General features: G+C 43.5%; 1 protein-coding gene across 1 annotated transcript; it reads left to right on the top strand.

Annotated features, from left to right (window-relative positions):
* Positions 1–21,739: 21,739 nt before the first annotated feature.
* On the top strand, positions 21,740–47,749 carry LOC126284721 (fatty acid-binding protein, muscle-like). The gene is made up of 3 exons (XM_049983856.1): positions 21,740–21,853; positions 42,617–42,888; positions 47,368–47,749. The coding sequence occupies exons 1-3, from the start codon at positions 21,775–21,777 to the stop codon at positions 47,479–47,481; spliced, it is 465 nt and encodes a 154-aa protein (XP_049839813.1). The 5' UTR covers positions 21,740–21,774; the 3' UTR covers positions 47,482–47,749.
* Positions 47,750–61,034: the final 13,285 nt, after the last annotated feature.

The raw sequence follows: 61,034 nt of genomic DNA, 5'->3' as shown, positions 1-61,034 counted from the left end.
GCCGTCGGAGATGGAAAGATAAGTTAGCAAGCAAAAATGCGATATCTAAAAGTGGATATTACTACACTATTGCCATTAAAATTCCTACACGAAGAAGAATTGCAGATGATAAACGGGTATTCATTGGACAAATATATTATGCTAGAACTGACATGTGATTACATTTTTACGTAATTTGGGTGCATAGATCCTGAGAAATCAGTACCCAGAGCAACCATCTCTGGCCGTAATAACGGCCTTCATACGCCTGAGCATTGAGTCCAGCAGAGCTTGGATGGCGTGTACAGGTACAGCTGCCCATGCAGCTTCAACACGATACCACAGTTCATCAAGAGTAGTGTCTGGCGTATTGTGACGAGCCAGTTGCTCGGCCGCCATTGACTAGGCGTTTTCAATTGGTGACAGATCTGGAGAATGTGCTGGCCAGGGCAGCTGTCGAACATTTTCTGTATCCAGGAAGACCAGTGCAGGACCTGCAAAATGCGGTCGTGTATTATCCTGCTGAAATGTATGGTTTCTCAGGGATCGTACCGCATCTGAAATGTAACGTCCACTGTTCAAAGTGCCGTCAATGCGAACAAGAGGTAACTGATACGTGTAACCAATGGCACCCCATACCATCACGCCGGGTGATACGCCAGTATGGCGATGACGAATACACGGCTCCAGTGTGCGTTCACGGTGATGTCGCCAAACACAGAGGCGACTATCATGAAGCTGTAAACAGAACCTGAATTCATCCGAAAAAATTACGTTTTGCCATTCGTGCACCCAGGTTCGTCGTTGAGTACAACATCGCAGGCGCTCCTGTGTGTGATGCAGCGTCAAGGGTAACTGCAGCCATGGTCTCCGAGCTGATAGTCCATGTTGCTGCAAACGTCGTCGAACTGTTCGTGCAGCTGGTTGTTGCCTTGCAAAGATCCCCATGTGTTGACTCATGGATCGAGCCCTGGCTGCACGATCTGTTAGAGCCATGCGGATGAGATGCCTGTCATCTCGACTGCTAGTGATACGACGCCGTTGGGATCCAGCACGGCGTTCCGTATTACCCTCCTGAACCCAACGATTCCATATTCCGCTAACAGTCATTGGATCTCGACCAATGCGAGCAGCAATGTAGCTATAGCTACAATCTGACCTTTATCTAAGTCGGAAACGTCATGGTACGCATTTCTCCTCCTTACACGAGGTATCACAACAACGTTTCACGAGGCAACACCGGCCAACTGCTGTTTGTGTATGAGAAATCGGTTGGAAACTTTCCTCTTGTCAGCTAGTTGTAAGTGTCGCCACCGGCGCCAACCTTGTGTGAATGCTCTGAAAAGCTAATCATTTGCATATCACAGCATCTTCTTCCTGTCGGTTAAATTTCACGTCTGTAGTACTTCATCTTCGTGGTGTAGCAATGTTATTGGCCAGTAGCGTATAAATGAGACTGACTGCGATTTGATGAACACAAAAATGTACAGAGGTGCAGGGCGACTAACTTCAACTTACGTTGCAGTTTGTTACAAGCATTTCGTGAGTTAATTAAATTGACGTTTTTCCATGGCCGAATGTGCATACCGTTGACGAAGGGCAGCTTTTATTTCGGACGTATTGTATTATGGAGCATGTAAGGGGCACTTGAGGTAAATAGCGGGACTGGCACCACGTAATCGCAGTCGGAGATCTCAGCAGCTCTCTGTTGCACAACATGTGTGTTTGCGCGCCGTATGAACAGTGCACTTGTATCGCCGCATCTGAGATAAAGAGCACCGAGCGAGGGACACGGCCGTAGACAGACCCCCCAGCGGACGGATTTCCCCACTGCTGTCAATATCCATCGCTGCTGCTCTGTCTTCGTCTTTAGAGAACAAAGAAAACTGTACTCAAGAAATCTCCAGTACCAACGCACGTAGTTGTTCTTCACTGTTACACTGCAACTAGACCTCTTTAGTTACTATGAAAGTTTTTTAATGGTAGCGAATATGATGGCCATTAAAACTGCAAAAACGCGAAGGCAGTATGCAGTAAATATGAAGTTGGCAGCAAGCGAACTAAATGCTTGGATATATAAATAGTCAGTAATTTAATGCATTCAATGAAACGTCATCTTCATTCTGAATGTTTAAACAGATTAATAGCTGATTTCTCACTCAGAAATAGCATTTAAATGCACTCCTGGAAACTGAAATAAGAACACCGTGAATTCATTGTCCCAGGAAGGGGAAACTTTATTGACACATTCCTGGGGTCAGATACATCACATGATCACACTGACAGAACCACAGGCACATAGACACAGGCAACAGAGCATGTACAATGTCGGCACTAGTACAGTGTATATCCACCTTTCGCAGCAATGCAGGCTGCTATTCTCCCATGGAGACGATCGTAGAGATGCTGGGTGTAGTCCTGTGGAACGGCTTGCCATGCCATTTCCACCTGGCGCCTCAGTTGGACCAGCGTTCGTGCTGGACGTGCAGACCGCGTGAGACGACGCTTCATCCAGTCCCAAACATGCTCAATGGGGGACAGATCCGGAGATCTTTCTGGCCAGGGTAGTTGACTTACACCTTCTAGAGCACGTTGGGTGGCACGGGATACATGCGGACGTGCATTGTCCTGTTGGAACAGCAAGTTCCCTTGCCGGTCTAGGAATGGTAGAACGATGGGTTCGATGACGGTTTGGATGTACCGTGCACTATTCAGTGTCCCCTCGACGATCACCAGAGGTGTACGGCCAGTGTAGGAGATCGCTCCCCACACCAAGATGCCGGGTGTTGGCCCTGTGTGCCTCGGTCGTATGCAGTCCTGATTGTGGCGCTCACCTGCACGGCGCCAAACACGCATACCACCATCATTGGCACCAAGGCAAAAGCGACTCTCATCGCTGAAGACGACACGTCTCCATTCGTCCCTCCATTAACGCCTGTCGCGAGACCACTGGAGGCGGGCTGCACGATGTTGGGGCGTGAGCGGAAGACGGCCTAACGGTGTGCGGGACCGTAGCCCAGCTTCACGGAGACGATTGCGAATGGTCCTCGCCGATACCCCAGAAGCAACAGTGTCCCTAATTTGCTGGGAATTGGCGGTGCGGTCCCCTACGGCACTGCGTAGGATCCTACGGTCTTGGCGTGCATCCGTGCGTCGCTGCGGTCCGGTCCCAGGTCGACGGGCACGTGCACCTTCCGCCGACCACTGGCGACAACATCGATGTGCTGTGGAGACCTCACGCCCCACGTGTTGAGCAATTCGGCGGTACGTCCACCCGGCCTCCCGCATGCCCACTATACGCCCTCGCTCAAAGTCCGTCAACTGCACATACGGTTCACGTCCACGCTGTCGCGGCATGCTACCAGTGTTAAAGACTGCGATGGAGCTCCGTATGCCACGGCAAACTGGCTGACACTGACGGCGGCCGTGCACAAATGCTGCGCAGCTAGCGCCATTCGACGGCCAACACCGCGGTTCCTGGTGTGTCCGCTGTGCCGTGCGTGTGATCATTGCTTGTACAGCCCTCTCGCAGTGTCCGGAGCAAGTATGGTTGGTCTGACACACCGGTGTCAATGTGTTCTTTTTTCCATTTCCAGGAGTGTAATTTTTCTTTGTCGGAACATAGCGTAAGGCCTCGTGTAAGAACGAGAATGTCTACCAGTTCGCCAGTTCGTGTCGGAATTTGAAAGCAGCAATATCGTGGCTAACTGCGATTTATCGTTGCTCGATATACATTGAAAAGAGACAGAGAGAGAGAGAGGGCGCGAAGAAAATGGACACATTACGAAGGAACTATCCGAATGCGACGGAAATCAGTACTTAAGGTGCACATGTACAACCATACAAATACAATTTTGGAAAAAATGGATGATTTCTTCAAGAGAAAGCGTTTCATAAATTGAGCGAGTTAATAACGCATTGGAACAACTCTGTCCCTTGTGCAAGCTTTCTCTGCCTCGTGATGACTGGGTGTTGTGTGATGTCCTTAGGTTAGTTACGTTTAAGTAGTTCTAAGTTCTAGGGGACTGATGACCATACATGTTAAGTCCCATAGTGCTCAGAGCCATCTGAACCATTTGAACCTTATGCAAGCAGTTATTCGGCTTGGTATTGATTGACAGAGTTGTTGGATATTCTGCTCAGGAATATTGTGCTAAATTCTGTCCAACTGACGCGTTAGATCGTCAGAATCCCGAGCTGGTTAGAGAGTTCTGTTCATAAAAATTCAGACGTTCTCAATTGGGGACAGATCCGGCAACCTAGTTGGTGGCCAAGGCAGGGTTTGTCAAGCACAAATGACAACTGGTTCATATGTTCAAATGTGTGTGAATTCCTAAGGGACCAATCTACTGAGGTCATCGATCCCTAGACTTACACACTACTCAAACTAACTTATGCTAAGAACAACACACGCACCCATGCCTGAGGGAGGACCCGAACCTCCGCCGTAACTAGCCCTGCAATCCGTAACATAGCGCCTTAAACGGTGCAGCAGTTCCGCGCGGTTATGACATCTGGCGATCGGGGTTCAGTTCGAAGCGAGAGAATTCTACTTCAGTCAATGAGATTCCAGGCCTAAGACGTGTCTGAAGACACTCCAAGTAGTGGTGGGTTACCAGTCTGACGGTCATTCACCATAAGGCCCAACAACAGGGGTGGTCGTCTGAGATGACATTTTATTTCATATCTGGATACTATAGGCACCTTTACAGCACAGCGCTATGCCATAGATATCCTACGTCCCTTTTGTTGCCCTTGACCGCAAGCCTTTCTGAACTTACATTCGAGCAAGATATTACCCATCCCACAAGGCGAGCGTTTGTACTGCTTTCATCGTGCTTGCCAAACCCTAACTGGGCCGGAAATCTCGCCGGATCTCTCGCTTATTGAGGACGTTTGGAGCATTATGGGCAGGGCCCTCCAACCAGCTCGGGAGTTTCACGATCTAACACGCCAATTGGATAAAATTTCGCAAGATAGCTCTCAGTAGGAGATCCAACAAACAATGCCAAGCCGAATAACGGCTTGCATAAGGGCCAGAGGTAGACCAACGCGTTACTGATTTTCTAAATTTGTGAACCATTTTCTCCTGAATAGATCACTCAGTTTTTCTGAAATTTAAACGCTTGTTTGTCTGTACATGCACATCACATTTACGATTTCCATGCTATTTGGATAATTCCTTCATTGTGCATCGATTTTTTTTTGTCTTGGAGTGAACCTGCTCACATTGGTCATCATACCCCGACTATCATGCTAATGTGAAATCGATGGGTTCAGGGCGCCATACTCAATCCCACGCAGGGTCTCAACGGTACCATTCGTCTAGCGCCTGAGAGGAAAGCTAAATTGTTTGCTCTGGCCTGCAGAATCGTACAGCGACCCGCTGTACCTTGATTAGGAAATGGGCATTATTGCAGCAAGATAGGTATCCACAGGAGCAGGGCAACGAATTCTGGAACACTGGGGCTTAGAACTACACTGAACACAGTTGTGGTACCATGTACAGTCCTAGTTCCACATTCTGCACATCCATACGTACAGCCTTCTAGAAAAACGAATGCGGCCAGAGTGCATTGGTCTTATTCGTAGGGTCTCAGCACCTAGCGTGAAAGTTATTTGTTCCCATTGCACACCCAGTAAACTGGATTGCTGACGTGTTAAGCCCAGCGGATGTGATATATCTTCCCAGTAACAGCAAAGTCATCAACAAAATAACATAAGACTGTATGGTACCTGTATTCTTCTAGCCGACTTCCATAAAGATGTTGTTTGACTGTTGGGCTCTTCAGGACACACTTCAGATCTCTCACACACTGAGAACATCTAGTAATGGTTTGCACAGCTACTGTCATGCCTCTCACCACACACATCAATGGATGAACTCTGGTATATGGTTGAAGCAGTATGGAATGATGTACCTTTATGTGTCATTCAAGCTGAGTAGGACTTTATACCTAGCTGTGTTAAGAGCCATGGTTGCTTACAGAGGTGACTGATTTGTGTACTAGATTTCTATCCTTTTCTGTTTGAGTCATCAGTCTTCAGAGTTGTTCAGCGAGGGGCTACTACGAAATTGCCTCATACATCTCAGAATAGCATTTGCATATTATGTCTTCAATTATTTGATGGATGTGTTCCAACCTCAACCACGTACAAATTCTTCCTACTATTATGTAAATACACTATAAATTAGATTCCTTATTTCTACGTTAAGGGAAATTTTTTCCGGCGGCAGTCGCATTAGGACACTGAAACTGATCAGTGACATGAATTGAATATTTCTGTTTCAACGGGGGGAGTCCCCTCCCTGACAGAGTGATCCGTAAAGGAAACGAAAGTCGGTGTGCGTCCACACAAAAGCAAGAGGTATGGTCTCTCTCTCTCTCTCTCTCTCTCTCTCTCTCTCTCTCTCTCTCTTTTTCTTTCTCTCTCTCTCTCTCTGTCTATACAGGTGAAGCGAAATTCGTGCACTCGTGCTTCCTAGCGTGACTTCTCACATGCCAGCGATAAAAGAATGTCTGCCACATAATTTCGTGCGGGGAGAGCATCCGACAGAAAAAGGACGTTAAAGAGTGGCAATCAGGCAACAATGTAACCACATGTATGGTAACTACATCTGTCAATACACATCATATGTACATTTGGTGCAGTGGATAGGGTTTTGGGTTCGATCCTAGCTTAGGGCGCATTTTTTAATTTTATAATTTCATTCTGACATTTCATACGCTAATACACACCGTTTGTTAGGTCACGTGTATCCTAAATTTACAATATGTAGCGCTGAACATAACAAATACGTGGTTAGACAAATAAGAAATAGACAGTTGAAACAAATGACCTGTCATAGGACAGGATAACTAATAAACAATATAAATTTTGAGTTGCTAAAGATGATATTACAGTACAATAATGTCATCTACTTGTCATATATACTACATGTAATATGAGTACTCATAGCTGACACATTAGGAACCAGCGACGATAATAATGTCCATATTAATGACCGCATTACCTTTACATCATAATACTTCGTCCTCAGAACAACAGATGCTCAAAGCGACCTCCTTTCTTGACCAAACATCGCACAGCCCGCCGGACAATACAGCTCTGGACCCTTTTCAATAAAGCTGCGCCCACAGTAACAAGAACAGCTTGGACACGCACTACCAGTTCTTCCACATTCGTCAGTGGAGTAGAGTACACGTGTCCCTTCATGTCTCCCCACAGGAAGAACTCCAGGGGATTTTTGTCAGGTAAACACGGTGGTCATGCAAGTGCACCTCCACGTCCAAGTCATTTCCCTGGAAATGTTCTATCCAAATAACGTTGCACATTAATTCCAGAGTGAGGAGGTGCACCATCATGATGGAACCATGTCCTCTGCCGAACATGTGGTCGAACATCTTCCAGCACATCAGGCAGATAGTTTGAGACGAATGTATGATACCTTCTTGCTGTCAACCGGTCAGGCAATTAGTAGAGGCCCAAACACCTGTCGCCCAATATTCTAGCCCAGATGTCGATACCAAAGCGAACTTGATATCCACGGTTGTGGATGACGTGCAGGGTAACCTCACACCAATGGTGAGTATTGTGTATATTGAAAACGCCCTCACAAGTGAATGCTGCTTCATCCGATCATATTAGGTTCTTCACGAAGTCGTCATTGGCTTCCTGTTGTTGTTGGGACCATTCACAGAACTGCATGCGCTGATGGCGATCTGCAGGATGCACTTGTTGCGTGGAAGCATAATGATAGGGATGCAGCCCATTCCCGTGCAGTACGTTAACGACCGCGCATTGTGCGACACGCAGCTGCCTTGCAACGCTACGAGTACTTCACTGAGGTTCTTGGTGTATGACCTTCAGAAAAGCTTCCCTAGTAGCTGGAGTTTGGCGAGTGCGTGGACGACCTCTGTCATGCGATGGTGGAAGGGCAGTACCTGACTCGAGTAGATGCAGCTCCGGATGACAAAATACATTTTTATTTGGATGGCATCGACGAGGATATCTAACAGCATATTCACGAGCAGCAACACCAACCATGTTATCAGATGCTCCAAGGGCCAGAAACATATCCACATATTCATCGTTCGTGGACGTCATTCGTCTGCCACATTTGTTTAGTGGTTTACAATGAGAAAATTCGATACGTGTACGCATGTACGTAGGTGTCTGTCACCGCCGAGTTACTTCACTTGGAACTAGTCCCCGTGTGGTGGAGTATAAACACGCCGTCAGACCTGTGCACTGTTCCACCTAACGTGCATTACCCCTCTGACAGATATTGTTCTGCATGTTTCATCTCGATACCGCTAGTTGTGAAATGTTCAGTTTCGAATTATACTGTTTCCCTAACGGTAATAGCCGGCCGGGGTGGCCGAGCGGTTCTAGGCGCTACAGTCTGGAACCGCGCCACCACTGCGGTCGCAGGTTCGAATCCTGCCTCGGGAATGGATGTGCGTGATGTCCTTAGGTTAGTTACGTTTAAGTAGTTCTAAGTTATAGGGGACTGATGACCTTAGGTGTTAAGTCCCATAGTGCTCAGAGCCATTTGAACATTTTTTTTTAAGAAAGGAAATTTGTGTGATCTAGAGGAACCTAGTGACGTTGCGCTCTGGAATCTGGGCCAAATCGACGTTCTAACTCATTCCAAAGGTGTTCCATTAGGTTCAGATCGGGACTCTTTGCAGGTTTTTTTTAGCGTTTCCTTCGTTACAATAAAGGAAGACAGACTAACGACAAAAAAATACCACCATACTGTTCCATCACCTACTCCGTACTTTATTGTTGGCATTCCGGTGATGGAAGGTAAAGTTCTCGAGCCATTCACAAAAATTTATGCTTCCATTAGATTGCCCCATAGTGCTGAGAGCCATTTGAACCATTTTCTTGAACCTAACGGTAAAAGATGTGATGTTTCCACAATCAGATCAAATGGCTCAAATGGCTCTGAGCACTATGGGACTTAACATCTGAGGTCATCAGTCCCCTAGAACTTAGAACTAATTAAACCTAACTAACCTAAGGACATCACATACATCCATGCCCGAGGCAGGATTCGAACCTGCGACCTTAGCAGTCGCGCAGTTCCGGACTGAAGCGCCTAGAACCGCGCGGCCACCCCAGCCGGCCACAATCAGGTCGACATAATAATAATAATAATAATAATAATAGTGCTATGAGATACGTACCAAGCAGCATGCGGTTACCAAACTCAGTATTGAAAGGCATAATTAATAGGGCCATGGTGATAACACATTGCTAGTCCTACTGGTAACGTAAGGCCTTAATGAAATGTAATGGACCTCAACGAGACGACAATAATAATTGGTACTAATCTATGGAATCGTTGGAGGAGGGTACAAAGAAAACAGGTTTCGCATCAGGCAGATGAAGCGGTGCAAATAAATTCACGCCCCCAAAGTGGAAAGGGCTTCTTTCAAAAGCACACAAGTCTTCCAATTCTACGATATAGGACACCTATGTAAGAGCAAATATTTTCTAGAGGAGCTGCTGCAATCGGTGTTGACGATTAAGATGTCAGATACCGTACCACATAGGCTACATTTAGCAAATAAAACCATATGTCTCAAATCAGGATCGAACCATCGACATCCTGCATGCCAACCAATGATGACTGGAAACATGTTGCCTGGTCGGACGAGTCTCCTTTCAAATTGTATCGGGCGGATGGACGTGTACGGGCATGGAGACAACCTCATGAATCCAGGGACCCTGGATGTCAGCAGGGGACTGTTCAAGCTGGTGTAGGCTCTGTCTGGGATGGTGTGTGTGTGTGGGGGGGGGGGAGGGGGGGGGGGCATGCAGTTAGAGTGATATGGGACCACTCATACGGCTAGATACGACTGACAGATGACACGTACGTAAACTTGCTGTCTGATCACCTGCATCCATTAATGTCCATTGTGCATTCCGACGGACTTGGTCAATTCCAGCAGGACATTGCAACACCCCACACCTTCAGAATTGCACTCTTCTGAGTTTAAGCACCTCCACTGTGCACTGAACTCCCCAGACATAAACATTATTGAGCATATCTGGGATGCCTTGCAACGTGCTGTTCAGAAGAGATTTCTATCCCCTCGTAATTTTCCGGAACGGCAGCCTTGCAGGATTCATGATGTCATTTTCCTCCACGACTATTTGACACATTGGTCGGGTAAATGCCGCGTCGTGCTGCGGCATTTCTGCGTGCTCGCAGGGGACGTACACGTTATTAGCCATGAGTACCAGTTTCTTTGGCTCTTCCCTGTAAGATTTAACATTGGTTCCGTGATAAATAAAAATTATATTGTGCTACTGGACTGTAAATATGAATATACAGATATATAAAATTTACTATTTTAATCAGTGATAGGAGCAGCTTCGCTTAAAAAATTAATTTGTCTTAATTTCATCATAGTCAAAGACAAGAAATTGTTTTGGTAATTAATGGGTTAATTTTCCTTCATATCCTATCTTAAACAATGGCAACAACGGAAAATTATTGATGCGCATTTGATGCGTAAGTTCCTATACTGATAAATCAACTGTCGATATAACAGCTCTTAAGCTTGGCATCATATCACCATTTGCAATTAATGGGAAAATTATGTGTGCTAAAGGAAATGGAAAAATTGGATTTACTCGTTGGATGTTACTAAAGATAACTGTTACATTTTGTAATAGGACATGATAGTTTTCCTGACAATCGATACTCTCCATAAAATCCAGACACTGTAAGATTTTGTGCAATGAATTCGCCAGATTTAGAGCGTGTCACAAAAAGAAACCAGTTGCGGCAGATTCATATTAAAGCAAAATGGATCATTTGAGAGGAAAAAAAATCATAGTAGTATCAAAAGGATAGGTTCCCACTCGTCACATAGCGGAAATGCTTCGTCACAGACAGGAACAACAAAAAAACTGTCAAACAAGTAAGCTTTCGGCCAAAAAGGCCTTCATTGGCATACACACACACACACACACACACACACACACACTTCCACAAACATGACCACCGTCTCTGGCTACCTACTTGCGACCCAGCATCTTCGCTATCTATCATTCTCATAATATTTTCATTATTCCATTCTGGATTTTTCATAATATATACACTGATGACCAAGATTAAAACAGATATCCACTATTTCCTGCCGGCCGCGGGGGTCTCGCGGTTCTAGGCGCGCAGTCCGGAACCGTGCGACTGCTACGGTCGCAGGTTCGAATCCTGCCTCGGGCAGGTTAGTTAGGTTTAATTAGTTCTAAGTTCTAGGGGACTAATGACCACAGCAGTTGAGTCCCATAGTGCTCAGAGCCATTTGAACCACTATTTCTTAGTCCTGTGTCTAATTCACGTTATAATCACACAAACTGTCAACAGATGTCCGCACGATCGTGTCTTGCACGGAAGATGGCATCCCGGTCAACGGATAATCTCGCCAAAGGGCATACATACTGTTTGCCGAGTAGTCCCGCATCCGCAGTCATTGTGTACACAGTCACAGGCGGTGAAGTACGGCACACAGAAGCAACCTAGCAGGCTCTTTGCGGTGAAGGGCCATGGGAAGAACGAAAGCAGTACAGTCAGTAACTGACGTGGCCCACTGGCTTAATGTGAGTCGTTCTGTTGTTTTTCGGATGTGGCGACAGTTAACAGAGATCGGAACTATTCCGAAGACCAGGGCGGGGCCGACCATCTGTACCTTCAGAAAGAGAGAACCGTTATTTGACTGTAAGGGCACGACGGTACCGCCTTATCACTACACTGCAACTGACATCTGACCTCAAGGCATCCACTGGACGTGTTGTAGGGACGCAAAGGCTCAAAGAAGGCTTGGGCAGAGTGGCTTTTATTTTCGGAAACCTGCTGTATGTGTACCTCTGACGCGTCTTCGCAGAAGAAGTGAGTTAACGAGCATTGCGCTCTCATTTAAATATATGGCCAAAAGAATCAGCCTACAGGAATTGTGAAACGAATCCTGTCGTTCAGGAACGCGTGCCACAAATGGCGCAGATTCACCACGAGATGGAGAAACTGACAGGCGTCTATTGTCTATTTAGGTCTAAGCGCTGTAGTGTGCGAGTGAGACAGACGAGAACCTACGTTATAGTGAAGCCCAGTAAAGGGTTTTGCTGTTAAATATGGCGGACCTAAGATCGGATATAAAGGGAAACTTTTAAGAAAACTATTTAATTCTGTAGTAGTGTAGGGAATCAAACCACAGTAATTTTAATCTACCATTCTCCGTAAATTTTCATGGTGATACCAATAAAACATGAATATTAATGGTATCTGTAATAGTTTAGGATTTACTGTTAAAGTGAAATTAAGAAGTTTTGTAACAAAGATCAGAATGCTAAAGTCTGGACGCTTTGGTCGATCTTAACGATCGACATTTCATATAGAAGCGCTTCATTAAAATGACAAATGTTGTAAATATCAACTCTGTAACTTGTTTAAAAGATATAGTAAATTTTCAGTTACGCATCAGAACGTCATTTCCTCCACACAAAACACATTGAACGATGACAGCGTGGCACATTTTTGTATCATTAGGTAATATATTTGTTTAAAGCCATTATGACTATATTTCGACCGTGACTGTATCAAAAATTACGAAAAAGCTTATTTAAATAACCGCTACCAGTCACAAAATTTGTTACTACTGTATTATTTATTGAGCAACATGTTTCGGGGAATACCCCATCTTCAGGCTCAAAGGCCTTACAAAAACATATTTTAAGATTAAAGTCATATTAAAGCCCTTTATAAGAGCTGTTGGTGTCTTTGTTCTTCAGGCGTCGCAGTCTCGTTGTGCTGGGATGAGGCGTTTCCATTCCCGTGGTTCTCTTGGTGTCCTTGGTCACTGGTCACAAGTATTCACATGAGATTGTAATAGTAACTCTAAATACGATCACTTTCGCTATTAGCTCGCTTTCTGAATAAACATCACTCTAACAAAATCGCAACTGTGTGGCCTACATAATTTATGGATCGTTAATTTAGTTCCCGCTATTATTATTTCTGTTATTATTATTATTATTTTCGATTATTCCCATTTTAGAGAGCGTTTGAACTTGAATTCCTTGATGATGATTGTTTATGTTTTTTCTGAGCCCAAATTTTCTTCATGTGTTCACTGTGTTGTTTCTTTCGCTCCGCTGTCCATTTGCATCCTGGTCTCTTCTGTGTTGTGGTGTCAAATTTGTTTTTCGATGGTGTTCCTGAATTCAGTTCTATTTTCTGCATCGTTTACTGTTATGTGTGCTTGTCTGAGGTCCTCTTCAACTTCTTTTATCCATTTTGTTTTTCCCCTGCCTGAGTTGATGACTTTAAGAATTCGCTTTAAAATTCTGTTTTCATTCATCCTGTGGATATGTCCGTAGAACAGCATTCTTCTTTTCCTTATTGTATCCGTAATCTTGTCTGTGTATTTATATAATTCTGATGTTGGTCTCTTCTTCCAGATTCCTTGCTCTTGTATCGGGCCAAAAATTTTCCTGACAATTTTCCTTTCTTGTTTCTCTATTTCTTTGATTTTAGTTTGCCCACCTATTTGTGTTGTTTCAGATGCATACAGTGCCTCCGGAAGTGCGACAGTATTGTACTGCCTCAATTTTGCGTTAATGGATATGGACGTTTTGTTATAATAGTTCCACGTGAGTTTATATGCTTTCTGTAGTTTTTTTATTCTTTCCTCATTGACCTATAGGTTGATCCCTGATGGCTGGATGATTTCTCCCAGGTCCTTAAAATGTGGTACTTGTACGATTTTCCCATGTGTTGTCACAATAGGCAATTTGTCTTGTGGCACTCTTTCTATGTACTGGGTTTTCTCATATGAGATTTGCAGGCCAGTTCTTTGTGCAATATCGTGTAACTTCTCTATGGCGTTAGTGGCTTCTTTTCTATTATTTGTGAGGATTGTAAGGTCATCCGCAAAAGCTTAACACTTCACATTGAATCTATTGTCTTTTCTAATGCCAATTTGGATTCCTTTGGCTTCTTTTTCCCATGTCCTGATAATTTTTTCAAGGATGATATTAAAGAGTAATGGTGAGTCCGTCACCCTGTCGCACTCCAGTTTGGATTTCAAATTGTTCCGAGATATCCCCCATAAATTTAACCTTCGAGACTGTGTCAGTTAATGTTTCCCCAATGATTGCTCGTGTCTTTCTGTCAATGCTGAACTCCTCCAGCGTCTTGCAGAGCGCTAATCTGTCTATTGAGTCGTAGGCCTTTTTAAAATCTACAAAAGTAACCACTGTGTTTCGGGTGTTTCTCATCTGGAGAATCATTTTCAGATTCCAGATCTGCTGTATGCATGATCGTCCCATGCGAAAACCAGCCTGGTATTCTCCTATTTGTGGGTCAGCTTGTTCTTCTAATCTATTCATGAGAACTTTTGATAGGATTTTATATGTGACCGGTACGAGTGAGATACCCCTGTAATTATTTGGTTCAGTTTTGTCGCCTTTTTTTGTGGAGAGGATGGATGAGAGCGTATTTTCATTCAGAAGGGATCTGTTCTGTTTCCCAAATGTTTAATATTATTTTGTGAATTTTTCCTGTTAATCTTTCATCATTTAGTTTCCATAGTTCTGCAATAATTCCATCTTCTCCTGGGGCTCTATTATTTTTGAGTGTCTTGATAATTTCTATTATTTCATTGATGGTTGGCGGTTTAGCGTCAGGATTTGGTGTAGACGTCTCATAGTGAATATCCTCTGTAGGTCTTTCGCAGTTGAAAAGTTTGTTGAAAAAGTCTGCGAGGATTTGGCAGTTATTCTTCGTGTTAGTTTTTAGTGAACCATCCGGTTTCTTGAAACAAAGATTGGGTGGCTGGTATCCTGAAATATGTTCTTTAAACGTCTTATAAAAATTCCTGATGTTGTTCTTCTTAAAGTCTTGTTCTATCTCATCTAGTCGCCGTTTGTCATAATTTCTTTTTTCCCTCCGAATAGTTTTCGATGTTTGTTTTCGGATTACTAGATATTGTTGCCATTTTTATGATGTTTTGCGACTATTGAAGTTTTTCCAGGCATTGGTCCTTTCTTCTATTGCTTGGCCACATATTATATTCCACCACCTGTGTTTTCTCCTTCTCGGAGGTTGACCCAATTTCATCGTGGATTTGAGGACGTCCACAAGTTCTGTCCAGTTTGTGGTGTTTGTCTGTTATTATATGTTATGTTAACTTTGTATTTCGCAAACTTGCCATCAACCAGACAATTTAACCAAAGGGTCACAAGTGTCTAATTTAGGGCGTGTAATGCAACACTTGCGCTTCAACCCCTAGACGAGTTTGAGCCAAGACATTTCGACGAAGAGGAACCGCATGTCAGCCCCAACATCTATGGGACGTTAGCTATCAAAGAGAACGTCTAGAGTGGAGCCATCAACATGCCACTGAACAGTGAACAGTGGGCGAATGTTTTTTCCACGTATGAGCCCCGATTTTGTCTGGACAGTGACTATCGATGAATTCGCATCGGTAGGGAACGTGAAACACAATTTAAGGACGCAAACACTGTGGAAAGACACTGATGTCGAGGATGATACCTAATAATGTGGGCAGTGGTCGTGCTGACCACTCCAACACCTTGTAAGCTACCGGTTCTGTTTTGCTCTTTCCTGCAGATGGTTAAGCCTGCGAGCCGGACGTATAAGTGAAACATTTTGCACAACGGATTTTATAACGTTAATTTGTACCCCTGATACTTAAACGCTCTCCAGAAGAGTAAGCTTATCCTTTGCTCTATATGTGACATCTACTAGTGGTATGCAAATCTGGTTGGTTTCTAACCATATCCTCAGTATACGCTAGAATGTTCAGATGTGCAGACCTACAAACACTGCCTCCATCAGGTGGTTGCAAACATTAAATACACAAACAAGGAGATAATAAAACGATAAAGGAAAGTACTAGCTATGAAATGATGCACTCAGTAGTGTTAAATTCTTTATTCTTCTGCAGTTCACTCTATTCAAGATTACACAGTACGAGCAACATTATAGTTCTGCCTATTCACATTTGGTAATTGCTCTGTCTGGCACTGACCTGTGATATATTCACGGTCGTTAATTCAAGCGCGGAATACTGACATCAGCTATGGCAATTGCAACTATATTTAGAACTACACTCGCGACTGGCAACGTGAAGCCTCAGCATAGAACGAAAAAGACACGTGATCAGCAATTTACTTTACTTCCCTAACCGCCGTTGCGATGTACGACCACTACAGTGATCTAACGCTTTTCGCTGCAAAGGTTCTCGCCTCAGGGAGATAACATAAATTCTACCTCACCAAAAGCTTTCGTAGGCACCACCACGGCTGCCGTGGAACACCTGACGATCCTCCGGCTCTCGCTACAAGTACTCTGTCTCACTAACGAGGTAGCACACGTCGCCAGGACCAACCTCTCTCCTCGACGCGCCAGGAACAAGTGTTTCTCAGTCGCTACCCTTTTTCGTATCTCCTGTTCTTTTTTCTTCCCCCTTTTAATGTGTGTGGCCAATCATGTTGCTGGAAGGCGTTCATTTCCGAGCGCCGACCAATGTCATTTTTGCAACCGACCGAAGCTTCTAGAAGCTTCCAGACTGTTCCAGAAGCTTCCGTTCCGGCCGTTGGGAAAACCACCTACACGATGCCACGCGTTTTGTGAGCGAGCCCTTGTGTTTCTCCTTGTCCTCGGCCACGTGGCTCCCGCTAAGCCGCGGTCCACCCGCCTGGGGTGTCCAGAGTAGCTTACGGGCGCTGTTCTCTTCAGCTCTCAGGCCTGTCTGCCACGCTTGTATCTTTCTCGTTCTCCTGCCAACCTCCTGTCTCCGTCAGCTTCACTATCGCCCAACGTGCAGATATTCTGCCACAAATTAAGATCCCTAGCCGATGTCAGTATCGTTAATGGTTTCCTGTCCCGATGTTTATACTATTAAAGGGTCTTCTTTCCGGAGTGGTAGTTGTAATGTCGCTCAAAATGATGCCACCTTACAACCTCTTCATAAAATTGTACTGTTGCATCACGTCAGCATTTAATAACCGTTCTCGAAGACTCGTGAGCAGTGCTGCACGAAGAATGGACGTTATTGCCTCAACATGCCCCGTGGTTTGTCAGGCTTCTATTGCTGCCATTGGTGGTGACACCCCACACTGAGAGCATTATCCAGTTGTCGGTATGTGTGCGTAAATCTGTTAACTTGTGAAAAACGGAGAACGTTGTCTACAGTTATGCAAGCTGCAGCCAGTAGTTTACGTTCTGTATTTTTTATATTGTTTCTACTTCACTATAACCTGGTTATACTGTTTTGTTGCAAAATAAACGCAACCTTGCAAATTGTTTGTGTGTGTGTGTGTGTGTGTGTGTGTGTGTGTGTGTGTGTGTGTGCAGATACTTCTGTTGGTGACAGGATGGTGTACTGAACCACATTACATAAGTGTTTACGTCATTTACAGACTATTAATTACAGCGATCACAAGCCACATTTTTAGGTTGGTTAGTACATGCAAATACATGGGACAAGAGCAAGTCATTAGAGTTTATTTTCCCCTTGGCAGCAGGTCAGGTGTTGAAATGTGACCACATGGACGCAAAACAGCTAGTTTATACTGACAGGCATAGTCCACTTACTGGTACAGTTACGACAGGGTAGAAAACATCCGGTAGTAAATTACATGATTATTTTGCAGGAAAACTGTTATGCGCAGAGAAAAAATTACCGATACACTGATGTGTGTACATTTCAAGGTAACACTTATAAAAATGTCTACAGTTATATCCATTACACCTTGTACATAGAGGGTGGTTGTTTTAATTGAGACAACTAAATATCGCGTCAACTGTTCTGCGTGAAAAGTTAATATTACAGAAGGACATATCTGTCTTTGTAACAACTGGTAACCTCTTAACCACCGCTCTAGCAGGGTGAGGTCTATTTTCAAATGATAACCGCCGTTTTATTGCTTATTCGGATTCTGTGCCAAAAAATGCGAGTACGGTGGGTTTAATCAGACCATTGTTCCCACTTCGTTGGGCCCGCATACCGTGGTCGTGCGGTAGCGTTCTCGCTTCCCATGCCCGGGTTCCCGGGTTAGGGATTTTCTCTGCATCGTGATGGCTGGGTGTTGTGTGATGTCCTTAGGTTAGTTAGGTTTAAGTAGTTCTATGTTCTAGGGGACTGATGACCATAGATGTTAAGTCCCATAGTGCTCAGAGCCATTTGAACCATTTGAACCACTTCGTGGCAGATGACGCTGTAATTGACAGATTTCAAGAGTTCCTGTTTTGCAATCAAGAACAGACGTATCTGATTCTATATTTCATTTATAATGTAAATGTAAATCTTTGTGTTCTAACGGTTGGTATTTACGCTGGAAATTTACATTCAATGTGTCATTTCCGGGAAATAAACTACTTGATGGCGTAATCCTCTCTTCCCATGGGTAGGATTGTGAGGAATCCCCAAACCATTGAAATTCTTGATATCTGCACGGCTAATTGTGGTGCGGCCCCAGCCCATCGGAGTGCATGATTTTAGCGGCTGTTCTCGAACCCTGCCGTCAGGGTCACTGATTTCAGTGTGTGTTTCCATATAGCCGCTGTAAATCTCGCATTAACCGCTGAGCGGCTACCGGCGTTATACAAACCACTGAAATAAGGCGAAATGTCCAGAAGTTATGGTGCCAGGCGCACATGTCACGGATTCTCAGCGAAGCTAAGCACCCTAATGGGAGAGGCAAGAGTGCTCAGTGAAGGCAAGCACGTCAATGCTGAAATGCAAGGGGACTCACCAATATCAAGCATCCTCATGGGAATAAAATACTATTATATCCACCGCGTCGTTCCTGGATCACACTAAACTTAGTTTCTAACTAGAAACTGAAACGTCTAAACATATCGTGTTTTACAATCAAATTTGCAACACTACCCAACGAGCTCTGAAGACGTAAAGAAAGGCAAGTCCAGCCTCATCCTGCTTGCTCTTGTCACCAGCAGATGGCTGCTCTGGAATAAAACGGGCACGTACTACCACCAACAGATGGTTGCAGTGTAAAATCGATCGACGTTCGATTGACTGACCGCTACTCCTTACTTCCATTACCAGAAGGCTGCACAGTTGCAAAACGCAGCAGAGATATAAATTAATTATTTTCCACATACAAGACACTGAAAAATTCTAAAATTTATGTAACATATGTCTAAAGCGCAACAAATTCAATTTTTTACTCTGAGAGCGCAGGACCTATGTGAAGTTAATATATTAAAAATAATTGTGAGATTCAAATCAAGTGATGTGACATAATATTGCGAAAAATAGGCCTAAATTATAAAATAAAGTGTTAGTTAATTTGTAAATACGAAAATGTTCGCAAATTAGTGCCCAAAATTCTGAAGTATGTACGACGTAACTTATCTACAGCTAACATCTGAGAATGTAGGTCAGTAACTGGATGTCGTAAAACCAGCCATTTGCTGGTGGTAGGAAGCACTCGTTTTCTCCTGTGCACCCATCTGCTGGTGAGAGGAGCAAGCAGACTGTGAAACAGGATTTCTCTTATTACATTTTCAGAGTTCTTGGGATAGTACTTAAGGTAAAAGATTCATTTTTAATAAATAAGAATCCTTGTTTCATTATTTATATTTTACAGCAAATGTTGGTTTTTTTTACTGTGTATAGAGAAATATGCTATGTACTCGTTCCAACATTGCTTGACGAATGATGTGTAACTTCAAATCGAAGTTACCAATATGACAACGTTTTGGAAGACAATAATGCAAACACAGTTGCAGAGCGGAGGAGCGCGGAGCTCAAGGTGCTTCATACCGGATTTGCAGAAATGTAGGGCACAGGGGGTGGGGGTTCTCATGTCAGCAAGATACGATATGCATGTGAACAGTAGTCGTGTGTCAATTCCACGAATGCACGAATACTGTGTGTATATGTGGGGGGGGGGGGGGAGGGGTGCGGGTGCTCGGGGTGGAGGGTGCTTCATGCAAAACTTGCAGAAGTGCAGGGTGTGAGGCCCTTCGTCCTTTACTTTTGTACATGCCAGAATGTCATGATTCTTGGAACGATCTTGGAGATAGGAAGTGCTGATGCTGACGTCAGCGAAACATGACTTGTACAATTGTCTCAGCTGTGATATGACACCAGATGTGTAACCTGATAATGCTTTATTTGATCAGTTCCTGAAATTACATTTCTTATTCTATCAGTTCCTCGCCAGTTTTATTCCGTCCGTCCAGTGTTCATTTGACTTCCCTTTACAGCATCATGAGCAAAAGCTGAGGTCACTGTTAATATTGTACACAAGGCTACTGATATGTAACATGAACAACAAGGGTCCAAGCAGACTACACCGGCGCCTGAAGTTATTTCTACTTCTGTCAATCACTCTCCATCCAGGACGACATGTTGCGTCCTCCCTACCAAGAAATCTCAATCTAATCACAAATTTTTCTTGATATACCACACTTTTTTGTTACTAATCTTTGGTGTAGTACTGAGTCAAATGTTTCCTGAAAGTTAGGAAGTATAGCAACCACTTGACTCGCTTTATCCATGGCTTTCAAGGTGTCATTTGAGAAAAGCTAAAGTTTGGTTTCGTATGCACAATATTTTCGGAATCCATGATGATTGGCGTAGAGAAGGTCACTGTGTCAAGACAGAAGATGTAGAAGAGAATTGTACGATACCATGACTAGGATGAAGGTGTCAGACAGCTGGTAACAAATAAGAGTAGAGGAAAATGCACTGGACATTGATATTTTATATCGAATTGGACAGAAATAGCGACTATGCTGTTATTCTTTTCCTGTTAATCAGATACAATAGTCCACAGGATTTATATGAGCTATAGTTCTACTTGCAAGGGAACGTTAGATTATATGAAATAACAAAGAACGATAGCATGACTGGAGCATAGGTATCGCCGAAAATGTCATCTTAATATTACCTCATTCTGTTTAAAAGTTAATATCTTTAAAAATGCGTCTAGCTGTTTCAGAAACAATTCGAAATCACCATCTGAAATCCAGTATGCATAAGCATCTGTAAGGGACAGGCAGGGGGATTGAGGGGGGTGGGGAATTGACAGGGGGGGCACTTACCACCCCAACCCTCGTCCTCTGCTCCTGGAATGTGGAGTACATAGATATTTTCCTCATTCATTACAGAACTGTCATTCACTTCTTGACTTGAATGGGCAACGATCAGTTGTCTGTATGTAATGAATTTTGTGTCACCTATAAAATTTATTTCTTGAGAGAGTCATTTATATAAAAATGGCCACTTTTACTGTATTGTCTGCCTTCATTTCTCTTCCTTCTTTCTGGTTCGTGCCCTCTAAAAAACTACAAATTCTAACGTTAAGTCGTCACTGCACGTGGGCATAGCGAAGTGAAGCAAAAGTACACGATTATTAATAGTAACTGGACAAATGAGTCGCAGTAACGTAGCTATATCTCCATACTGTTCATTCTGCCTCCTGCAATTCATCAGACTGCTTGGAAATTACCAGCGAGCAGCGATAGATAGTTGATGACAGATCGCTCTACATGGCGACGAACTGCAACGGCCCTTTATGATGGTAAAGTCGAACACTCCGGCTCAGAACTTCTGAAGTCTACTAATGTGCACTCAAATTATCCCCGCCACTCCGGCACGAAGCTACTCCACGAGAAAGTATCAAGGTCAGTGGCCGGAAGTTTGTGGCATCAGTCGCCCTCTCACCGTGTACGGGCGCAGTCGAGTTTTGCAGTTTGTCGCCAAAGTGTACATACTAGAGATGTATCTTGAAGAATTTCTAGGTCGCAGGTACAAATTAGTGCAGAGTGAAAACTTCAACGAATACATGAAAGCGATCGGTAAATGGCGAAATTGGTTCGTTCTCTGCTAAAATATTACTGCTTACACATCTGTTTCTCAATAACTACTTCTTGCACTTGGACTTTTCATTAATTTTTCCTGCCATATCTAATCGAGTAAATGGAAAGCCTTTTGTGAACTCATTCTCATTGCTTTCATACGCAATAGCCATCCTGTTTTCATATCTTGAGTAATGGTTCAAATGGCTCTGAGCACTATGGGACTCAACTGCTGTGGTCATTAGTCCCCTAGAACTTAGACCTACTTAAACCTAACTAACCTAAGGACATCACACACATCCATGCCCGAGGCAGGATTCGAACCTGCGACCGTAGCAGTCGCACGGTTCCGTCTTGAGTAATTGTGAGTGTCTTAGCTTCATTTCAATATCTATAATTTGCGTGGTATTTGCTTCTTTTATATGGCTTCACTTGCATTTTGCACATATTACATGCTACTACTAATAAAGTTACAGAAAAGTGCCTTAAGAAACGGTAGTTAAAATTGTATTCATATTACGGAAAAAGGTAATCATTTCTACAATTTCTTATGTGTACTGAGACAATTGGATTTACACTTAAAGTTCTGTGTCAAACAGCTGCCGACGGTATTTGCAGACAACACTAATACCACGATACAATCGGTAACGCACGACGGAATTATATCGTTGAATTCTGCACAGCGGTCTGTTATTCATTCATATTTTCGGGCACAAAACACACATCCTCCTTTAAAAAAAAAAAAATTAACAGATTATTTACCAAACAGCCAAACCGTGCTAGTATTACGTTTCTCGTCCGTGATATGTAACGTGCACCCAGATACATCGAATCCAAGATGGCCAGGTCGTCAAAGCTGCTGACTTTTAACGAAGTCCACTGACGCGCCGCGTGCGGAGTGTGGCGCCCACGTCGCGTGAGGTCACAATGACGTCACGTATCCCCTCCACGCAGAAGCTTTGTCGCGAGCTACGCTCGAAGAAAACAGCGACTCCTGGGAATTTATTAAAAACACAGCAAAAGTCACTTTCGAAAACTGAAGTTTCAGGATTCTAAAGTAGCAGGGCTAAAAAAAGACAATTTTACTCTGGTTTTCAGTGTAAACATTGACAATTTACAGCGGTAAATGAAGGAAATTAGTAACCAAGGAAGCTAAAGGATGGCTTATTAGCAATGATAATCAAGTAGAAACACTCTGAATTGAAATGTGGTGCTGACAATGAAAGAGGGAATCGACAATTTTCACGACTACTTATGATAAATGTACTCGTATAACTATTGGCACTTTGGAATCACACAGATGTAATTACAGATTTAACATAAATAAAAGGCATTATGAAGACAATCTAAGTGGAATAACAATAAATAGCTATAAAAATATAGGTGTAATTGCCATTCACTGTCACTGGACACATGGTCGGACGACCCAAGATTTGAAAACAGAAAAGTTAGTCCTTACTCTTGCAAAGAAACTCCACAATTATTTCGTTTCGACTGCAAATGACACCAAAAGATCATAACTCATAGAGAGCGTATAAAGACAAACAGTGGCCAGTCGTCTGATGCTTGCTATGCTTTTGCCAGAATGGGCAAGTGATGTACGATTAAGAAACATCGTAAGTTATGCTAATAAAATAAGAGAGATCAGAGCTCGTACGGAAAGATTTCAGTGTTCGACTTTCCTACGCGCTGTTCAGGAGACGAACGGTAGAGAAAATGGCTTAGGTGGTTCTATAAATCCTCTGCCAGGCATTTAATTTTGAATTGCAGAGTAATCCTGTAGTTGTAGATAACCAGTAACAACAACAAATACACCACCCTGGGCTATATTGGTATGCTTTACTGTCATTTATACCTGGCGTGGAATGCAGCTCCAATGACATCGACCGGAAAGATCTGGACCAGGTAGATAGCTAAAAGATAAAGCTAGACATTAGTTATTTTGATGCAGGAATATTTTTAGGTAGGAAACTTGGAATCGATAGAAAGTAAAGGACAAAAGTAGGAAATTTAGTTCCAGTGAAATTAATGCTTTCAAGTGTGTGGGGATGTGCGTTCGCCTATTACGCGAACAACTATTTTTTTAATGCCCAAACTGGTTTCACTACCTTAGCACCACCTTCAATGTGTACTATATTTTCTAGCATATAATGTTCTGCATGACCTTCTGTACGTTATTGTACAGCTTGTTGCACTTATTTTTCTAGTTCATGTCATCTGCACGCTCATTTGCTATAGAAATAAATGCACAAGCATGATACAGTACATGCTTTTGAAGAATTGCACTTGCAAGTTACATACTTCTGAAATTCAAAAAACACAACGTCTGTGATGCTGCTGTATAGATGAATACAGAATATTACTAAAATAATGGTGGCTAGTTGTACAGGCTGATTCAGGTACTCCTACTGCGTTTTACGCAACCCGAAACGTTACAGTTGATTTCGGAAACTACGCTCGAGATTTTCATATTATCTTGCTCGTTACCCACAAACTGTCAGTACTACAGAAAAATGAACAGGTACTTTTTGTGTGAAATACAATGTAGTTAAATTTTGTTATTGGATATGTTTTCAAAAATCGTTCAAATGGCTCTGAGCACTATGGGACTTAACAACGGAGATCATCAGCCCCCTGGACTTCGAACTACTTAAACGTAACTAACCTATGGACATCACACACATCCATGCCCGAGGCGGGATTCGAACCTGCGATCGTAGCAGCAGCGCGGTTCCGGAATGAAGCGCTTACAACCGCTCGGCCACAACGTCCGGCGAGATTATTTCGCTGGAGGCCATAGTTTTCGAGTTATTCAAGAAAAACGTACAGAGATGACACTGAAACGCACTCCTGCTCCCACACTCAGCCCCAAGCAGACTCGAAATACAGCTCCAGTGATATCGACCGAAAAGACTTGGACCAGGTAGTGTTCATGTCACTCCCTCCTTACTAATGTACATATACTTCAGAATGCACGAATTTTTTCCCACATTCGACCTTTTTTGGTCTTCATTGACTGACTTCACTACGTCACCAGCTTAGTTGAGCGTTACAAATCTTAAAATTGACGTTTGCTTAAATTTTACCTAACAAATTTGTGAATTTTAACAGCATGAAATAAACAATTACATCGTCTCGTGAGGCCATCTGACTACGAAACATTTTGTTTGTGAGTGTTATATTTTATCGAAGTGTCAGTGTAATTAACTTGACCGTAATGTTTACAGAAGTCTTTTTTTGTTCATTAATGTCACGAGCAGATCTAAATTAATAATGTTTACAAAGTAGCCGACCACGACCATGCCGGTGGCGTAATAGCCCAATCAATAGACACCAAAAAAGTTCAAACCTCGGGTGTATTTCGTATAGTTGGAAATTTTTTATACAGTGGTAAGAGAGAGAGCCACGAACAACATACTAGAAATCCTCACTGCTGTGGGATGACTGTAGGTTCGTTGCTGGTGATTTTGAAGGTCACTTTTGTACGTTTTCTTTGAATAACTGAAAAACCTTGGCCTCCAGAGGAAACGTATCCCAGTGCAGAATTTAACTCCATTATATTTTCTACAAAAAAGATCCTGTTCATTTTTTTCTGTGAGACTAATAGTTCGCTCGTAGCGAGCGAGAGAACGTGAACCGGCCGGTATGGCAGAGCGGTTCTAGGCGCTTCAGTTTGGAATCGCGCGACCGCTACGGTCACAGGTTCGAATCGTGCCTCGGGCATGGATGTGTGTGATGTCCTTAAGTCAGTTAGGTTTACGTAGTTCTAAGTCTAGGGGACTGATGACCTCAGGTGTCAAGTCCCATAGTGCTGAGAGCCATTTGAACCATTTTTTTTACAGAACGTGAAAATCTCGCGCCAGTCCCATAAAGCCCAGCTGCAACATTCCGGGCTGCTTAAAACGACAGTGGTGGGGGCAGCTGAATCAACCTGTGAAATTATGTAAAGAATATCCTACACAACTTAGCTTGCTTGAAAATGAGAAATGAATGAAAGTACTTGCTGAGGTGCTGTATCACGTTTGGCCATTAAAAAGATTAGTTGTGCAAGTTGATGTTTTCGCCGCGTATTTAATCCATTCAATTTCCGAAGTGCAACTGCATAAACTATATTTCTTCTTTTTCTAACATTTCAGCCGTACGTCTTCCGGCCCTCTTCAAAGTGAGCCGACTGAAGTTAGCGCGGTACACTTTATCGAAAGCCGACTCATACGGAATAGCAGGTATTGGAAGAACTGCGAGAAACACGTGCTCGAACATAAATGCCAGTTCTAGGTAACCCTGCAGTGATCCTGTTGTATTTGATCACGACCGGCTCCTGTACAATGTCCTCAGTACGTTATAAGTGTCTGTCGTGGTCGCAACAGCGATGTCTATAGTTGGCCCTGAGCACTATGGCACTTAACTTCTGAGGACATCAGTCCCCTAGACCTTAAACCTAACTAACCTAAGGACATCACACTCATCCATGCCCGAGGCAGGATTGGAACATGCGACCGTAGCGGTCTCGTGGTTCCAGACTGTAGCGCCACCCCGGCCGGCCTTCTATATAGTTTTTAGTGCATTATGTCGAAGCTTAGTGCATTGAAATTTGGGCAAATTGTTGCTGCTCGTGTGGTAAGTGTTTCCGTAATCAAGATGTCCGAAGTCTCTGATGTTCCAGGAGGCATTGTATCGAAGATTCGTACCTCATACAGGGAAAGCGGAATAACACCATTAAGTCACAACGCGGACGAATGTGTGCGTTCAATGAGCGTGACAGACGGTCATGGGAGAGGACTATGACAAAAAATAAGATGACAGTAGCTCCGAAAGTCAGTACAGTATTGAATGTCGCACTCGGGAACCCTGTCAGTATCAAAACAACACCAAAGAAGCTCCACAGTGTGGGAACTGCAGGGCGAGCTGGAATTTCAAAGTCACACATCAGTGACGCAAGAGCCCATAACAGTAAAACTCGGTGCCGAAGCGATAAAACCTGGACTATGCAGCAACGGAAAGCTGTTTGGCCGAATGAGCCTTGTTTCAAACTGTTTCCAACTTCTAGCCGAGATTATATCTGGCGTACACCATTCCAAGTCGTCAATGCAGACTGCTTGCTTCCAAGAGAGAAACATGGCGGGGGATTGGTGATGATTTAAGCAGCCATATCGTTGTATTCCATGGGCCCCAAGATTTCTCGGTAAGGTTGCATTACTGCCAAGGATTATGTGACCATTCTGGGTGATCATGTCTATCCAGTGGTGCAATGGCTATTCCCCCGTGGTAATGCTGTTTTCCAAGACGACAGCTCGCAATGTCCTGGACTGGTTTTGTGAGCAGGAGGGTAAATTGCCACAACTTCCATGGCCACCACAGTCACCAGATCTCAGTATAACCCATTCTTTGTAGTCCATCGCCATCATTGTTACCTGAACATTCCACTATTGTGCAGGAAGAATCGTCTAAGATTCGCTTGAGAACCATCCCGAACCTGTATATACTGATGTCGCTTTATTACACTACTGGTCATTAAATCTGCTACACCACGAAGATTACGTGCTACAGACGCGAAATTTAACCGACAGGAAGAAGATGCTGTGACATGCAAATGATTAGCTTTTCAGAGCATTCACACAAGGTTGGCGCCGGTGGCGACATCTACAACTTGCTGACATGAGGAAAGTTTCCAACCTATTTCTCACACACAAACAGCAGTTGACCGGCGTTGCCTGGTGAAACGTTGTTGTGATGCCTTGTGTAAGGAGGAGAAATGCATACCATCACGTTTCCGACATTGATAAAGGTCGTATTGTAGCCTACCGCGATTGCAGTTTATCGCATCGCGACATTGCTACTCGCATTGGTCGAGATCCAATTACTGTTAACAGGATATGGAATCGGTGAGTTCAGGAGGGTAATACGAAACGCCGTGCAGGATCCCAACGGCCTCGTATCACTAGCAGTCGAGATGACAGGCGTTTTATCCGCATGGCTGTAACGGATCGTGCAGCCACGTCTCGATCACTGACTCAACAGATGGGGACGTTTGCAAGACAACAACCATATGCACGAACAGTTCGACGACGTTTCCAACAGCATGGACTATCATATCGGAGACCATGGCTGCGGTTCCCGTTGACGCTTCACCACAGATAGGAGCGCGTGCGATGGTGTACTCAACTACGAACCTGGGTGCACGAATGGCAAAATGTCATTTTTTCGGATGAATCTAGGTTCTGTTTAGAGCATCATGATGATTGCATCGGTGTTTGGCGACATCGCTTTGAACGCAGATTGGAAGCGTGTATTCGTCATCGCCGTACTGGCGTATCACCCGGCGTGATGATATGGGGTGCCATTGGTTACTCGCCTCGGTCACCTCCTGTTCGCATTGACGGCACTTTGAACAGTGGCTCTACCCTTCATTCGATCCCTGCGAAACCCTGCATTTCAGCAGGATAATGCACGACCGCATGTTGCAGGTTCTGTTCGGGCCTTTCTGGATACAGAAAATATTCGACTGCTGCCCTGGCCAGCACATTCTCCAGATTTCTTACCAACGGAAAACGTCTGGTCAATGGTGGCCAAGCAACTGGCTCGTCACAATACGCCAGTCACTACTCTTGACGAACTGTGGTATCGTGTTGAAGCTGCATGGGCAGCTGTAACTGTACACGCCATCCAAGCTCTGTCTGATTCGATGCCAAGGCGTATCAAGGCTAACAGCCAGAGGTGGTTGTTCTGGGTACTGATTTGTCTGGACCTATGCACCCAAATTGAGTGAAAATGTAATCACATGTCATTTCTAGTGTAATATATTTGCCCAATGAATACCCGTTTATCATCTGCATGTCTTCTTGGTATAGCAATTTTAATGGCCAGTAGTGTATATAAGGTGAAATTAATTTTAGCCATGTCGGGTTATGTTGCATATTGATACACCCTCTCTATATAGATATTTCTAACTGGCTAATTATTTTTGTTCAAGTTTCTTCTAGGGTACAGTTGGAGTTATTAAGTAGAAACAATTTCAATTTAGATTTGAAAACAGTTCTGCTGTATGTCAGTGATTTATTCAATGGAGAGATTATAAAAAAAGTTTTGTAGCTGGGTGTTGCATTTCATTCCCTTCCTAAGTTAGAAGTGCAGAGAAAATAGTAGATAACTTTTCCTAGTACTGTAGTTCTTTTACGACTCGTTTCGCCTGTATTTAAAGGTATCTTCAGACAATTGAACTATAGGTAAATAATCCTCTCATGAAATGAGGAGTCAAACGTATAAAATTACACCCAGGCAAGAATGGGCCAAGTGGACGTATAACTCTGAAATACGGAACAAGGCCGATAGTCGCAAATTATTACTCTATGAAGGTTTTCAGTAGTATGGTTGCACACCACCAACCAGAAACGCTAAGAAAGGAGAACTCTCATATGGTAATAGGAAAAGTGACTTTTTAAACATACTGGTTAAGTTAACAGCATAAAAAATCATCATATCGAGACGACGTCCTTTATACACAAAATAATGCTTGTTTACATCTGTCATATATTACAACCTTACGTGCTAACACTCGTCTGACAAGAAAAGCTGTCGTTAAAAATAGGTTGGGTCCTGACAAAACAAAGTGATTTTTTGCCCTCCAACAAAGACAGCAGCGCTTCTGGGTTCTGTCAAAGATGGCTTGATCCTCCAAAAGGCTGAAGTTTACTGGGTCCCTTGCGAGTGTAGCCCTTCATATATCACGCAGACGACTCGTACGGTCCAGGAAGGGCGCATGAAACACTGTGGATGCACTTCACTTTTTCAGCCCAATACATCGGATGTGGAAGGGCACTGCATTGATACCGGTCACTCAATTCAGCGTGAAAATGACGAAATTCTAGCGTCGACCTCATTTTTTGGGACTCGATGGTGAAAGTAGCAGTTAAGGCTTGTTTGGAGAAGAATTTAATCAACAAAGATAGCGGCGTTAATGTAGACAAATCCACAAAACCAACGCTTTCTTTAACAAACTCGCATGCAGTTAATTATGACACATCGATATCCCAGCATGTATCGACCGCGAACTTACAGATTCAATTTATGCATACTCTTTGTAGCCGATCAACGTCGCGAGCGCTTGTATTTTGTGCGGCGTAAAACTCCGAAACTAGTGCTGCAGCATACTGTAGCTCCAGTCAGCTTACTCTGAAGATGGCCGGAGGATATCCGGCAGAAATATTAGAAAGAAAAGAAATAAAGATTATGCGGCTGCACTCCCGAATTTTATGGACGAATTAAAAAGATGAATTGCTCGCTTGATAGATGCACCGGAATTCCCATGGCTGGCTCTGAGCACTATGGGACTAAACTGCTGTGGTCATCAGTCCCCTAGAACTTAGAACTACTTAAACCTAACTAACCTAAGGACATCATACACATCCATGCCCGAGGCTGGATTCGAACCTGCGACCGTAGCACTCGCACGGTTCCGGACTGCGCGCATAGAACCGCGAGACCACCGCGGCCGGCTGGAATTCCCATACTTTAATCTGAAAACACGGCTTCTTTATTGAGGAGCAATATTTAGCTTTTTTATATTTTTTGTAGCTGTTTAGAGCATAGCAGACATCGTAAGCGCACGTATGTAAACACCGACTGTCAAGCGGAATAACTACATACGAAGGCAATAATGTTCACTCCACTGAAGTGGCATTCTCTGTTTTCGGCTGACGAGAAGTGAAATCGAAGCTTGATTAGAGTCCCCAGCGTCAAAGGTGACTCCTTGGATCTATTGCGTCTTCTCGTTATTTAAACGCGGGAAGAGTGCGTGTAGCTTCTTCACCCAAGGAGGGGCGGTCTGCCTCCGTTGGAGTTGGGAAACACCCACTATTGTCCAATAGCCGTTTTATAAAGTTGCTACGAAGTCAATGAAAGCTTCATCATAAATTTAAGCGAAGTCAAAACTTAGCTGACTAAGAAAAGCAGCACAAACCGAACATTAGTATATGGACAGCAACGTGAGAAGCTTTCAGAGATTTTTGGAAGTGAAATTTTACCGACCGATCTAGGATAAAACCCTAGAGGATTTGGACTTAACGAAAATCAGTAAGCGGAATAAAATCGTTTATTCAGATCCACTGTGACCATTATATCACCGAAACTAAAGATGACAGGGAGAAGGCCGAAACACTGAATTCGGTCTTCCGTAGCTAATCCTCCTCAAAAGACTGTAAAATGATTTCCTCTCTCAATCATCGCACGAACACCGAAATAGCAGGTATTGAGACATGTAATCATGGAGAAGAGCAACTGCAGGTGTTTAATTGTGCTTCTAGAGCGGATGAGGTACCTGTAAGATTCTACAGTGATTATGTGGAAGATTTCCCTTGTAGTAGTAGGCCAGGAGAGTAATCAAGGCTGTCTATCAACTGAAAAAAGGAAGGTCATTCCTGTTCTCAAGAAGGGTCGAAGGACAGGCCTACGTCAATTTCTTACAGAAGTATGGAATATGTTTTCAACTCACGTATAATGACGTTTTTGGAGAACGGAAATATCATCAATGAAAATCAATACGGATTCCTAGAAAAGAGATCTTGCGAAACTCATCTAGTTCTGTTCGTCCATGACGTCCAAAGCGCCGTAACAGCAGCACCCGTGTTGGTGCCGTGTTTAGGTAGGCATTTGCTACAATTCTATACCGTCGACCAGTGAACAAAACACGAGGGCGAGTATAGGGCCAGATACAGCATAATTCAAGGCGCCGCTCTTAAAGAGAACAACATAGTAATTTCATGGGTATCCCTAGGAAGTATGATAGGACCACCACTGTTAACTGAATAGAGGAAGACAGGCTACCCCAGATACATGAGGATGGATAAATATCTCGAGGTGTAGTTTTCACTCAGCTTTAGCGAACAGTATGGCGAATTTCCTGACGATTTTAGGAATTTTCATCGTTTATTGGAGGCAGATTATGAAACCCATTTTGTATGTTTCTAATGGGACTATATAGGGCTAGTCTTTTCTGTAGCATTTGAAGGAAGCTTCTAAGAGAACTTCATCAGCATTATACACGCGAGACTTAATCAAACACTATCAAGATAACTGTAAGGGTAAGAGGGTCCACAAACGTCTGTGCTATTATGCCAAATGTTACGCAAACACGTAACTCTGGTATACTTCTTATGTTTACTTGTGCGCTTGAAGCCCATTAGTTTGTGTTCTGCTGTTGTATCAATCAGATAACTTGCTCGTAAAACTATTGAGACATTCACAATGTGTACGACACTCTTAAAAGTAATTATTGTTTATGGAGAATGTTGCCATACTATTACAGCAGCGGTGTGGTTGTATGCTGAAGAGTGTCCACATCGTGCCAAGCACTCGTAAACATAAAAAAGTACCAGAAATTTGAAGTGCTGAGAATTAAATACGCCAAGGAAAAAGATGAGTGAAAATAACATTTTAGCAGCAGTAACACACAACGCAAATATCACTAAGAGGCACCTCGGGAATACGAGATAATGTAGGCAGAGAGAAAAAAATGACACACGTACTTTAAATGACATGGGGTTTTATTTAAACTAAAATGTGTAAATAGATGCCAACAGATGGCGCTTAATATGCTTAAAAAGCAATAATTAGCATAACACTTGATTTTTAGGAAAGACAATGTTCTTTATAACAAATACTCAAGATGTTGGTCGTCATTCATCAACAATATCTGTAGTCGAGGTGTGAGCAGTACTGTAAACCACATATCAATAGATCTGGTGAGAAACTACTGTCGGATGTTGTCTTTTAACGTCTCTAATTAGGTCGGGTGGTCGCACGGATTCAGGCCTGGGGACCTGGGAGGGCAAGTCTCTAAGCACTATGGGACTTAACATCTGAGGTCAGGAGTCCCCTAGTCTTTGAACTACTTAAACCTAATTAAGGGCATCACACACATCCATCCCTATTCGAACCTGCGAGCATAGCAGCAGCGTGGTTCCGGACTGAAGCGCCTAGAACCGCTCGGCCACAGCGGGCGGCGACCCTTACGAAACGATGTGCGTAAGGGATTTTTCACACGCGTAGCAAAGGGGTGTGGAGTGCCACCCTGGGTTAAGGTCGTATATTCCAGCAGGTGTTTATCAGCCAGACTAGGGATGATGCGATCCAGTAACATATCGGCGTACCTCGTAATTCTGCCAGTTTGAAAAGCACTGCAACACACATCTTCGAAGAAAAAGGATCGGATTACGACTGACGTGGTATATTCGCACAAGTCCGTGATTTTTTCAGCATGCAATATGGTTTCCTCGATAGTTCTAGGATAGTTGGTAGCTCAGATTCTTCAGTTGTGCGTGTTGACATACCCTTGGAGTGTGAAACGGACTTTGTCAGTCCACAACACGTTAGACAACCATTCGTAATCTTCCTCTATTTTTGAAGTGCCTACACCGCAAGTGCTCTCAGCGTCACAAAATCGGTGGCGAAATATTCATGATGATACTGGACATTGTTTGGATGGCACTGGAGGGTACGCCTTACTGCTCTCCCAACAGTAGTGCATAGAATGCTGGCGCGATGTACAACTTCACGAGTGCTGACTTTGCCCTGTAGATATGAACGCGCTCAAGTTTCCATTTCCTCCAGAACTGTACAAGCAGCTGTAGCACTTGTGTCTGGTTACCCACTGCTTTCACGATCGTCTAAACAACCTGTGGCTTCGAAGTTTGTGATCATTTTCTTCAAAGTGGCACCTGGATCGTAAAGCTGCAGTAGCGGATTCTCCTTCCAGATAGTAAAACTTCTCTAACTGTGCCTTTTCTGGTAAATTCAACATGCCGCGATCGCTGGCAAATCTGTCTCCCCCTCTCTGTTTTCCTTTATTGTGATTTCAGGGGAGGGCTGGCAGTGGCACAATCCGCCACTCTTCAGCCCAGTGACATTACAGTTAAAAAAGAGGCAACTATACATATAAAAGGCGATTAAACGACATTAAAGGACATAACAGGAGGAGAAAATGGGGGTTTAATATACTCTGCCACAGATATGTGTATTGGGGGAGAGAAAAGTCGACATAAAGCGATTTGTGGAGCATTAAAATACACTGAAGATAAAAGTTGGCCACAGTATTAAAACACTTCAGAACAAACACACTTTAAAACTGCTGTAAAAGATGGAGCACACACAGTGAAGAATAAAACCTGTCAGGAGGGACCTGCCAAGGGGGAGGAGGCCTGGGAGGAGGTAAAAAAGAGGGGAAAGGAAGGTGCAGCATGGGAAGAGGAGCTAGAGGGGGTGGGATGAAAAGGGGGTGGGGGGGCGCCAAGGGGCAGGAGACAGGTTGGGTGTGAAATGGAAAGCAAGTATTTAGGGAGGGCAACGACACAGAATGGGTGTGCTGAAAAGGGAGAGGGTCGTGGAGGAGGAAGGAAATCCGCTCAGGGGAAGTGAAGAGGAGGGGAGCCGTGAGAAGTGGGAGGGGGCGAGGTAGAGCTAGGGTTAGTAGATAGGGTAGATATCAGGATGAAGCTTATCATCCAGGTGTTAGAAGTTGTGCTGGAAAAGGAGGTGGAGAGTCCCTTTCACACTGTAGGTCACTTTATACACGATTCTCATGCGGCGCCAATCAAGAGTTGCTGTCCAGTGCCATATATTGGTCAGTTCTTGCACTCGTTTTTACTTTCAATAAAACACCATGTTATATCAGGCATATGTGCTAATTTGTCAACTATAATATTCCACTAATTTTCAAATGTTAACGGAGTTTTGGTCACCCTCAGTATTTATTCATTCTGGGGTGGCCTATCTTAGCTGGCTCATCCTGCATATAAATGATCTAGTGGAAGACTTTGGACGTTCCATGACGCTGTTTTGCAGATGAAGCAGCTGTCTATAAGGCATGGAATGAAGGAAGATTGAAGTTAATCGTCCCGTCGACAGCCCATCATTAGAGACGGAGCACAAGCTCGAATTACAAAAGAAGGGGGAAGGAAATCGGCTGCCCTCTTTTCAAAGAAACCATCCCGAGATTTTCCCAGAGAGTTCAGGGAAATCACGGAAAACCTAAATCGAGATGGTTGGAGACGGATTTGAACCGTAGTCCTCCCACATGCGAGTCCAGGATGCTAACCCGTACGCCAACTCTCTCGGTGCTGTTGTCTATAGGAAACTAGCTACGCCAGAAGTCTCTATAGGGTTGCAGGATAACCAGCACCAGATTAACGATCAGTGCAGGGATTGGCAGTTGAACCTGACCATAAATAAATGCAACCTATTGCGCTTAAACAGGCGAAGACAAGCACAACTGTCGGATAACACTATCGACGACATATCAGTGGGAACAGTAACCACATAGGATCGGCTATATGGAGTGACCTACAGTGGACTAACCACGTAAAAAAAACTACATCTACATGTACATCTACATCTACATTTACACTTCGCAAGCCACCCAACGGTGTGTGGCGGAGGGCACTTTACGTGCCACTGCATTACCTCTCCTTCCTGTTCCAGTCGCGTATGGTTCGCGGGAAGAACGTCTGCCGGAAAGCTTCCGTGCGCGCTCGAATCTCTCTAATTTTACATTCGTGATCTACTCTGGAGGTATAAGAAGAGGGAAGCAATATATTCGATACCCCATCCAGAAACGCACCCTCTCGAAACCTGGACAGCAACCTACACCGCAATGCAGAGTGCCTCTCTTGCAGAGTCTGCCACTTGAGTTTGCTAAACATCTCCATAACGCTATCACGCTTACCAAATAAGCTTATGACGAAACGCGCAGCTCTTCTAAACTGTAGGAAAAGCCAGGTTGAGGCTTATTAGAACAATATTTAGGAAATGTAATTTGCCCATATAAGACGTGGCAGGCAAAATATTTGCTCAGCCTACTCTTGAGTATTGCTAATCAATTTCGGACCGTTACCAAGTTAGATTAGTGTGAGCTGCAGCCAAATGAAACCCGACTACCTGCCACAACGGGACCGTGGAATAGTTCCATTCAAAAATAATCACCACTCGCGTTGAGACTTTTGCCCCATTGGGAGATGAGACGATGAGTTCCTGGTTCGTAGAACGCTGACGGATCCACAACCGCACCTACTCTTGCACTTCCTCGCCCTTCTGAAACTGATTTCCACACATATCTGGGGGCGGGCATTATCGTGCAACAAGACGATCTCGTCCGACAGCATTCCTGAGCATTTTAACTTTATAGTGCATCTCAGTTTCTGCAAAATATCTTCATAGCCCTGCGCATTGATTTTGGTTCCGCGATCAAAGGGCTCCTTTAGCTTACCGTCTTCTCACATGACAAAATGGTTCAAATGGCTCTGAGCACTATGGGACTTAACATCTGAGGTCCTCAGTCCCCTAGAACTTAGAACTACTTAAACCTAACTAACCTAAGGATATCATACACATCTATGCCCAAGGCAGGACTCGAACCTGCGACCGTAGCGGTCGCGCAGCTCCAGACTGAAGCCCCTAGACCCGCTCGGCCACAGCGGCCGGCTCTCACATGACATCCTGCGAACTACGGACGACGGGCAAAGGGCAGACTTCCGGAAAGCATTTGACACGGTTCCCCCTTGCAAGCTGTTAGAGAAGATACGAGCATATGGGATACGTACACATATGAGTGGCTCGAAGACTTATTAAGTAATAGAATCCAGTATGTTGTCCTCAACGGCTAGTGATCATCAGAGACAAGAGTATCGTGATAGAGCCGCTGTTGTTCTCTGCATACATCAATGGTTAGGCGCACAGGGTGGGCAGCAATCTAAGTTTGTTTTCCGATGATGCCATGTTTATGATGAGGTGTCGAGGTTGAGTGACTGCAGGAAGATACAAGACGACACAGACAAAATTACCAGCTGGGGGGTGGGGGTGAATGGCGAATGAGTAGAAAGGTCAAACTTGTTACGTTCAGATACAGTATTACTAGTGACGTGCTTGACACAGTCAACTCCTTTAAATATCTGCAAAGTGATATGAGAAGGACTGAGCACGTGAGAACTATGGTAGGGAAGACCACTTCGGTGTATTGGGAAAATTTTAGGAAGGAGTGATTCATCTGTAAAGAAGGCGGTATATAGGACGCTGGTGTGACGATCGAACAACACCTAAGTGTTACGGAGATGCTTCCCTGGAGGGAAGACGATATTCTTTTCGAGAAACACTATTGAGAAAATTTAGTGAACAGCCATTTGAAGCTGACTGCCGAACGATCTACCGCCGCCAACATGATAACGTCCATTGCCGTAACGACCGTGAAAATAAGATACGAGTAATTAGCGCTCATGCGGAGGCATACAGATAGTCGTTTTTCGTCTCGCCATTTACCGGTGGAACAGGAAAAGAAATGACTAGTGGTGGTGCAGAAATGTGAGTGGCTCGAAGACTTATCAAGTAATAGAATCCAGTATGTTGTCCTCGACGGCTAGTGTACGGTGGCTTGCGGAGTATCTGTGTCATATGTAGATGTAGAGGGTGATTATAACGAAAGTTATACTTTCAAAACGCTGTAGAAATAACACCACTGGTCAGAATGAAGTCAAATTACAACGGAATATTATCGCCGAAGGAGGAAACGTATGGCAGAAGAAAAAAATTGTGTCAAAATTGATCAATAGGTGACGCTGTACGTGTCACAATACATAAATGAAAACACTTGTAATGTCACGACCCATTGAAGCTGGTGTAAACACGCCGGTTACACGATTTTCCCTCCTTTCGCGTCTGCGACGGTCGCCATAACTGTCTCAATGCAGGATCGCGCTCTGCCTGTAAAGCCGTATTGCAAGAATGATGACTGTACACACGTCGCTCTGCAGAAGTTACGGAAACTGAAGGGTTTGCAAAAAGGCGTTTGTCCGATGACTGCTGTGGGTCTGGAGACAATGATTCGGAAATTCGGAAAGACGGGTTCTTTTGGTGTGCAATGTGGTAGAGGGAGGAAACGAATTGATTCGATGTCGGTCAAAGAAGTGCCCACAGACATGCAGGAGGAGACGAGTGGCGGTGTGCAAAAGTGTAGTGCACAGAGAATTGCCCGAACATTTGACATACCCGTGAGCGCGGTGCTTAAAATCCTACGAAGTATCCTTCTTTGCTATCCATTCAAAATTACCCATGTGCACGAGTTGCTTCCTTCTGACCTGCCACCAAGAAAGATCTTTGCTTTAGGATTTCTTGCTCGCATGGGAGTGGACAATGATAGGCCGTGGAAGATTTTGTGGACAGACGAAGCCCACTTCCATCTGACGGAATATGTGAATACACAGAATTGCCAAATATGGGCGACGGGAAGTCCACACGCAAATCAACCAGTACCACTTCAGCCTGAAAAGGTCACTGTGTGGCTCTGTGGTGCGGCGTTACGGCATCATTTATCTTCTTTTTTTTTTTTTTTTTTTTTTTTTTTGTGGTCATCAGTCTACTGACTGGTTTGATGCGGCCCGCCACGAATTCCTCCCCTGTGCTAACCTCTTCATCTCAGAGTAGCACTTGCAACCTACGTCCTCAATTATTTGCTTCACGTATTCCAATCTCTGTCTTCCTCTACAGTTTTTGCCCTCTACAGCTCCCTCTAGTACCATGGAAGGCATCCCTCATGTCTTAGCAGATGTCCTATCATCCTGTCCCTTCTCCTTATCAGTGTTTTCCACATATTCCTTTCCTCTCCGATTCTGCGTAGAAACTCCTCATTCCTTACCTTATCAGTCCACCTAATTTTCAACATTCGTCTATAGCACCACATCTCAAATGCTTCGATTCTCTTCTGTTCCAGTTTTCCCAGTCCATGTTTCACTACCATACAATGCTGTACTCCAGACGTACATCATCAGACATTTCTTCCTCAAATTAAGGCCGGTATTTGATATTAGTAGACTTCTCTTGGCCAGAAATGCCTTTTTTGCCATAGCGAGTCTGCTTTTGATGTCTTCCTTACTCCGTCCGTCATTGATTATTTTACTGCCTAGGTAGCAGAGTTCCTTAACTTCTTTGACTTCGTGACCATCAATCCTGATAAGTTTCTCGCTGTTCTCATTTCTACTACTTCTCATTACCTTCGTCTTTCTCCGATTTACTCTCAAACCATACTGTGTACTCATTAGACTGCTCATTCTGTTCAGCAGATCATTTAATTCTTCTTCACTTTCAGTCAGGATAGCAATGTCATCAGCGAATCGTATCATTGATATCCTTTCACCTTGTATTTTAATTCCACTCCTGAACCTTTCTTTTATTTCCATCATTGCTTCCTCGATGTACAGATTGAAGAGTAGGGGCGAAAGGCTACAGCCTTGTCTTACACCCTTCTTAATACGAGCACTTCATTCTTGATCGTCCACTCTTATTATTCCCTCTTGGTTGCTGTACATATTGTATATGACCCGTCTCTCCCTATAGCTTACCCCTACTTTTTTCAGAATCTTGAACAGCTTGCACCATTTTATATTGTCGAACGCTTTTTCCAGGTCGACAAATCCTATGAACGTGTCTTGATTTTCCTTTAGCCTTGCTTCCATTATTAGCCGTAACGTCAGAATTGCCTCTCTCGTGCCTTTACTTTTCCTAAAGCCAAACTGATCGTCACCTAGCGCATTCTCAATTTTCTTTTCCATTCTTCTGTATATTATTCTTGTAAGCAGCTTCGATGAATGAGCTGTTAAGCTGATTGTGCGATAATTCTCGCACTTCTCAGCTCTTACCGTATTCGGAATTCGGTGGATGACGCTTTTCCGAAAGTCAGATGGTATGTCGCCAGACTCATATATTCTACACACCAACGTGAATAGTCGTTTTGTTGCCACTTCCCCTAATGATTTCAGAAATTATGATGGAATGTTATCTATCGCTTCTGCCTTATCATAGGGCCATATTTTTTTCGAAGAGACAGGTGCTTACGGTCCTGTTACCAGTACCGTCTCTGGTAGGCGCTGTCTTTTACGCAACTAGTCATTCCATCTCTCCATAGCATGGATGTATGGATGCGATGATTTTTATGCAAGATGGCGCACCTCCGCACATTGCAAATCGAGTTAAGCAGCAGCTGAAACACCATTTCGGAAATGCTAGAATTATCAGCCGCCATTTACCTACAGCCTGGCCGTCCCGATCACCTGATCTTAATCCGTGTGACTTCTGGCTGTTGGCTATCTGAAAGATGTTGTGTTCAGTGTTCCGATTGCAATCTTAGCTGCATTGAAGGCACGCACTGCGCAACACATGCCCGGAAACACTTCGATCAGTTGTGCAACCTGCTATTTCTCGATTTCAACTTGTTGCAAAAAAATGTGGTGAACAGTATATTGAACATGTTTTGCGCCAGTCACACGGAAATTAATAATCCGATTTGATCTTTATTCATGATTTTCATGCGGTTTTTGGCCTCAGGACAATTAAACACCGATTTTTCCCACCCGATGTGAGAAGACCTTGCCGTGGTGGATGGGCTTACATAACTAACAGTCACACATGTACACCCACAGACACTGCGCAATACTGTTTGTTTAACGTCAAACGTACACCTTATGCATTGTTGTATGAGTTTTGTATGAGTCATTTTCCATTTGTAGTCGACCACTATTAAATTACGATTTATTTTTCTTCTGCCATACGTTTTCCCCCTTCGCCGATAATATTCCGTTGCAATTTTACGTCAATCTGACCAATGGTGTTATTTCTATAGCGGTTTGAAAGTGTAACTTTAATTATAATCATCCTGTAGATGTAGGGCAAAACGACCTTGCCGCAGTGGCTACACCGGTTCCCGTGAGATCATCGAAGTTATGCGCTGTCGGGCGCGGTTGGCACTTTGATGGGTGACCATCCAGGCTGCCATGCGCTGTTGCCATTTTTCGGGGTGCACTGAGCCTCGTGATGCCAAATGAGGAGCTACTCGACTGAACAGTAGCGGATTCGGTCAAGAATACCATCATAACGACCGGGAGTGCGATGTGCTCACCACACGCCCCTTCTATCCACATCCTCCCCTAAGGATGACACGGCGGTCGGATGGTCCCGATGAGTCACTTGTGGCCTGTAGACGGAGTGCTTTTCTTCTGTAGATGTAGACAAAAACTCCGCTTCAGCGATTTGGCTAGAAAATACTGCAGTATTCTGCATACATCCAGCATCTATCGCCGTGTGATATTCAAATCTTTGGCGACCTCAGGAAACATGCGTGGACGTCGGTTTCAGTTGGACGAGGAAGTGCGAGAGTAGCTGCGGTTGTGGATCAGTCAGCGGTGACTGCCTTCTACGGAACTGGAATTAATCGTCTCGTCTTCGAGTGGGATAAATGTCATAGTGCATGTGGTGATCACTTTTAATGGAACCATTCCATGGTCCCGTTGTGGCGGGTGTTCGGTATTCAATTGCGTGTCCCTTATAGCAGAGGAATATAGGATCCAACGAAGAGCTGCACTTTTTGTCATTCGATCGTTTAGTCGTCGCGAGAGCGTTACAGAGATCTCAAGAAACTGAAGTGTCAAACATTTCCGAAGAGGCATTTTGCATCGAGGAGACGTTTGCTGTTGAAACTCCGAGAGCGTGCATTCGAAGAAGAGTGGGGCAACAGTCTTCCTTCCTGCACACTTCGTAATATAATATGGGTTGTGGAGTACAGCTGTGTAGATGCAGATGGTGGTCGCTACTCACTGAATGCACTTAGTACAGTCAATTTGGGATCTCGTTTGCGCTAGTTGTACTACACGTAACCTCTGCTGACGAACTCCGGCGAGTGAATCGATAGTTCGTGTTGAGAGCGCGCCTAGCGCACTCTTCCCGTGCACTTTTGAGTGGTCACGCAAGGACTGATTACGTGTTAACAGATGTGACTCACGAGGCGCTTGTTGGCCAGTTAACAGCTTGCCCTCCTGGGTCAAGGAACTTTGACGCTCAGTGGCTGCGAAACGGAAAAACCGGACAAGAGTTAGCAGGAATTGCTCTCCGAGCGTTCTGTGAAAACTTAATTAAGTATATCGATAGTTCATCCATCCAGAGAATCGAGAATCCCGACGGTTCTTCATTAGCCATATCATTACTGGCAAGATATATGTCTGGGGAATTCCAAGACTTTCAATAATGCATTAATATTTAGCTTTCCTTTTTTGTGTAATTTCTCATTCACTGCTGTATTTTTTATTTAGTTTATTAATTTGGCTGGTGATTTCATTTCGTCTGCTCCTGTTCCTTTTGCAGTCTCGCGAAATGTTTAGAATCATCACTTGTAACTACGGACAGACACAGACTTGAATCATAGAACTCTATAACAAGGAGTCAGTGCACAATTCCGCCCGACGATTTTTGTATTCAGATTTTGTGTGAAGTTCAATTGAGAGATTGTGGGAATCATCTCGGAATCCCACTGATTGCGATGTTTACAGGTGTCGTCAGTGTTTTCAATAAAGCCTCCCAGGTTCTTCTTAAGAATGCTCGTGTTCTGAAATCTGCAACTCATCACAGCATCGTATTGTGACTTCGAGTTGTGGGATACAGATGCCAACAAAATGTCCGCCGTGTTGCAACGACAGACTCAGCATTGAGGACAAGTTACTGAACGGAAACACACTATGCTGTGCCTACTACTGTTGCATTCCTACTGAAATGGTGGACAGTTTCGAAGCAAATGATACACGCGCCGTGTGACTCCTACCACTGACAATTGTGTAACAGCCAGTCCACGAAAAACAATCCATTTCCCATTAGTGCGCATTGGTGAGCATGTGAGTGAGCTAACGTCTTATCGAATTACAACTGCTCATTCTCGCTTAGTAATAAAATGGATTTTGCTTTCAGGCATTTGCTGCCTGATGCGGATGGTCGCTAACAAGGTGCGCCCGGCCATGATCTTGACGAGGGCCGGCCACTGGTTCACGATAACTTCGTTGACGGGTGTCTTCACGACGACCACCAGGTTCCAGCTGAATGACGAGAGGAACGCGTCCACGCACGACGGCCGCCGAGTTGCCCGCGTCTTCACACTGGAGGGCAGCACACTCACCTGCGTCGAGAGGGGCCACAAACTCGTCACGACAGTGTTCGACTTCACGGCGGAAGAGCTCAAGATGGTGAGCAAAACGCAAGCAGTTCAAGGACCAAAGTATGTCTCAAAACAAAGTGAAAGCCAAGCATGGTGACAGAAAGACACATTACAATTCAACGTAAATAAGAGTCCGGCAATGGAGTACATTAAACCTTTATACTTCTCCCTAAAGACCCCATGTATACGATTATAAAATGACTCACAATTTTACTAAGTTAGAAAGTACCGAAATGAGTTGCAAAATCGCTGTTATCGTAGAGAAACATTGGGCATGGGAGTGATAGACAGTGATCGTTGAAAAAGATCGAGAATACGCTAAGAATCATGGAAGGCCGGCCGGAGTGACCGTGCGGTTCTAGCCGCTACAGTCACGAGCCGCGCGACTGCTACGGTCGCAGGTTCGAATCCTGCCTCGGGCATGGACGTGTGTGATGTCCTTAGGTTAGTTAGGTTTAAGTAGTTCTAAGTTCTAGGGGACTGATGACCACAGCAGTTAAGTCCCATAGTGCTCAGAACTATTTGAACCATTTGAATCATGGAACATAAATGAATATGGAAACCTACATCTACATTAAAATTCTGCGAGCCACCTAATGGTGTGTGGCAGAAGGTACTTCTGGTACCAGTAACTGACCCAGTCTTTTAACTGTTCCACTCGGGAACAGCATTTGGGAAGAATAATTGTCACTAAAGGTGCGCATTAGCTACATTTTCTCGAATTTTGACACTCTGGTCATTTCGCGAGACGTGTGTGGATGATAGTAATATGCTGTGTGACTCTTCCCGAGATGCACTCTCTTAAAATTTCTGTAATAAATCTCTACGTATAATCTACATGAAAAGATTCTATCGTTCGATGGTACATAGTAACAGAATATATTATGTTTAAAGATTGGAAAGATTGGCAGCTTGCTTAAAGTTATCAGATATGTTAAATTATGCACTCCAAAAAATGAAAAATGTAGTATCCTACGAATACAATATCAGTGGCAAAAATTGGAATCAGTCAGCACATACAAACACCTATGTGTAACCATTTGTAGCGACATGAAATGGAGCGATCACATAGACCCATTCGTAGGAAAAGCATGTCGCAGTGTTCGGTTCATCGGCAGTATACTAGCGAAATACAAGAAGTCTACGAAGGAGAGTGTTTGCGAAACACTCCTTCGACCGTCAAAAAAATTTCTAAAGTGACCTGTGCCAAACAGGTGTAATAGGTTCAAAAACCGGTATTAACTGATGAATGTAGGAATAAATTACAACCTCCTCCGTATCGCTCCCGTATGGATCGCAAAGGTGAGAACAAACTAATTATACTGTGAACAGATGCGTTTAAACAAACATTCATTATCGGCTCGTATAAAGCGAATACGTATGTACGGTAGTAGAAGGGGGGTGAAGCCTGAAATGTTCTTGGATGTGCAGTGAAAGAATTGGGTCTGCGTTTTGGCAGCCCATATTTTTTCAAAAGACTGTCCTCTCACCTACCCTTCCCATCCCCCCACCCCTCCACCTCCCCTCCCACCACACGTTTCATGTACTTAATAAAACACTCCTACAGCGTCTCGACTCATATCAAAAAGCATCATGCTTTACAAGCTCAAACCAGCTCTCAGCAGTATGTACATCTTCAGTTTTAAAAAACCTTTCAGGTGTTTCTTCAGGTCAGCAAACAGGCGGGTCCGTAGGCTACATGCCAGGTGAGGGGAGGGTGGGGGCACCAGCTGGTAATGCAGTGCCTACAGTTTGTTAGCCACAGCTAGGCACGTGTGAAAAGGTAAATTGTGCTGCACCAAAAGGATCTCTTTGATCAAACCTCTATGAAGCTTGTTCTTTCATTTCCTGTTCCCTTTGAACCTAAACCACATAGTTATGCAAATATGCAGACGGTGGAAAACTTATATTTTGGCATTTATAATCTTAGAATTCAAGCTTGGGGATGAATAAGGAACATTCGATCGATGTTCCATTCTAATTATGATTTTAGAATCACATGCGCACTACACACCGTCACACACAGGTTCTGGGACTGTCTGCTGGTTTTGTTGTTTTGAGACATGAGGAAGCGTTTCTTGCTGTGCTGTAAATATTACGAGTCCCACATATGTAAGTGCTGTTTGGACAATATTTTGGAATCACAGTTGCAGAGTTCTGTGGTGAGTAATTTTAAAAACAGTTACATACCTTATGAATGGTTAAGCCCTACTTAACGGTAGTGCTCCATCTTGTACCTTAAAACGGAAGACCTTCTACCACGGAACACGTGATATTTGCAAATGAACTGAGTTTCTATAACGTATTAGCAATTTACCTGACTTGAAAATGTCAGTTTTTGTTAGTTCCCGGTAGTTTATGTTTCAAAATGTTTTTATCTCTTAACTGGTTTTTGTCAACTTCTTTTTAATTTGATTTAAGTTTCTGATTGTTGATCTGTGGTACAGAAAAAGATAATGCGCCATCCATTGTATACAGTACTGTCAAGTATTCTAGATCACAACGCTGCTAAATTTGAAGGTAAGATTTGTTCGTACATTCACTATGTGATCAAAAGTATCCGGACACCTGACTGAAAATACTCACTCCATGACGCACTCCATCGGTAATGCTGGAACTCAGTATTGTGTCGGCCCACCCTTTGCCTTGAGAGCTCTCGGCGTCGCAGGCATACGTTCAATCAAGCGCTGGAAGGTTTCTTGGGGAATGGCAGCCCACTCTTCACGGGGTTCTGCATTTAGAGTGGTATCGATGTATGTCTGTGAGGCCTGGCAGGAAGTCGGCGTTCCAAAACATCCCAAAGGTGTTCTATAGGATTCAGGTTACGACTGTGCCGGCCAGTCCATTACAGGGATGTTATTGTCTTGTAACCACTCCGCCATAGGCCGTGCATTATGAACAGGTGCTCGATCGTGTTGAAAGATGCAGTCGCCATCCCCGAATTTCTCTTCAACAGTGGGAAGCAAAAATGTGCTTAAATCATCAATGTAGGCCTGTGCTGTGATAGTGTCACGAAAAACAACAAGGGGTGCAAGCTCCCTCCATGAAAAACACGACCACACCATAACACCACCACCTCCGAATTTTACTGTTGGCACTATACACGCTGGCAGATGTCGTACATCGGGCCTTCACCATACCCACACCCTGCCATCGGATCGCCACATTGTGTACCGTGATTCGTCACTCCACAAACGTATTTCCACTGTTCAATCGTCCAGTGTTTTCGCTCCTTATACCAAGGGAGGAATCGTTTGGTATTCGACGGCGTGATATGTAGCTTATGAGCAGCCGCTCGACCAAGAAATCCAAGTTTTCCCATCTCTCGCCTACATGTCATAGTAGTTGCAGTAGATCCTCATGCAATTTGGAATTCCTGTGTGATGGTCCGGATAAATGTCTGCCTATTACACATTACTACGCTCTTCGACTATCGGCGGGTTCTGTCAGTCAACAGACAATGTCGGCATGTACGCTTTTGTGCTGTACGTGTCCCTTCACGTTTCCACTTCACTATCACATCGGAAACAGTGGACCTAGGGATGTTTAGGAATGTGGAAATCTCGCGTACAGGCGTATGATACAAGTGATACCCAATCCCCTGACTATGTTCGAAGTCCATGAGTTCCGCGGAAGCTCCATTCAGCTCTCTGACGATGTCTAATGACTACTGAGGTCGCTGATATGGAGTACCTGGCAGTAGGTGCATCACAGTGCACCTAATATGAAAAATGTAATTTTTGGGGGGTCCGGATACTTTTGATCACATAGTGTACATGACCGTATTGCACCTTGGAACAGCTTATCACATTTGGAAAAACATTACTTTTCTAGCCCAACTTTTGTAATTTCAGAAAAAACGTTGCAGCGTACATAGAGTGAGTGCTATCATTTCAGAATGAAATAAGAAACTATATTAAACTTCTATTACAGGGCTGGTTATAGGCGAAAGTATGAAAAGTCTTCCAGAGTTCAACAGTGTACCCTACACTGACTTGCGTCCTTGTTCACAGCAAAACAAACGGACACGATTTATGTTTGTAAACTTCCTCAAATGAAGTCATTTTCAATCAAATTACTCAAGATTTGTGAGCAAATCATAGCGTAAGGAAGTACCATGTTTATGTCATGTAGCTGAAATGTTGAACTATTTTATTCTGTTATATCGTCACAAATCCATACTACTTTTATTGAAACTGACATTGAATGTTACGCTTCCCAGAATTTATTACGTATCTCGCGAACGTTTATAGTAGAAAGTAAAAAAATTGATTTGTTAATGTTAGTAAACATCTACTCATTTACAGACATCGATATTGTCGTAATGTTTTTTTTTCCGGGAAAACTGTCAATGCATTTGAAGAAATTTACCGTCACTGATTCACATACAATATTTCGTCCTTTATTGTGATTGTTGGTTTGTCATCTGTTGTTATTGTTGTAGTTGTACAACCTGAGAGCAAAATTGTTTCTGTTAATAGTATGATTACGTTAATATTATTTCCAGACTATAATGGTGGACGACGTTGTTTGCACGAGGATATTTGAATCTATACGTGGCATGGAATTGGAGGGCTTCACGTCTACTCCTCACCAAGTTCCGCATATCGGGAAGAAGTGAATGATGGCGCAGTTTCGAAGAGTTTGCTTATGCTAGAAACTACTTCTGGTATTCATTACTCTCATTCACTTCGTATTTAAAAATGGTTTGTCGCAGCTTGTACGTAAAAGTGTGTGTTGAAAACTGTCTGTTCACCATGAACCAAACTCTCACACAATTTTTCATCTCACGGTAATTTTAATTTTTACGTAATAATTGTTTGTTTTGTACTCTATTTTGTTCCAAATCTGCAATGAAATCTGACTTATCAGTATTATATAGCATAATGTACGATGTAAGTGTTTTATCATAGAATTCTGATTAAACAGAAAAAATATCTTTTCGTTTTTCATATACACTCCTGGAAATGCACACCAAGACCGTAGGATCCTACGCAGTGCCGTAGGGGACCGCACCGCCACTTGCCAGCAAATTAGAGACACTGTTGCTCCTGGGGTATCGGCGAGGACCATTCGCAACCGTCTCCATGAAGCTGAGCTACGGTCCCGCACACCGTTAGGCCGTCTTCCGCTCACGCCCCAACATCGTGCAGCGCGCCTCCAGTGGTGTCGCGACAGGCGTGAATGGAGGGACGAATGGAGACGTGTCGTCTTCAGCGATGAGAGTCGCTTCTGCCTCGGTGCCAATGATGGTCGTATGCGTGTTTGGCGCCGTGCAGGTGAGCACCACAATCAGGACTGCATACGACCGAGGCACACAGGGCCAACACCCGGCATCATGGTGTGGGGAGCGATCTCCTACACTGGCCGTACACCTCTGGTGATCGTCGAGGGGACACTGAATAGTGCACGGTACATCCAAACCGTCATCGAACCCATCGTTCTACCATTCCTAGACCGGCAAGGGAACTTGCTGTTCCAACAGGACAATGCACGTCCGCATGTATCCCGTGCCACCCAACGTGCTCTAGAAGGTGTAAGTCAACTACCCTGGCCAGCAAGATCTCCGGATCTGTCCCCCATTGAGCATGTTTGGGACTGGATGAAGCGTCGTCTCACGCGGTCTGCACGTCCAGCACGAACACTGGTCCAACTGAGGCGCCAGGTGGAAATGGCATGGCAAGCCGTTGCACAGGACTACATCCAGCATCTCTACGATCGTCTTCATGGGAGAATAGCAGCCTGCATTGCTGCGAAAGGTGGATATACACTGTACTAGTGCCGACATTGTACATGCTCTGTTGCCTGTGTCTATGTGCCTGTGGTTCTGTCAGTGTGATCATGTGATGTATCTGACCCCAGGAATGTGTCAATAAAGTTTCCCCTTCCTGGGACAATGAATTCACGGTGTTCTTATTTCAATTTCCAGGAGTGTATAAACGCTGACAAGAAATAAGTATCTCAATGTTCACTTAAAATACTTTTGTTGAAGCAGCTCAGAAAACGTGTTGTTCATTGCTTGGTATTGTTTATGTCCATAAACTATGTCATAATCTTACCTCAGTAACGGTGTTCCAGTTGTTATCCAGCAAAAGACAAATTATTCAACGGACAAGGATACTCGAAACATACTTCGACCTATAAATGTATCATCGCAAATGTCTACAAGCTGTTGAAATATCTGCGATCATTTATAAACAAAATGACTTTATATTATTTCCGGCAAACGGTGCAACTCAGTTTGATATTAGAGAACTTGTTTAGAAAAAATTCGCCACTTTGGCATCAGATTATTTTTTCAACCCATATACAACAATCAAGATTAAACAGATTCTCATTGACGGTGCATTTTCAAAAAAGAAATTCCATTGTTGCGTTATCGACAGCCTTTTGTTGTTTATATAGCTTACCGTTTCTAATTACATAAAAGCCTTTTATTAAATTCGCCACTGCACAGTCTCTGGTAGTACTGTTTTATTTCTATATATAGGATATTAGAGGTGTAAGTGCAGATATTTCTATTAATGACTAAGGACGTTGTAATGAACAACATTATGTCAGTATTTGCTTTATTTGTAGACTAATAATTATAGCTATTAAGAGAAATACGTTGTTAGGTTAATTAGTACCTCCAAGTAAGCATGGCACGAGGAAGCCATTTATAATTATTTTCCCCTAGGCAACAGGTAAGGTACTGAACTGTGTACGCGTGGAACCAAAATGGACAGTCTGTACTGACAGGCATAGTAAACTTCGTGCAGTAGCTTTGACTGATCAGATAACATCAGGTAATTAATTGTGATGTGTTTGTGGGAAGACTGTTATATGCAGAGAAACGACGAATAATACATTGAGGTGGGTACATATAAAGGTTCACAATCATCACAGTGTCTGCATCTATACCTGTAACAACCAGTGTAAAAGTAAATGTCCTGACTGATTCATCATTGCCCAGTCCAAACCGCTAAGGACAGAGATTGGATATTTAAAGAGTGTTGATCTTATACTCTAGGCATCGATGAAGAACGGATTTTTCCGAAATTCCGGCCCTCAGGGGGTGAAATATGGGACGAAAATTTTGTATGAAAATAGTTTGTTATATTTGAAGCTAAATTATGAAAACTGGTATTTGTCTTTCAGACCAGAAATAAAGATATAGGCGTTAGAGGACGACAGTTTTTATGGGAATACGACCACAAGAACACAAAAGGCAGGACTAATAAAAACCTCCTACACCAGCTACCAAATTGCTTATGGTTAGAAGTGCGTTCGGAAAATATCTATGGTCTTAATTAGCGTGGTAAGATTAGAGGCCTCCGCAATTTGTGAACTAAATCGAAGATCGCTACTTAATAGTCACCAAGACAAATCGGTTTTGTCATAATTGCATTGAAAAAGAAACGGATCCGTATTACATTAACTTTTCAGTAGACGTAATAAATGTTTATACAATTATTTTTGTTGTAATTACTAAGCAAATGCGAGCTAGTTTTCACGTATACATTGAACAAAGAAATGAAATTTCAACAAATGAAACATCTTTTTTATAACACATTGTTGGTTCCTAAAATTGTAGCATCAGTAAGGATAGTAAATAACGAATTCTTTTTAGGCGTCCACAAATAGTATTGTGGGAAGAAATCATGATATATTAGGTTGCTGCGTGAGTTTTTAGCATTTTTCCACAACTTTAATAAACACAACAGATACACATAACAGAGACTTTACTGATCAATAATATATTCTTCTTCACTGTTTACAACAGCCTGTCAACGCTGGAGTAACGTTTCAATTTCGTGATTGTAGAAATCACGTGGTTTCGAGGAGAAGAACTCGTCGAACCATGTTCGGAACGTATTTTCATCCGGAAAGGAAGTTAAATGCTATTGGATAGAGAGCGGAAAAGGTAGAAATTTGGGGACACAAGGCCACTTGAATAAATTGAGTGCCGAATGACTTCCCAACCCACCTCATGTATGGCGTTTTTGTCAGTCTAGATTATAAAAATAATCCCAAATGATTTTGGTCCCACGTAAAATCTATGAAAGCTACAAATAATTCAATACCTTCTCTTGCTGATAGTACGGGTAACGTAACGGATGATGATAAACAGAAGGCCGAAATTCTAAACCTAACTCACAAAAACTCGTTTACGGTGGAGAACTGCAGACCATTCCCCATTTCAATCATCGAACAAACAGGATTGCTGACGTAGAGTTTACTGAATCTGGGACTGTAAAACAGTTACGATCCTTAGGCGCCAGGAAGGCATCTGGCCCAGACTATAACCCCGTAAGATTATACGTTGACTATGCTACAAACATAGCAGTACTGTTATCCATCATCTATCAGAGATAATTGGAACAGCGGAAATTTCTACGGGACTGGAAGAAGGGCCAGGTCATAGCAATCTATAAAAAGGGTAGAAAATCGGATGCACTTAATTACCGGCCAATTTCACTGACATACATTTGTTGTACAATCATGGAACATATTTTGTGTTCAGACATAATGATCTTTTTAGATTCTGAGAAGCTCATCTGCAGAAACCAGCACTGTTTTAGGAAACAGCGGTCATGAGAGACACAGCTGGCCCCCTTTGTGCATGATATACAACAGGTTCTAGATATCGGCTCCCAGGTTGATGCCATGTTTCTGGTCTTTCGAAAGGCGTTCGACGCAATTCCGCACTGTCGCTTGCTACAAAAAGTGCGCGCTTACGGTCTATCCGATGACATATACGGTTGGATAAAAAGTTTTCTAACAGACAGAGAGCCGTTAGTCGTCCTGAATGGGGTGACTTCAACTGAAACAAGTGTAACTTCAGATGTGCCCGAGGGCAGCGTAATAGGTCCGCTGCTTTTTACGATTTACATAAACGATCTGGTTGATGGTATTGACAGCGGCATTAGACTCTTTGCCGATGATGTAGGATCACACGAAAGTTGTGAACAAATCAATGAGGAATTGCAGAAAATAAATGCGTGGTGTAATGACTGGCAGTTATCTCTCAGTATTAGTAAGTGTAACCTAATGCGTATAACAAGGCGAAAATCTCCATTAATGTACGAGTAGAAAATAAATGCCCAGTCTTTGGAAACGGTAACAGCAGTCAAGTATCTGGGTGTGACTACTCGAAATGATCTCGAATGGAATGATCAGATTACACAAATAACGGGCAAGGCGAACTTTAGATTGCGGTTTATTGGTAGAATCCTGAAGCGATGCAGTCCTTCAACAAAGGAAACTGCTTACGTTAGTCCGTCCAGTCTTAGAGTATTATTCGTCTGTATGGGGCTCTTACCAGTTGGGTCTCATTGAAGAGATTGAAGAGGTCCAAAGAAGAGCGGCAAGAGCGAGAGCGTTACAAATCTCATAGAAAGTTTGAAGTGGGAGACACTTGCAGATTGCGCTAAACGGAAGGGACAGTTCACTAAATTCTGAAATCCAATCTTCGCCGAGGATGTAGAGCATATATTATCACCACCAACTTTCAATACGCGCAGTGATCACCATTCAAAGATAAGGGAAATAAGAGCACGTACTGAGGCGTTCAGACTGTCGTTTTTCCCTCGTGCGATCCGGAGTGGAACAGAGGGAGGGGGTGGAAATATGACTTTGGCGCGAATTGTGCCCTCCGCCACACACCGCTTGGTGGCTAGCGGAGTATATATGTAGATGTACACCACTGACCATTAAAATTGCTACACCACGAAGATGACGAGCTATAGACGCGAAATTTAACCGACAGGAAGAAGATGCTGTGATATGCAAATGATTAGCTTCTCAGAGCATTCACGCAAGGTTGGCGAAACCTAGAACTTGCTGACATGAGGAAAGTTTCCAATCGATTTCTAATACACAAACAGCAATTGACCAGCGTTGCCTGGTGAAACGTTGTTGTGATGCCTCTTATAAGGTGGAGAAATGCGTACCATCATGCTTCCGTTTTGATAAAGGTCGTATTGTAGCCTATCGCGATTGCGGTTATCGTGTCGCGAAATTCCTGCTCACGTTGGTCGAGATCCAGTGACTGTTAGCAAAACATGGAATCGGTGGGTTCAGGAGGATAATACGGAACGCCGTGCTGGATCCCAGTGGTCTGGTATCACTAGCAGTCGGGATGACTGACAGGCTTCTTATCTGCATGGCTCGATCCCAGAGTCAACATATGGGGACGTTTGCAATACAACAACCAACTGCACGAACAGTTCGACGACGTTTGCAGCAGCAAGGACTATCATCTCGGAGACCATGACTGAGGTTACCCTTGACGCTGAATCACAGACAAGAGCACCTGCGATGGTGTACTTAGCGACGAACCTGGGTGCACGAATGGCAAAACGTAATTTTTTCGGGTGAATCCAGGTTCTGTTTACAGCATTATGATGGTCGCGGTTAATGCACATTGGAAGAGTGTAGTCGTCATCGCCATACTGGGGGATCACCCGGAGTGATGGTACGGGGTGCTATTCGTTACACGTCTCGGTCACCTCTTGATCGCATTGACGCCACTTTGAACAGTGGACGTTACATTTCAGATGTGTTACGACCCTTGGCTCTACCCTTCATTCGATCCCTGCGAAACCCTACATTTCAGCAGGATAATGCACGATTCAGGTCCTGCACGGGCCGTTTTGGATACAGAACATGTTCGACTGCTGCCCTGGCCAGCACATTCTCCAGATCTCTCACCAATTGAAAACGTCTGGTCAGTGGTGCCGAGCAACTGGCTCGTCACAATACGCCAGTCACTACTCTTGATGAACTGTGGTATTGTGTTGAAGTGTTGAAGCTGCATGGGCAGCTGTACCTGTACACGCTATCCAATCTCTGTTCGACTCAACGCCCAAGCGTATCAAGGCCGTTATTACGGTCAGATGTGGTTGTTCTGGGTACTGATTTCTCAGGATGTATGCACCCAAATTGCGTGAAAATGTAATTACATGTCAGTTCTAGTATAATTTATTTGTCCAATAAATACCCTTTTATCATCTGCATTTCTTCTTGGGGTAGCAATTTTAATGGCCAGTAGTGTAGATATGTAGATGTAGATGCAAGTGGGCGTTATCGCGAAGTAGCACCACTTCACGCAGTCTTCCTGGTCGTTGCTCTGCGACTGCGCTTGCAAAACGTGTCAGTTGTTGACAATAAATGTCAGCAGTGACGGTTACAGATTGGGGAAGCAATTCCACCAGATGTATAATATTATCTTTTGTGGGTGCGCTCGCGTCTTTGTATGGGGACTGCTCCTTTGTTTGGGCTCAATCATTCCTTTCTTTTCCTTATGTTAGCATGAAGACTCCATTTCTCGTAACCAGTAGAGATACAGAATAGGAATGGTCGGTGTTGTTCACGAAGCAATTGATGACGAGGAAGCAGAGGTGCACGTATGACCACCAGCTGATTTTTGCGATTTTGTCTTGGAGCATGCAGTTCACATACACCCCACTTTTGAACCTTCCCCATTGAATACAAATGTTATAGTTCACTACATCTGCCAGTTCTCGAGTACAATGGTGTGACTCTTTGTATATTAATGCGTTTAAACTATCTCCATCAAACCCCGAAAGTCTTCCTGAACATGTAGAGATACTAAAATCAAAACAGTACTTCTTAAAACGAAAAAACCATTTTCTTGCCGTTTTCTTTCCCGTGGCATTAGTCACATACACGGAACAAATGTTTCTGGGTGCCTCCGCTGCTGACACACGTGTGTTGACCTCAAACAGAACAATATGTTGGTAATTTTTTCGGATTTCTCCACTTGACACTCCATTTTCTAGCGTCCAGGGCTCGACTCTCTATCTGCAGATCACAAAATGACAATATGCGATTAGCACAACTGTAAACTACAAATAAAAAATGAAAGTCGATAAATAAACCTTAGAAACCAGAATACGAGCATGCAAAACATAAACGCTACGAATTTATGCACCAGCCTGTTATTATGCAAATCATTCAGCGTACACAGTGTGCGATATTTTTTAGGCACAGCTACTATCTTAGGCTGCAACTATTGGTCTAGCATTGACGGGTGTCGAGTAGAAATGAGATAAGTTGGCAGATACGGCTACGTCATTCTATGCTGTTTCAACTCTCAGCTAGAGTTCATCAGTCGTAGTGTCTGGCCAGTGGCGTCTTGCCTGTCTTTCCTCTTCCGATGACCAGATGTTTTCAAAAAGGAAGAGAGCTGGTTAAAGTCCTGGCGAGGATTACAATCAAGCACCCCCTGCACTGAGGTTGGTCATGACAGCAAGGGAAGCTTGCGGTATTTCCTTGGTTTGTTGAAAGATAATGGCAATGAAGACCCGAAGATAGAGCGCAGTTCTTGGCCTTAACACATAAGAACTACTGTGGAAGCTACTGACTATGTGAGGTAGAAGTGACAGTCTTGTGTACCTCGGGCATAGGTGTGTGTGATGTCCTTAGTTTAGTTAGGTTTAAGTAGTTCTAAGTCAAGGGGACTGATGACCTGAGATGTTAAAGTTCCATAATGCTTAGAGCCATTTGAACGTTTTTTTATTATTATTTTTTTTTATTCTGTTGTTGACCGACTCGTTGTTATCAACGTAGCAGATGACAGTTCCAGAAGTTAAAATGTATTTTTCTCAGATTCATATAAGGAAGGAGGCAAGAGATTATGGGACGACTGACTGCAACTAATATCTTCAGTAGCTTCAGTATTCAACAGTATGATGAAATCCCTGCGGTATGCTTTTGTTTCACCCTTAGCGAAGTTAGGAATTCGCATCACACTTGTTTGTAATTAGAATACTGTGTTAGGTGTGAACGAGAGCATGTTATGCTTTCCGTTTGGTCACCTACGAAGCGTGCGGTATTGCTCGAGTTTTGCCGAATATTATATCTTTCTCTTTAAAAAGTAAATGACATTCGAAGCTATGTTATTTCTTTACTCGTCTCATTTTAAGTCTGAACTGCAACTGCTCCTATCATTGCAGGTTAGTTGGACCAGCTGGCTGGCCGGTGCTGTCCAAATTCAATGCTACGGTAAAGATGTTGGCCCGCATTATTGTTCAGTCTTTGTGCGTGTAACACAGCATAAAACGTATCCTTATGATCGTACTTGACTGTACTGGACACAGCTTGGCTTCTGCTCCAGTGAAACGAAATCCAATGACATTCAAGCACATGCACAAGGATAAATGTGAACCATGGCTGGCTCATTATATGCGTTGGATTAAACCTTGGTTGCTATTCTGTGTTTAGTCTCCCACAGTTATCGCGATTGTGTTGTTATACTCTCTTTCTACAGGTGACAGCAGTGGTGTGTATCGATATTTCCACCTTGGACTATCTTTGGCCTGGCGCTTGTAATTTCCAGCTGGGCTGTGTGCGGTCAGCTGGTCGGTTGGCATGGAGCACTGACGAAATCTCCATGGCGCATAGTTTGGCCGTGACCGCTGGCAGCCTCTATGCGGTGTCGGAGTGTGGAGTGCTGTTCCCATTGCTACCAGGTTCGTTCCTCACCGATGCTGGACATGAAAGTTGAGTTTTGACTTAATCTACCAGCAAGTCACGAATGTTCACAAAGTGTCGTTTGGAGTTTGTTGTCGGCTGTTGTGATATTCCTGCGAGCAAAACAATGTGTGTTTTCTAGTTGGCAAATTTTAGCCACCCTCCTGTGGAGTTTAACTGTACTTGGTTATTTGAATTGAAGTGCACCAGCGGAATCTTCTGCTTTGTGGCTGTGAACGTTCAGGTTATCTGCCAAGGTCGTGTATTTTCCTCATTGTGTTGTCGCTGTCCAGCACAGCATGTTGTTTGACAGCTCAATGTATAATTGGTTGTGGGCACCAATACCTTCTACGTTGTTCCATTGAACTCCCGGTCGTGTGCTGGGCAGGTAAAGCGGAGGTTATCTTGTCGTTGGGTCCGTTGACTGTCTGTCTGTTGGGTTGTTGTCAGATCGACAATGGTTGGGCCGGCTGCCTGTTTCGTCTAAGCGAGCGTTAGTGTTTGAATTACAGGCTAACCCTTGGAACTTCTGAGCGCTCTTGGATGTACTGCCTTTTCTTGTTTGTTCTTGTTGTTTGTACTTGTATGGCTTCTAGCCGATTTTTAAAAAAATGGTTCAAATGGCTCTGAGCACTATGGGACTTAACTTCTATGGTCATCAGTCCCTAAACTTTAGAACTACTTAAACCTAAGGACATCACAGACATCCATGCCCGAGGCATGATTCGAACCTGCGACCGTGGCAGTCGCGCAGTTCCAGACTGCAGTGCCTAGAACCGCTTGGCCACCCCGGCCGGCTAGCCTATTTTAAGATTAAGGTTGTTTTGCCCTTAAGGCGTAAGAAGGTTTGGGACTTCAGCCTAACTAATTTAAGAACTGTTTTACGTAAAGCCTTTGGCATTTTTAAAATTAATATTATTGAGTCTCAAGTGTTGGGTCTTCAACTGATTTTGAATTTAAGTTGTTTTCTCTTAAAGTGACAGATTCTTTGGGTCTTCAGCCTAATTAACGAACTGTTTGAAGATAAGGCTTTGCCTTAAATTTCTGATTCTGGTTGAGCTGTAAGTTATTGGCTTTCAGCCGTTTTTAAATTACAGTGGTCTTTCTCTTAACACATGAGATTGTACGGATCATTCAGCAGCTAATTAAGTACCAAAGCTAAAGCTCTGTTTTCTTTTTTAAATTTTTCTTGGGTCTTGTATTGTTTGATCAAATAAAAGATTGTATGTTCGACTGTAATTGACAGTCGCTTATTTTGGCCCCTTTCCACAACTTATAGTACCTGTCGTGTCCTGAGGGTTCAGCAGGACGTCTCAAAACGGTGTTAATGTTTACATCAGGTCTAGTAGTCTTATCATGAAAAGTGTACAGTCGTAGGGTGAAGCTGCAAACGTCTGCCTTCATGCCCAGAAGCTAACTCGCAGCAAATAACAATCTCTACGTGTGATCCTGCAGTCATATAGTGCATACATTGGCTTGAATTGCGAATTAATGAAATACACAGGAATAATAAATAAAAGATAAATGAGTAATTAATGAAACGGTTCTATTCTAATATAGGAAAGTGGTTCTACGATATTCAGTTAAAATGCAGACTGAAAATAACATTATCAAATACAATAATGTCTCGTTGAGTTCTTCAGGCGAATGGCAGTAAAATCGCCAACCTAAATAGACGGTGTCTTAAGGAGCAAATTAAAGCTAAGACCCCACTTGCGGTAAAGTCATCCAACGCAGTGCAGAGCGCCTGCCACTATACCACCCCTTCGGCAGCAAACGTGACACTGCGCTGATGGACTATAGGCAGAACGTCTCGCAGTGTTGTCTGTTATTCAGTGACCGCGACTGGATGCCAGAATCGACAGTGGCGAAGTGCTCAACAGTAGCTCGCTCAACTGTTCTGTAAGCGGTCTCCTTTATAGATGAACTAGCAGAGAAACTCGGCATTGCCCAGGTATTTATTCAGCTCTGTCCACACCACGCACCATCTGAACTGTGTGTCGTACGATGATATAACTTTGTACGTACATTCGGAGGCGTATGTCAGTACTTTTTGCACAACGGATCGCGAATGGAGTTAGTACCAACGAAGTAATAAATTTCAACGTCATAGACGACGTGGCACTCTTTCATGTATCTCATTGTTTATGTCATCATATTTCCTACATTGTGTCGTAAAATGATATAATGCTGCAGCAACATTCGGTGGTACATGTGCATTCTGTCTGCAAAATATGAGGCGAACACAGTGAGTAGTAAAGAAGTAAAAAATTACAGTTTCATGCCTCATGCTATACTGTTTCACAAATACACTAAGTACACTTTACACGCTTTTCACACGTTATTTTCGATTCATATTCGGTCACTGCACCACTCTGACAGCTCACACTTCGGTGTTTGTCTTTATTCAATCACTACACTACTTTCTCAATTCCTCCCTTCGTCTCTGATAAGAAACTGACGTTCGAACCCACGACGGACCTTGCTTTATATATCCCTACCAATGGGCAGCCCCACCAGAGATGAATTCCAGAATATACCAAAAAGGCTTAGAACGGTTCACAATGTTCCAGAACATTCCACAACATTTTAGAGTATTGTGAAATGTTCCAGGATCTTGCAGAACATTCTGGAATCTTCCTGAATATTGTAGACTGTTTCCGAACGTTCCGGACTGTGTCGAATCATTGTGGAACATTCCGAAACAACTTGGAATGCTGTGGAATGTTCTCGAATACTCTTTAATGTTTTGGAATGACTTCGAATACTCTTGAATGTTCCAGTTATTTCTAGAGGGCAAAACAACCCAGCCCTTGTATTTCAAAAATCACGTCCTTCAGAAAAGCGGGAACCTTCTTCATGGATGGGGATAGAGGGCTATCACACCGTACAACGCCCTTGATCGTACCGGGACTCGTTTCTGAGTTTTAGTGGTACTCGCATTGTACACTTACCTTTATAATATATATTTATTACACTTTCCTAGAGTTCTCCCAATAAACTAAAGTCGGTCACTCGCCTTCCATACTAACGACCTTACGCGGTCGGTCCATTTCATACCGCTTTCCGACGTTACGACTAGATGTTTAATCGACGTCATAATATCAAGTAGAACAACGCTAGTACTGCATCTTAACTTTGTTTTTGTTATTGTTGTTGTGGTGTTCAGTCCTGAGACTGGTTTGATGCACCTCTCCATGCTATTCTACCCTCAGCAACTCCCAGTACCTACAGCAGTCTACATCCTTCTGAATCTGCTCAGTGTATTCATCTCTTGGTCTCCCTCTACGATTTTTACCCTCCACGCTGCCCTCCATGCCTCAGAACATGTCCTACCAACCGACCTCTTCTTCTAGTCAAGTTGTGCCACAAACTCCTCTTCTCCCTAATTCTATTCAATTCTTCCTCATTAGTTAAGTGATCTACCCATCTAATCTTCAGCATTCTTCTGTAGCACCACATTTCGAAAGCTTCTATTCTCTTCTTGTCTAAACTATTTATCGTCCATGTTTCACTTCCATACATGGCTACACTCCATACAAATACTTTCAGAAACAACTTCCTGACACTTAAATCAATACTCTATGTTAACAAAATTCTCTTCTTCAGAAACGCTTTCCTTGTCATTGCCAGTCTACATTTTATATCCTTTCCACTTCGACCATCATCAGTTATTTTGCTCCCCAAATAGCAAAACTCCTTTACTCCATATGTGTCTCATTTCCTAATCTAATTCTCTCAGCATCACCCGACTTAATTCGACTAAATTCCATTATCCTCGTTTCGCTTTTGTTGATGTTCATCTTATATCCTCCTTTCAAGACACTATCCATTCCGTTCAACTGCTCTTCCAAGTCCTTTGCTGTCTCTGACAGAATTACAATGTCATCGGCAAAACTCAAAGTTTTTATTTCTTCTCCATGGATTTTAATACCTACTCCGAACTTTTCTTTTGTTTCCTTTACTGCTTGCTCAATATACAAATTGAATATCATAGGGGAGAGGCTACAAACCTGTCTCACTCCCTTCCCAACCACTACTTCCCTTTCATGTTGCTCGACTCTGTACAAATTGTAAATAGCCTTTCGCTCCCTGTATTTTACCCCTGCGACCTTCAGAATTTGAAAGAGAGTATTCCAGTCAAAATTGTCAAAAGCTTTCTGTAAGTCTACAAATGCTAGAAACGTAGGTTTGCCTTTCCTTAATCTTTCTTCTAAGATAAGTCACAGGGTCAGTATTGCCTCACGTGTTCCAACATTTCTATGGAATCCAAACTGATCTTCCCCGAGATCGGCTTCTACCAGTTTTTCCATTCGTCTCTAAAGAATTCGCGTTAGTATTTTGCAACTGTGACTTATTAAATTGATACACTCCTGGAAATTGAAATAAGAACACCGTGAATTCATTGTCCCAGGAACTGGAAACTTTATTGACACATTCCTGGGGTCAGATACATCACATGATCACACTGACAGAACCACAGGCACATAGACACAGGCAACAGAGCATGCACAATGTCGGCACTAGTACAGTGTATATCCACCTTTCGCAGCAATGCAGGCTGCTATTCTCCCATGGAGACGATCGTAGAGATGCTGGATGTAGTCCTGTGGAACGGCTTGCCATGCCATTTCCACCTGGCGCCTCAGTTGGACCAGCGTTCGTGCTGGACGTGCAGACCGCGTGAGACGACGC

The sequence above is a fragment of the Schistocerca gregaria genome, chromosome 8 (genome assembly GCF_023897955.1).
Source record: "Schistocerca gregaria isolate iqSchGreg1 chromosome 8, iqSchGreg1.2, whole genome shotgun sequence".
Taxonomy (NCBI): domain Eukaryota; kingdom Metazoa; phylum Arthropoda; class Insecta; order Orthoptera; family Acrididae; genus Schistocerca; species Schistocerca gregaria.
This window is presented reverse-complemented; position numbering and strand designations above follow the sequence as displayed.

Excerpts from the sequence above, each read along its gene's own strand:
- LOC126284721 (XM_049983856.1), top strand. The coding sequence starts at position 21,775 with ATGTATCTTGAAGAATTTCTAGGTCGCAGGTACAAATTAGTGCAGAGT. Across the intron at positions 21,854-42,616 it reads CGAATACATGAAAGCGATCG|GCATTTGCTGCCTGATGCGG; the intron begins GTAAATGGCGAA and ends TTTTGCTTTCAG. Across the intron at positions 42,889-47,367 it reads CGGCGGAAGAGCTCAAGATG|ACTATAATGGTGGACGACGT; the intron begins GTGAGCAAAACG and ends TATTATTTCCAG.